The following is a 72,089-nucleotide window of genomic DNA, read 5'->3' as shown; positions in this document are numbered from 1 at the left end:
ATCTACAAGTTTTGAGCTTGTAGATCGGCTATTTTTGCTACGACAGTAATATGCACTGTGGCCCCTCTGGAGTGAATGTGGAAATATATTGGCCCTTTCCATCGGCAAAGTTGCCCACCCCTGCTGTAAGTACAGACATTATATTTATAGAGCACATTTCACTGCCAGGAAAACAAGATGTTCTGTGATGTGGTATAAGGTCTCCTGTGTTGTCATGTTGTATGTTGTGTATTGTACAGTGGTGGAAAAAATACTCAATTTTTTTACTTTAGTCAAAGTATCAATCAGTTTACAAGAGTACAAGTATTGATATAAAAATGTACTTAAAGTACCAAAAGTATAAAGTAGCCTAAACTCATTATGCAGAATGTCCCGTACAAGTTTGAAATGGAGAGTTTGGAGTTTTTAAGGGACCAAGAAGTCACAAAGTGACTTTGGTCACTTATTGTTTTTGTGGTTTTTTTTCTTCTTCTCCTTCTTCTTCCCCTTCTTCTTCTTCTTCTTCTTCTTCTTCTTCTTCTTCTTCTTCTTCTCATTCTCCTCTTTCCGCCAACAATAGCTGTTCTGGCTGAACCGTGCTGAAACCGTCGGTTTTTGAATTATATGAAAAACAGTTAAAATGTATCTCCTCCCAGGATATTTGATCAAAATGGACCTATACGGACAAATAATCGTAGTAAAACATTTTAAAGTGAAAAAATTAAGATTTTATGAGCCAATGAAAATTGCTGGTTTGTCAAAATTCTTCTTCTGCCTCTAATACATACCTGCAGCCTCATATATGTCACTTTACAGTATAGTAGAGGGTCATGCCAAATAGAACTGAAAGCAGTCTTACTCCAATTGGCCAAAGGGGGGCGCTATAGCAATTTTTTGAAAATGAAACCTTTGAACAGTCATAACTCATGCTTTGTTTGGCCAAAATTCATGGCACTGTTTAAAGTGTAGTAACTGATTGTCTCTGTGTAGCTCAGTCAGTAGAGGTCAGTAGAGGTCAGTCAGTAGAGGTCTCAGTCAGTAGAGCTCTCAGTCAGTAGAGCTCTCAGTCAGTAGAGGTCTCAGTAGAGGTCTCAGTCAGTAGAGCTCTTGCCTTCGGACCACAAGGTTGTGTGTTCAAATCTGTGTACCGACAACTCAGCCTGTGAGTCTTATTTGTGCATATTGTTCTTATTGCGTATTGTCTTCTTTCTTGGTCCCGCCTTATCGCTGCTTGCAGCTATATTTATAGCTATATTTTAGAGTTATGTGACAAGGAAGGGCAAGGAAGGACAACACAGGGCAGCTTCCTTAAGTTTGTATCTTTATTCCTCCATGTCCTGCAGGGAATAATACAACATGTGACATTTTACACAGGAGAGCAGATGGCTCTCCACTGTCTGGACAGAGGCTCTCTCCTGTCTGGACAGAGGCTCTCTCCTGTCTGGACAGAGGCTCTCTCCTGTCTGGACAGAGGCTCTCTCCTGTCTGGACAGAGGCTCTCTCCTGTCTGGACAGAGGCTCTCTCCTGTCTGGACAGAGGCTCTCTCCTGTCTGGACAGAGGCTCTCCACTGTCTGGACAGAGGCTCTCTCCTGTCTGGACAGAGGCTCTCCACTGTCTGGACAGAGGCTCTCCACTGTCTGGACAGAGGCTCTCCCCTGTCTGGACAGAGGCTCTCCACTGTCTGGACAGAGGCTCTCTCCTGTCTGGACAGAGGCTCTCCACTGTCTGGACAGAGGCTCTCCACTGTCTGGACAGAGGCTCTCCACTGTCTGGACAGAGGCTCTCCCCTGTCTGGACAGAGGCTCTCCACTGTCTGGACAGAGGCTCTCCACTGTCTGGACAGAGGCTCTCTCCTGTCTGGACAGAGGCTCTCCACTGTCTGGACAGAGGCTCTCCCCTGTCTGGACAGAGGCTCTCCACTGTCTGGACAGGGGCGCTCTCCTGTCTGGACAGAGGCTCTCTCCTGTCTGGACAGAGGCTCTCTCCTGTCTGGACAGAGGCTCTCTCCTGTCTGGACAGAGGCTCTCCACTGTCTGGACAGAGGCTCTCTCCTGTCTGGACAGAGGCTCTCCACTGTCTGGTTCCTCACCCAGGAATCATCCCAGCTCCTAATCCAGACAACAGTCCTGTCAAAACTTGACTATTGTAACTCTCTCCTTACTGGCCTACCGGCATGTGCACTGAAGCCTCTCCAACTGATCCAAAATGCCGCAGCTCGCTTGGTCTTCAACCAGCCAAAATTCTCACATGTCTACCCCCTGCTCCGCTCCCTGCACTGGCTCCCGGTCGCTGCCCGCACAGAATACAAAACTCTGATGTTGGCATTTAAAGCAACCAAAGGTATGGCTCCCCCATATCTTGCCAGCATGATTGAACCCTACAAACCCTCCCGCGCACTCAGATCAGCCAACGCAGGGAAGCTGGAAGTACAGTCACTAAAAACGCCGGGACAACGCTCCACACGTCCCAAACTCTTCTCCCTTCTGGCCCCAAAACTGTGGAATGCACTTCCCGTTGCAATCAGAACTGCAGCATCACTCCCGATCTTCCGCCGTAGTCTGAAAACCCACCTTTTCAGACTCCATCATGGCCCATAGCACTTACCCTACCCCCCTTAGACAGCACTTCTTAGACTTATATAGCATTTGAAACAGACTTATAGCATGTCATGTAGACAGCACAATAAGTGCATTGTATGTAGTCATAGCACTTCATAGTATATATGTACAGCATAGTATAGCATATATGTATAGTTTATATGTATAGTGTCATTATATAGATATGTTCTAGTTATAGTTTATATGTAGTGTCATTATATAGATATGTTCTAGTCACGTTCTTAGCTTACGCATGTTTCGCGATAAATGCATTTTACATATGTGATGTATTCCCATGCTTTTTGTTCTTGCTTAATGTAAGTCGCTCTGGATTAAGAGCGTCTGCTAAATGCCTAAATTGTAAATTGTAAATTGTAAATTGTAAATTGTAAATTGTAAATTGTAAATTGTAAATTGTAAATTGTAAATTGTCTGGACAGAGGCTCTCCTGTCTGGACAGAGGCTCTCCACTGTCTGGACAGGGGCTCTCTCCTGTCTGGACAGAGGCTCTCTCCTGTCTGGACAGAGGCTCTCTCCTGTCTGGACAGAGGCTCTCTCCTGTCTGGACAGAGGCTCTCTCCTGTCTGGACAGAGGCTCTCTCCTGTCTGGACAGAGGCTCTCTCCTGTCTGGACAGAGGCTCTCCACTGTCTGGACAGAGGCTATCTCCTGTCTGGACAGAGGCTCTCTCCTGTCTGGACAGAGGCTCTCTCCTGTCTGGACAGAGGCTCTCTCCTGTCTGGACAGAGGCTCTCTCCTGTCTGGACAGAGGCTCTCCACTGTCTGGACAGAGGTTCTCTCCTGTCTGGACAGAGGCTCTCTCCTGTCTGGACAGAGGCTCTCTCCTGTCTGGACAGAGGCTCTCCACTGTCTGGACAGAGGCTCTCTCCTGTCTGGACAGAGGCTCTCTCCTGTCTGGACAGATGCTCTCCACTGTCTGGACAGAGGCTCTCCACTGTCTGGACAGAGGCTCTCCACTGTCTGGACAGAGGCTCTCCACTGTCTGGACAGAGGCTCTCTCCTGTCTGGACAGAGGCTCTCTCCTGTCTGGACAGAGGCTCTCCTGTCTGGACAGAGGCTCTCCACTGTCTGGACAGGGGCTCTCTCCTGTCTGGACAGAGGCTCTCTCCTGTCTGGACAGAGGCTCTCTCCTGTCTGGACAGAGGCTCTCTCCTGTCTGGACAGAGGCTCTCTCCTGTCTGGACAGAGGCTCTCTCCTGTCTGGACAGAGGCTCTCCACTGTCTGGACAGAGGCTATCTCCTGTCTGGACAGAGGCTCTCTCCTGTCTGGACAGAGGCTCTCTCCTGTCTGGACAGAGGCTCTCTCCTGTCTGGACAGAGGCTCTCTCCTGTCTGGACAGAGGCTCTCTCCTGTCTGGACAGAGGCTCTCCACTGTCTGGACAGAGGCTCTCTCCTGTCTGGACACAGGCTCTCCACTGTCTGGACAGAGGCTCTCTCCTGTCTGGACAGAGGCTCTCTCCTGTCTGGACAGAGGCTCTCTCCTGTCTGGACAGAGGCTCTCCACTGTCTGGACAGAGGCTCTCTCCTGTCTGGACAGAGGCTCTCTCCTGTCTGGACAGATGCTCTCCACTGTCTGGACAGAGGCTCTCCACTGTCTGGACAGAGGCTCTCCACTGTCTGGACAGAGGCTCTCCACTGTCTGGACAGAGGCTCTCCACTGTCTGGACAGAGGTTCTCCACTGTCTGGACAGAGGCTCTCTCCTGTCTGGACAGAGGCTCTCCACTGTCTGGACAGAGGCTCTCCACTGTCTGGACAGAGGCTCTCTCCTGTCTGGACAGAGGCTCTCTCCTGTCTGGACAGAGGCTCTCTCCTGTCTGGACAGAGGCTCTCCACTGTCTGGACAGAGGCTCTCTCCTGTCTGGACAGAGGCTCTCCACTGTCTGGACAGGGGCTCTCTCCTGTCTGGACAGAGGCTCTCTCCTGTCTGGACAGAGGCTATCTCCTGTCTGGACAGAGGCTCTCTCCTGTCTGGACAGAGGCTCTCTCCTGTCTGGACAGAGGCTATCTCCTGTCTGGACAGAGGCTCTCTCCTGTCTGGACAGAGGCTCTCTCCTGTCTGGACAGAGGCTCTCCACTGTCTGGACAGAGGCTCTCCTGTCTGGACAGAGGCTCTCCACTGTCTGGACAGGGGCTCTCTCCTGTCTGGACAGACGCTCTCTCCTGTCTGGACAGAGGCTCTCTCCTGTCTGGACAGAGGCTCTCCACTGTCTGGACAGAGGCTCTCTCCTGTCTGGACAGAGGCTATCTCCTGTCTGGACAGAGGCTCTCTCCTGTCTGGACAGAGGCTCTCTCCTGTCTGGACAGAGGCTCTCTCCTGTCTGGACAGAGGCTCTCCACTGTCTGGACAGAGGCTCTCTCCTGTCTGGACAGAGGCTCTCCACTGTCTGGACAGAGGCTCTCCACTGTCTGGACAGAGGCTCTCTCCTGTCTGGACAGAGGCTCTCCACTGTCTGGACAGAGGCTCTCCACTGTCTGGACAGAGGCTCTCTCCTGTCTGGACAGAGGCTCTCTCCTGTCTGGACAGAGGCTCTCTCCTGTCTGGACAGAGGCTCTCTCCTGTCTGGACAGAGGCTCTCCACTGTCTGGACAGAGGCTCTCCACTGTCTGGACAGAGGCTCTCTCCTGTCTGGACAGAGGCTCTCCACTGTCTGGACAGAGGCTCTCCACTGTCTGGACAGAGGCTCTCTCCTGTCTGGACAGAGGCTCTCCACTGTCTGGACAGAGGCTCTCTCCTGTCTGGACAGAGGCTCTCCACTGTCTGGACAGAGGCTCTCCACTGTCTGGACAGAGGCTCTCTCCTGTCTGGACAGAGGCTCTCTCCTGTCTGGACAGAGGCTCTCTCCTGTCTGGACAGAGGCTCTCTCCTGTCTGGACAGAGGCTCTCTCCTGTCTGGACAGAGGCTCTCTCCTGTCTGGACAGAGGCTCTCTCCTGTCTGGACAGAGGCTCTCCACTGTCTGGACAGAGGCTCTCCACTGTCTGGACAGAGGCTCTCCACTGTCTGGACAGAGGCTCTCTCCTGTCTGGACAGAGGCTCTCTCCTGTCTGGACAGAGGCTCTCTCCTGTCTGGACAGAGGCTCTCTCCTGTCTGGACAGAGGCTCTCTCCTGTCTGGACAGAGGCTCTCCACTGTCTGGACAGAGGCTCTCCACTGTCTGGACAGAGGCTCTCTCCTGTCTGGACAGAGGCTCTCCACTGTCTGGACAGAGGCTCTCCACTGTCTGGACAGAGGCTCTCCACTGTCTGGACAGAGGCTCTCTCCTGTCTGGACAGAGGCTCTCCACTGTCTGGACAGAGGCTCTCTCCTGTCTGGACAGAGGCTCTCCACTGTCTGGACAGAGGCTCTCCACTGTCTGGACAGAGGCTCTCTCCTGTCTGGACAGAGGCTCTCCACTGTCTGGACAGAGGCTCTCCACTGTCTGGACAGAGGCTCTCTCCTGTCTGGACAGAGGCTCTCCACTGTCTGGACAGAGGCTCTCCACTGTCTGGACAGAGGCTCTCCACTGTCTGGACAGAGGCTCTCCACTGTCTGGACAGAGGCTCTCCACTGTCTGGACAGAGGCTCTCTCCTGTCTGGACAGAGGCTCTCTCCTGTCTGGACAGAGGCTCTCCACTGTCTGGACAGAGGCTCTCCACTGTCTAGACAGAGGCTCTCCACTGTCTGGACAGAGGCTCTCTCCTGTCTGGACAGAGGCTCTCCACTGTCTGGACAGAGGCTCTCTCCTGTCTGGACAGAGGCTCTCCACTGTCTGGACAGAGGCTCTCTCCTGTCTGGACAGAGGCTCTCTACTGTCTGGACAGAGGCTCTCCACTGTCTGGACAGAGGCTCTCCACTGTCTGGACAGAGGCTCTCCCCTGTCTGGACAGAGGCTCTCCACTGTCTGGACAGAGGCTCTCCACTGTCTGGACAGAGGCTCTCCACTGTCTGGACAGAGGCTCTCCACTGTCTGGACAGAGGCTCTCTCCTGTCTGGACAGAGGCTCTCCACTGTCTGGACAGAGGCTCTCCACTGTCTGGACAGACGCTCTCTCCTGTCTGGACAGACGCTCTCTCCTGTCTGGACAGAGGCTCTCTCCTGTCTGGACAGAGGCTCTCCCCTGTCTGGACAGACGCTCTCTCCTGTCTGGACAGAGGCTCTCTCCTGTCTGGACAGAGGCTCTCTCCTGTCTGGACAGAGGCTCTCTCCTGTCTGGACAGAGGCTCTCCACTGTCTGGACAGAGGCTCTCTCCTGTCTGGACAGAGGCTCTCTCCTGTCTGGACAGAGGCTCTCTCCTGTCTGGACAGAGGCTCTCTCCTGTCTGGACAGAGGCTCTCTCCTGTCTGGACAGAGGCTCTCTCCTGTCTGGACAGACGCTCTCTCCTGTCTGGACAGACGCTCTCTCCTGTCTGGACAGAGGCTCTCTCCTGAGTGTTTGTGGAGACGACTGATTTATCCTGTTGTGCCTTTGATCAAGTCCATGATGCACCCATTTAGACCTGAGGACGATTCTACAAATGCCTTCTAAATCCTGAAAGTTCTGAAAACCCCATGTTTCTATGTCAGTGGTTCTCAAACATTTTCATGTCAAGGACCTCCAGAATTATCTCTATTTGGCCGCGGACTCCTATCTGAAAATATGTAGAACCCCCCCCCCCCCCCCCAGAAGCAAAGATTTGAGTTAAAAACTGGCTCTGAAAGATATATTCAAAGATTTGCGCCACAATTTCACGATTTTTCAAAAATAGCAGACCTACAAGCTCGTAGCGCGCCACTCGGTGCACTGCGGTGGACTCGCCATGAAACCTTTCATATACCACACAATATATGCCCAATAAGACGCCCTGAGGGCGAAGGGCGAGGTCGCATGCACGCATCCGTCTGGGCGACGGCAGACTGCTGGGCGAGAGCTGGCGCTTTGGAATGGGGTTGTCAGATCAACATATGGAATTAATTCTGTACTGGCCATATATGGAGTCTTGAGTGTACAGGGTTTGATGAGGTCAGATCAACATATGGAATGAATTCTGTACTGGCCATATATGGAGTCTTGAGTGTATACAGGGTTTGATGAGGTCAGATCAACATATGGAATGAATTCTGTACTGGCCATATATGGAGTCTTGAGTGTATACAGGGTTCGATGAGGTCAGATCAACATATGGAATGAATTCTGTACTGGCCATATATGGAGCGTGTCCATATAGCCTATGGAGATCTAAGGGTGGCAGCGGGGGCAGTGTCTTGAGTGTACAGGGTTTGATGAGGTCAGATCAACATATGGAATGTCAGAACAGGTCAGCTCCATATATGGATATCTAAGGGTGGCAGCGGGGGCCGTGTCTTGAGTGTACAGGGTTTGATGAGGGCCCAGGTAGGGCCTTAAAGGGACACTTTATGTGTGTAATATGTGGTTTTAGATATTTTAGATTTTAGCAGTGTCCATGATGTCACTTCCTTCCAGGACTACATCTCAGTAAGACAGCCCTCCCCCTATCCACAAGGGGGAGCAGTGGGCGACGGTGGCTCAGGGGTAGAGTGGCTGGATGGCAACCGTAAGGTTGCCAGTTCGAACCCGGGCTCCCGCAGAGTTACTGTCGAAGTGTCCTTGAGCATGACACTGAACCCCTAATTGCTTCCGATGTGCTAGTTGGTGCCTTGCATGGTTTCCGCTGCCATCGGTGTATGAATGTGTGTGTGAATGGGTGAATGTAATGCACAATCTCTGTAAAGCGCCTTGGATAAAGGTGCTATATAAATGCACCATTGTATTTACCAGTGCACCAAAGCATTCTGGGAATTGTAGTCCGAAAAAATTCTTAGAATGTGAATATCTCAGATTATTCTTTTTGAGTGATGCAACCACTCCCTTACGGAGCTATGTGTGTGGGTGGCTGGGTGTGTGGGTGGGTGTGTGGGTGGGTGGCTGGGTGTGTGTGGTTGGCTGGGTGGCTGGGTGTGTGTGTGTGGGTGGGTGGCTGGGTGGGTGGGTGCGTCTGAGCACAAAAACAGCATGGTTGTTTTTCACCACCTAACACACACACGCGCATATTAACTGTATATATGGTGATTTCAGGTGTGCCAGTACAGTACAGTACAGTGACAGTACAGTAGAGGGTACAGTAGAGGGGGGCGGTATCGGGCCGGCACCTTGGGTGTGTTCCTGTGGGTCTGGAACTCCCGCCAATTGGCAACGTCATTGCATTGCAATGGCCATTAGCTATACTACAATATGACGTCATCATGCAATGACATCACAAATGTGTAATGGTTCTTTAAAAAAGAAGTCTGATACACTAAACATCAGTTAGTGACTTGCAACAAGGAACCAAGCTGTGTTCATCCGAAGTTCATCTGTAAACTAGTTGTCAACACTCATTGACGGTGGAGCTGCTGTTTGAGATGTTTCACTGGACGATACATCTGGAAGGAGAACATAGGAAGAACCAGGCTGCTGTGGTGGTCGGACACGAGATCTACTGCTTTGGAGGAGACAGAAACAAGAGGAGAGTTCCCATTGAAGTGTTCGTCTTCAACACAGTCTCTTTATGCTGGAAGATGGTGACCACAGTGAGGCCAGGAACAGGAGAACGCCACCTTGAGGTTCCCTCCAGGCGTGGGGGCCACACAGCTGTGCTGATTGAAGATACGGTCTACCTCTGGGGAGGGTACAAACACCCAGGTTACTGCAACGTGCTTTATGCATTCGATGTCGACGCCCACACATGGTCCAAACCCAGGGTGTCTGGGCCAGGTCCAAGGAGGAGGTCGGGCCACTCAGCCTGTGTGTTGGGGAAGGTCATGTTTATCTATGGAGGATTGAACAAGAACATGACGTCGATGGATAGATTCACTTATGACATCTACAAGTTGGACACCAGCACAATGGTCTGGTCTGGAAATAACACCAGAGTAACTTCACCTCCTTCAAGTCATCACTCTGCCAACATCATCGGGACAAAGATGTTTGTATTTGGGGGCTACAACACCATCAGAGTGTTTGACACAGAGACCAACCAGTGGCTGAACACACCTTCTGCACAGACTCGTCCAGAAAGACGCTCGCATCATTCAGCCTCTAGCTACAATGGAGAGCTGTACATATTTGGTGGTTATGGTCACCAGTATTTAAAGGATATGTGGAAATTCAGTCCAGAGACCTTCTCCTGGAAGAAGGTTGAGCCCAAGGGGAAACGCCCACATGGGATGATGGATATTTGCTGTTGCATGGTGGGAGATCGTGTCATCCTCTTTGGAGCAGACGACAGACCAGGTGACCTGTATGTCTTAGACCTCAGTCCGAGCCTCAAGACATTATGTAAGCTAGCCGTTATTCAGGACGGTCTGGAGCAGTCTGGACTCCCACACAACATCAGGTGGGAACTGGCAGCCATGACTAGCAACGGCAGCTGAGAACGTTAACATAGTCCTCTAAACAATAACTAAAAGTAAAGAAGATCTGTTGAGCCCTGCACGAAAATAAATAAATAACACAATGATGTAACCGAGATGTGTCAAGTTCAGCTCCTGTCCATGGAGCAGTGTCCTGTAGGCCAGGTGTAGCTAATCAGCTTAACCCTGTAAGACCCAGCGTTGCAATAATACATCATATTTTAATTAATTAATTAATTCATTCATGTATTTTTTTATGATCATTTTTCACCTAAACGTCATCATTGATGTTCATTGCAATGCCATTGGTCATATTTGCATATAAATACCCCCCCACAGAGGCTGAAATTCACACAATAATTAAAAGTAAGTAAAATAACTAATATATGTTTTTTTGTGATCATTAGAATGTCTAGAACATATATATAATTTATTATTATTATTTTAATAATTATTATAAATGTGCATAACATTTGCAAAAAAATTATAATAATATATTTGTTACATAATTTCCTCTGATAAGTCCTAGTAGTAAAAAGTAGTAGTAAGGGTTGAAATCTCTTTTTTGCCCAGGGCACCCCTCTATTGTGGTAAAAAAAAATAAACAAACTGTCTCTGCAATATTGTCGGGGAGGTGTCTCTGTGTCGTTGTGTCGTCTCTGTGTCGTCACTCAAATTTGATTGATCTAGCGAAAATGTAATTAATTCGGCAGCAGTTAACGTTAGAGTTTTCTCTCAGTCTGTAGATTCTTCATATCCATTATGAGTGAAACGGCCGTCAGGATGATTTGTTTATTTTTCAAACAGGCGATCTAAGATCCCCCTAAATGGGGTTTACAATGCAAATAAAAAGTACATGAACCCGTGGACTTAGCGCCCTCTATGGATATCGATGTCAAACTTCGGTGCTTATAGTGCAAGATATATATTGTTTCTGTCTGGGGGAAACCACCTAACTCCATTTTTAGAGGTTTGGGATTTTTTTAATCTTTTTTTTTCATAAATCAGTTTGATTGATTGAAATATGTATTAACAGTTTGCAGAATTACAGTACATTTCAAGCACAACTCAATACAAAGACTGTGAGTGGACGACCCAATAAAGCATTACACTTGTTTACAAGAGGGTCCACCATGTTCAAATCATCAAAACATTTAGAGACGTAACAAATAGACACTTCTATAAGACCAGAACAGGAATTCATCATAAAGGAGGTAAAAAAGGGAAAAGAAACATATACAGCACAGCACAGCACAGTACAGCACAGTACAGCACAGCACAGCACAGTACAGCACAGCACAGCACAGTACAGTACAGTACAGCACAGTACAGTACAGCACAGTACAGCACAGTACAGTACAGTACAGCACAGTACAGTACAGCCCAGCCCAGCCCAGCCCAGCCCAGCCCAGCCCAGCCCAGCCCAGCACAGCACAGCACAGCCCAGCCCAGCACAGCACAGCACAGCACAGCACAGTACAACCCAGTACAATAGAGCAGCAGGTGCTTTAATGATCACGGTGCAAAGAGTCCTCAAGCCTCAGAGGACCAGTGTGTGATCTCCTCTAATCCCTCCATCATACCACCAGTTATTTCTCTGTCTGTGATCCCAGACGGCAGATAAACAGTCATTTAGCTTTGTAGCGGCCTCCGTACAGCCTGGCAGCACTCTGACTGACTGTGAAGACCTCCGTACAGCCTGGCAGCACTCTGACTGACTGTGAAGGCCTCCGTACAGCCTGGCAGCACTCTGACTGACTGACTGTGAAGACCTCCGTACAGCCTGGCAGCACTCTGACTGACTGACTGTGAAGGCCTCCGTACAGCCTGGCAGCACTCTGACTGACTGACTGTGAAGGCCTCCGTACAGCCTGGCAGCACTCTGACTGACTGACTGTGAAGGCCTCCGTACAGCCTGGCAGCACTCTGACTGACTGTGAAGGCCTCCGTACAGCCTGGCAGCACTCTGACTGACTGTGAAGACCTACGTACAGCCTGGCAGCACTCTGACTGACTGTGAAGACCTCCGTACAGCCTGGCAGCACTCTGACTGACTGACTGTGAAGGCCTCCGTACAGCCTGGCAGCACTCTGACTGACTGTGAAGACCTCCGTACAGCCTGGCAGCACTCTGACTGACTGTGAAGGCCTCCGTACAGCCTGGCAGCACTCTGACTGACTGTGAAGGCCTCCGTACAGCCTGGCAGCACTCTGACTGACTGTGAAGACCTCCGTACAGCCTGGCAGCACTCTGACTGACTGTGAAGACCTCCGTACAGCCTGGCAGCACTCTGACTGACTGACTGTGAAGGCCTCCGTACAGCCTGGCAGCACTCTGACTGACTGTGAAGACCTCCGTACAGCCTGGCAGCACTCTGACTGACTGACTGTGAAGGCCTCCGTACAGCCTGGCAGCACTCTGACTGACTGACTGTGAAGACCTCCGTACAGCCTGGCAGCACTCTGACTGACTGACTGTGAAGGCCTCCGTACAGCCTGGCAGCACTCTGACTGACTGACTGTGAAGACCTCCGTACAGCCTGGCAGCACTCTGACTGACTGACTGTGAAGGCCTCCGTACAGCCTGGCAGCACTCTGACTGACTGACTGTGAAGGCCTCCGTACAGCCTGGCAGCACTCTGACTGACTGTGAAGGCCTCCGTACAGCCTGGCAGCACTCTGACTGACTGTGAAGACCTCCGTACAGCCTGGCAGCACTCTGACTGACTGTGAAGACCTCCGTACAGCCTGGCAGCACTCTGACTGACTGACTGTGAAGGCCTCCATACAGCCTGGCAGCACTCTGACTGACTGACTGTGAAGGCCTCCGTACAGCCTGGCAGCACTCTGACTGACTGACTGTGAAGGCCTCCGTACAGTCAGTCAGCACTCTGACTGACTGACTGTGAAGGCCTCCGTACAGCCTGGCAGCACTCTGACTGACTGACTGTGAAGACCTCCGTACAGCCTGGCAGCACTCTGACTGACTGTGAAGGCCTCCGTACAGCCTGGCAGCACTCTGACTGACTGTGAAGACCTCCGTACAGCCTGGCAGCACTCTGACTGACTGTGAAGGCCTCCGTACAGCCTGGCAGCACTCTGACTGACTGACTGTGAAGACCTCCGTACAGCCTGGCAGCACTCTGACTGACTGTGAAGGCCTCTGTACAGCCTGGCAGCACTCTGACTGACTGACTGTGAAGGCCTCCGTACAGTCAGTCAGCACTCTGACTGACTGACTGTGAAGGCCTCCGTACAGTCAGTCAGCACTCTGACTGACTGACTGTGAAGGCCTCTGTACAGCCTGGCAGCACTCTGACTGACTGTGAAGGCCTCCGTACAGCCTGGCAGCACTCTGACTGACTGACTGTGAAGGCCTCCGTACAGCCTGGCAGCACTCTGACTGACTGACTGTGAAGGCCTCCGTACAGCCTGGCAGCACTCTGACTGACTGACTGTGAAGGCCTCCGTACAGCCTGGCAGCACTCTGACTGACTGACTGTGAAGGCCTCCGTACAGCCTGGCAGCACTCTGACTGACTGTGAAGACCTCCGTACAGCCTGGCAGCACTCTGACTGACTGACTGTGAAGGCCTCCGTACAGCCTGGTAGATCTGCTATTTTTCGGGTATCGTAACAGACACCCTCCTCCAAAAAGCACATTGCCTTTGCCTTGTCTTGCCTAACCCGGACTCTCCCTTTATTTTTTTCTCCGCTTTAAATATATTTAGTCACAAAAGCAGCGCTTCCTGTTGAAGTGAGGGGTTCCTGTCTGGCAGAGACGTGAGACCTCATACTAACGAGGAGAAGTTGTTCTTCATATAGAGCTGCTTCAGCCTGGAATATGATCCCTATGAATAAATGTTACACACGCCATGAAGGAGATATGATTTCATTTTAAAACTGTCTCAGTGCCACAGGACGCCTTTGGACGCCGGACCCTGGTGGCCGCGAGTGCCATTGGCGCCTTTGGACGCCTATTTGGAAAAAAAAGGCGTCCATTATTCATATTTTGAAAATTGCTCTAATCTGCATGTCAGGTGATGACATGCACATTACATGCACAATATAATTTCATTTTCTTTCTTTTATTTATAATGGGCTTCGGTGGCAACGAGGGCCAAAACTGGTGTTCACCAGGTGGCACTGAATGAGTTAACCCATTCAGGACAGGAACCCCCTTTTTTGGTGTTTTAAGCATTATGTTATACTTTAGCTATTGAAAAATAGCAGATCTACAAGCTCATAGCGTGGCACCGAGTGCCGCGCTACAAGCTTGTAGATCTGCTATTTTTTGAAAAAGCGTGAAAATGTGGTGCAGATCTTTGAATATAATATTCTTTCAGAGCGAAAGTTTTTAACTCAAATCTTTGCTTCTGGGGGGGGGGGGGGGGGGGGGGGGGGGGGTCGGCAGCCAATTCTGGGCGTCCTTGACTTGAAAATGTTTGAGAACGACTGAAATAGAAACAGAAGGCTTTTCTGAAAACTGTCATGATCTGGAAGACATTTTGTAGAATCGTTACTGAAGCACATATTGATGGAAAATAAGATTTTAATCACATCCTGAATCACATTGTTAAATTCTTACTTTATAGAACCTTATGTCATATACAATTACAATTTACAATTTAGGCATTTATCAGACGCTCTTAATCCAGAGCGACTTACATTAAGCAAGAACAAAAACATGGGAATACATCACATATATAAAATGCATTTATCAAGAAACATGCGTAAGCTAAGAACGTAACTAGAACATATCTATATAATGACACTATACATATTAACTATACATATATACTATACTATGCTATACATATGTACTATGAAGTGCTATGACTACATACAATGCAATTATTGTGCTGTCTACATAACATGCTATAAGTCTGTATCAAATGCTATCTAAGTCTAAAAAGTGCGTTAATATAATATTAACGGTATGTATACATATGTAAATATTTCCCCCAAAAAATACAGTTTATGTCACAGAGGAAAACTGGAGAGAATGTTTTGTTTCCATTATTAGAACAGACTGAAAATAACCTTTACTTGACGTTTAACCACTTGAACCCCAGGCAGCATCACTATATTCTGGGGGAGGAGGAACATTCAGATCTGCTATTTGTAGATCTGCTATTTGTGGTGAAGAGATGTGGTGCTACTGTAGGCTGAAATAGAACCAACCAAGTACAGTTGAACTCTCACTGAGTGTAGATGTAGAGGTGTAAGTTTAGCCCGTTTTGGACGGGAACCCCTTTTGGTGTTTTAAATATTATGTTATAATGTAGCTATTGCAAAATAGCAGATCTACAAGCTCATAGCGCTACGAGCTTGTAGGTCTGATATTTTTGAAAAACCGTGAAAATGTGGCACAAATCTTTCTTTCAGAGCCAACGTTTTTTAACTCTTTGCTTCTGGGGGATTCCTGAAATAACATATTTTAAGATGGGTGTCGGTGGCCAATTACAGATCATTTTTGGGGGTCCTTGACATGAAATATTGAGCACCACTGATACAGAAACATATAGCGAAAATAGCAGATCTACAATCTCACAACGAGTCGCGCTGCGGCACGTTGAGAGCTTGTAGATCTGCTATTTTCAGGGTGCAACCCTGCACTCTGTAGTCTTGTACCACACAGGACTTCTTACCCTGCACAATAACGAGAATATGACGTAAACCGACGTTTTAAATGACAACGTCACGAAGGAAACAAGACATTCCCTAACTAACCTCTTTCCACTCCCACATGGAACTTTGGAAACTGCACTTCAGTACAAATTAACTTCCCATTACAGTCAGAACTACAGACCCACTCCCAATCTAAACTATGGAATGAACTTCCCATTACAGTCAGAACTACAGACCCACTCCCAATCTAAACTATGGAATGAACTTCCCATTACAGTCAGAACTACAGACCCACTCCCAATCTAAACTATGGAATGAACTTCCCATTACAGTCAGAACTACAGACCCACTCCCAATCTAAACTATGGAATGAACTTCCCATTACAGTCAGAACTACAGACCCACTCCCAATCTAAACTATGGAATGAACTTCCCATTGCAGTCAGAACTACAGACTCACTCCCAATCTAAACTATGGAATGAACTTCCCATTGCAGTCAGAACTACAGACTCACTCCCAATCTAAACTATGGAATGAACTTCCCATTGCAGTCAGAACTACAGACTCACTCCCAATCTAAACTATGGAATGAACTTCCTATTGCAGTCAGAACTACAGACTCACTCCCAATCTAAACTATGGAATGAACTTCCTATTGCAGTCAGAACTACAGACTCACTCCCAATCTAAACTATGGAATGAACTTCCCATTGGAGTCAGAACTGCAGACTCACTCCCAATCTAAACTATGGAATGAACTTCCCATTGGAGTCAGAACTGCAGATTCACTCCCAATCTTCCTCCGTAGTCTGAAAACCCACCTCTTCAGACTCCTTAACTTAACTTAGATGTAGACATAGCACTATAGTGTATACACATTTCATTATATAGATATTCCATTGCTAGGTTCTTAGCTTATGTATACATTTGATGTTTTTGTATCATGATTTTTGTTCTTGCTTTACTGCAAGTCGCTCTGGAGTAAGAAGAGCGTCGGCTAAATGCCTACATTGTACGCTGTAAATTATTGTGGGGTCTCTCAGGGCTCTGCACTAGGTACACTCCTTGTTTCCCTGCATGTACACAGAGTCACTACAGTGAACTGTATGGTTGTTTGTGCAGAGAGTCACTACAGTGAACTGTATGGTTGTTTGTGCAGAGAGTCACTACAGTGAACTGTATGGTTGTTTGTGCAGAGAGTCACTACAGTGAACTGTATGGTTGTTTGTGCAGAGAGTCACTACACAGTGAACTGTATGGTTGTTTGTGCAGAGAGTCACTACAGTGAACTGTATGGTTGTTTGTACACAGAGTCACTACAGTGAACTGTATGGTTGTTTGTGTAGAGAGTCACTACAGTGAACTGTATGGTTGTTTGTACAAAGAGTCACTACAGTGAACTGTATGGTTGTTTGTGCAGAGAGTCACTACAGTGAACTGTATAGTTGTTTGTACACAGAGTCACTACAGTGAACTGTATGGTTGTTTGTGCAGAGAGTCACTACAGTGAACTGTATGGTTGTTTGTGCAGAGAGTCACTACAGTGAACTGTATGGTTGTTTGTGCAGAGAGTCACTACAGTGAACTGTATGGTTGTTTGTGCAGAGAGTCACTACACAGTGAACTGTATGGTTGTTTGTGCAGAGAGTCACTACAGTGAACTGTATGGTTGTTTGTACACAGAGTCACTACAGTGAACTGTATGGTTGTTTGTGCAGAGAGTCACTACAGTGAACTGTATGGTTGTTTGTACACAGAGTCACTACAGTGAACTGTATGGTTGTTTGTACACAGAGTCACTACAGTGAACTGTATGGTTGTTTGTACACAGAGTCACTACAGTGAACTGTATGGTTGTTTGTGCAGAGAGTCACTACAGTGAACTGTATGGTTGTTTGTGCAGAGAGTCACTACAGTGAACTGTATGGTTGTTTGTACACGTAGTCACTACAGTGAACTGTATGGTTGTTTGTGCAGAGAGTCACTACAGTGAACTGTATGGTTGTTTGTACACAGAGTCACTACAGTGAACTGTATGGTTGTTTGTGCAGAGAGTCACTACAGTGAACTGTATGGTTGTTTGTGCAGAGAGTCACTACAGTGAACTGTATGGTTGTTTGTGCAGAGAGTCACTACAGTGAACTGTATGGTTGTTTGTGCAGAGAGTCACTACAGTGAACTGTATGGTTGTTTGTACACAGAGTCACTACAGTGAACTGTATGGTTGTTTGTGCAGAGAGTCACTACAGTGAACTGTATGGTTGTTTGTGCAGAGAGTCACTACAGTGAACTGTATGGTTGTTTGTACACAGAGTCACTACAGTGAACTGTATGGTTGTTTGTGCAGAGAGTCACTACAGTGAACTGTATGGTTGTTTGTGCAGAGAGTCACTACAGTGAACTGTATGGTTGTTTGTGCACAGAGTCACTACAGTGAACTGTATGGTTGTTTGTGCAGAGAGTCACTACAGTGAACTGTATGGTTGTTTGTGCAGAGAGTCACTACAGTGAACTGTATGGTTGTTTGTACACAGAGTCACTACAGTGAACTGTATGGTTGTTTGTGCAGAGAGTCACTACAGTGAACTGTATGGTTGTTTGTACACAGAGTCACTACAGTGAACTGTATGGTTGTTTGTGCAGAGAGTCACTACAGTGAACTGTATGGTTGTTTGTACACAGAGTCACTACAGTGAACTGTATGGTTGTTTGTGCAGAGAGTCACTACAGTGAACTGTATGGTTGTTTGTACACAGAGTCACTACAGTGAACTGTATGGTTGTTTGTGCACAGAGTCACTACAGTGAACTGTATGGTTGTTTGTGCAGAGAGTCACTACAGTGAACTGTATGGTTGTTTGTGCAGAGAGTCACTACAGTGAACTGTATGGTTGTTTGTGCACAGAGTCACTACAGTGAACTGTATGGTTGTTTGTGCAGAGAGTCACTACAGTGAACTGTATGGTTGTTTGTGCAGAGAGTCACTACAGTGAACTGTATGGTTGTTTGTGCAGAGAGTCACTACAGTGAACTGTATGGTTGTTTGTGCAGAGAGTCACTACAGTGAACTGTATGGTTGTTTGTGCAGAGAGTCACTACAGTGAACTGTATGGTTGTTTGTGCAGAGAGTTCTGTCCAGAATGAGTCTCTCATGAGAGTTGATGTGGTGAAACACGACGGCGGAATGAATAGTTTTTACTGTTGATTTACGCGTGTCGTCAGTTTGCTGACAGCCGCACAACACGATTCACTTCTTCAGATTTATACCAATAACGTTACGTACAACCAATAATTATACATGTACATGACTCATAAACGCATGCACACGCACACAAACACAGACATGCATGCACTCACGCAAGCACGCACTCTTTGATTGTCTTTTTTTTCCATCAAATCTTAAAGCTTTCCAATTTAGCAATAAACTTAAAATCACTTTGCTGTGTGTCGTTGTAGAGAGAGAGAGAGAGAGTGAGAGAGAGTGAGAGAGTGTGTGTGTGTGTGTGTGTGTGTGTGTGTGTGTGTGTGTGTGTGTGTGTGTGTGTGTGTGTGTGTGTGTGTGTGTGTGTGTGTGTGTGTGTGTGTGTGCGCGTGACAGTCTCGTAAATGATAGCAGCAAAGTGGCTTTAAAAGGTTTGGGACAGAAAGGCGGTTTTGCTATAAAAACAAGCATGCACATGCACGCACGCACACATGCACCCACGCACACATGCACGCACGCACACATGCACGCACGCACGCACACATGCACGCACGCACGCACACATGCACGCACGCACACATGCACGCACGCACACATGCACGCACGCACACATGCACGCACGCACAACAATTTACAACAATTTAGGCATTTAGCAGACGCTCTTAATCCAGAGCGACTTACAATAGGCAAGAACAAAAGCATGGGAATACATCACATATGTAACAAAATGCATTTATCGCGAAACATGCGTAAGCTAAGACCGTGACTAGAACATATCTATATAATGACACTATACATATAAACTATAACTAGAACATATCTATATAATGACACTATACATATAAACTACACATATGTGCTATACTATGCTGTACATATATACTATGAAGTGCTATGACTACATACAATGCACTTATTGTGCTGTCTACATGACATGCTATAAGTCTGTTTCAAATGCTATATAAGTCTAAGAAGTGCTGTCTAAGGGGGTAGGGTAAGTGCTATGGGCCATGATGGAGTCTGAAAAGGTGGGTTTTCAGACTACGGCGGAAGATCGGGAGTGATGCTGCAGTTCTGATTGCAACGGGAAGTGCATTCCACAGTTTTGGGGCCAGAAGGGAGAAGAGTTTGGGACGTGTGGAGCGTTGTCCCGGCGTTTTTAGTGAGGGTACTTCCAGCTTCCCTGCGTTGGCTGATCTGAGTGCGCGGGAGGGTTTGTAGGGTTCAATCATGCTGGCAAGATATGGGGGAGCCATACCTTTGGTTGCTTTAAATGCCAACATCAGAGTTTTGTATTCTGTGCGGGCAGCGACCGGGAGCCAGTGCAGGGAGCGGAGCAGGGGGGAGACATGTGAGAATTTTGGCTGGTTGAAGACCAAGCGAGCTGCGGCATTTTGGATCAGTTGGAGAGGCTTCAGTGCACATGCCGGTAGGCCAGTAAGGAGAGAGTTACAATAGTCAAGTTTTGACAGGACTGTTGTCTGGATTAGGAGCTGGGATGATTCCTGGGTGAGGAACGGTCTAATTCGTCGTATGTTATAGAGTGTGAACCTACAGGATCGAGTGACAGCTGTGATGTGAGTTTTGAACGAGAGCTGACTGTCCAGGACAACACCAAGGTTCCTGGCTGTTGGGACAGACGTTACCAGGGCGTTGTCTACGGAAATAGTTAGCTCCCGCATCGGGCAGGACTTAGCTGGGAAGAAGAGAAGCTCAGTCTTGTCTGGGTTCAGCTTGAGGTGGTTGGAGGACATCCACTGTGAGATGTCAGCCAGGCAAGCAGTGATGCGCTCTTCCACCTGGGTGGCAGAGGGGGGGAAGGATAGAAACAGTTGTGTGTCATCGGCATAACACACATGCACGCACGCACGCACACATGCACGCACGCACGCACGCACAGGCTGGGATCTAACTTGTGGTCACATTTGGTCATATTTAAGCTTCTACAAAATTTGAGACCATTGGTAATACATTTATTCTCTACAGCAAATTTAAATTATACAGAAAATGCTAATGAGACGAGGAATCAGACTTGGTGTTTAGTGTCAACAACACACTGCCCTCATACAGAACATTACAATCAGAAATAACAGAAAGGCATCTTGTCAAAAGTAATGATTACAAAATATTAAGCTATACGTTTTTAAATCACAATTAAGGAGCATGTTGATAAGAAATCATTTATTTAATATCTGTTTTCACCACTCCGTTAAACCTGCTATAAGCAATATTTTATATCAGTATTTCACAAAATTGTAATGACTTTTTTTTTTTTATTAAGACAAAAATATGTAGTCTCTGTGACACATCTAGAGGCCGCAATCTGCATTCAAAGATGTTCCTAGAAGCTTTGTCATTGGTCAATTTGCCTGTCTACTTCCTGATTGGTATTTTATTAAACACGTAGTGAAATAAAAAATATGTTTTTTCACACTTTTAGAGCATATACACGTGGTCATCACATGTGGCGTACCTAACAATAGATGCCAAAAAATTCCATTTCTGTGTATTTCCATATCAAAAGTCCATAAAAATACAATTTGAATTACTTTTTTTGAACGAAAACGTGCTGCGTGATAACGTGCCGAGCCCCGCGCTGATACAAAGGAATGTTGATTTCATTCATGTTGTTTGATTCAGAAACGCACAGCCTTCCGTTTCAGACCGAAACTTAAAAATGAAATTCCCCCAAAAAGCCATTTCACCCCATCTTTAAAAAGCCATTTCACCCCATCTTTAAAAAGCCATTTCACCCCGTCTTTAAAAAGCTATTTCACCCCATCTTTAAAAAGCCATTTCACCCCATCTTTAAAAAGCCATTTCTCCCCATCTTTAAAAAGCTATTTCACCCCATCTTTAAAAATCCATTTCACCCCATCTTTAAAAAGCTATTTCACCCCATCTTTAAAAAGCTATTTCACCCCATCTTTAAAAAGCCATTTCACCCCATCTTTAAAAAGCTATTTCACCCCATCTTTAAAAAGCCATTTCATCCCATCTTTAAAAAGCCATTTCACCCCATCTTTAAAAAGCTATTTCACCCCATCTTTAAAAAGCCATTTCACCCCATCTTTAAAAAGCCTTTTCACCCCATCTTTAAAAAGCCATTTCTCCCCATCTTTAACCCTTAGACAGACTACTACTGGAAAACACGTGGAGTTATGCATTAGTCCGGTCTGACTCTTTTTTTACTAATACCAATAGATTAATTCGGTCCGCACCTCTGTATAGAGTATTGAGCATAAATATCAACTACATTTCCCAGAAAACCCGTGTCACGTGACACACGTGTACGCTTTGCCATTGGAAGCTGATCCCACCCCCCAGTAAACAGTGGGGGCGGAGGGAGTTTTCATAGTTTTCAGTGTTCAGCCCGTTTGCCGTCTCGCCCGAGCTATTTTCTATCAGAAAAAGTTGAAAGCAGTAATATTTATTTGAGCGAGTTTTGTGGTAGTAGTATTGATCCATACGCGTCCCAGTCGCCTTCTCCAGTACCCACCAGCCCGGTCGCTGGGACCGGTGGCTGGGCTTAGAACCGGAGCGGGGACCGGCCACTACCACTGATTGTCTCCTCATCGTCGTCCGATGAGCAATACCGGGAAACCATTGAAAGAAGACGATCAACCCGGAATGTTTTGAGGTAATCTTATTGTAGAAAATGCCCTTCTATAGTGATCAGAAATCATGGACAAAAGAAATCTACAAGCTCACAACGCGTCGCGCATAACCACGCGTTGCTTCAGTAAACGATGCATGTTTGTTCTCCGTATTTGTAGACAGTAAATAAAAGGAGCGAACATTACTCTTCAGATCAGATCGCCTATATGGCACGCTACAATATAAAATAATTGTACTGCCATGCGTGCATGGCTGCATGCCTGCTACGATACATTTGTACTGCACCGACCGACACTAACCCCCCCCTCCAGCCATTAGCCAGCACCTTTTACTGTCTACAAAGACGGAGAACAAACATGATGATCTACAAGCTCAAACAGGTCACATGCGCGACGCGTTGTGAGCTTGTAGATTTCTTTTGTCCATGAGTTATATGAGCTTGCATGATAATCGCATTCATTGTATTGTATACAATCATGATTTTACATTGTTTAGTGTGTCACCGTGTGATGATGATGATGACGATGATGTCAGATAGCCTACGTCCCCCCCCCCCCCCGGCCAATAGCCAGTACCATTTCTGCAGTGTTTGCTAACAACTAGCCAACAGCCAGTGGAATGTGGCGACGCGATGGTGCTGGATATTATACCCGCGAGCCTATTATTTTATCGTGATACTAGCAGCCAGCTACAAACACCATGTAATAGTAGCGTGCACTGACAACAGCTAAATGTTTATTTTTTATATATTTAGAACTGACATCAGATGAGGAGGAGGATGATGATGATGAAGACGAAGAGTCAAGACTGCGATGGAGTTCTCCGACACTGAACCGGATTCATTCATTTCAGGGGGGCAGCAGAAAAAAACTTCAACCGGGCATAACTTTTTTTGTTGTCCTAGAAACACTACCCAGTGTAAATGCAGGCTCTTTTAAATGGCTTCCAACACAAAAACTAAACATTGTATCAACTCAGTTTATTTTTTTCCTGGAAGCAGACAAGTCAAGCTTTCTCTGAAGGTCTGTCGTTGTCACACATTCACAACAGAGAATTTTCAATAAATCATTCAAAAACGGCATTATGCCATAGAGAAGTCTACCTACTATATAGAAATCCTTGAAACTCTCAAAGAGTTAAAAAGCTATTTCACCCCATCTTTAAAAAGCCATTTCACCCCATCTTTAAAAAGCCATTTCAAGATGTAATATCATCAATAACGGGAAAAAAAACTATCTTTTCAGGAAATTAATAAATAAATGTACAGAGTGGGGGGGAACAGTACAATATAAAACACGTTATCAGTAATTATCATATCAAACATGTCAAATTATGCCAATACAATTACACACTGACTGTGTGTGTGTGTGTGTGTGTGTGTGTGTGTGTGTGTGTGTGTGTGTGTGTGTGTGTGTGTGTGTGTGTGTGTGTGTGTGTGTGTGTGTGTGTGTGTGTGTGCGTGCGTGCGTGCGTGCGTGCGTGCGTGCGTGCGTGCGTGCGTGCGTGCGTGCGTGCGTGCGTGCGTGCGTGCGTGCGTGCGTGCGTGCGTGCGTGCGTGCGTGCGTGCGTGCGTACATAAATTAAATGACATGCAATTCAAAATTATTCATAAACCAATCCCTTCTGATTACCATGGACATATCCTAATCAATACCAGATCAATATATTCTCTAGGGTTTTTTATATTGGACGCTAGACGTTCTAACTGTGGTTTTCCAGAGTGATCTTCCCTGGTAACATCTTCAGAGACGGACCATCAGCATCATAATTATCAATGAGTGGAAACAGTGTCTCAGTGAAGGTGTGTGTGAAGGTGTGCAGGTGTGTGTTAGAATCAGGATCAGAGAAGGACAGTCGTCCTGTGTCCCAGTCCAGATGGACTCTGATCCTCTGGGGTTTCTGATTCACTGAGAGAACAGTCTCCTCATCATCATCACCAGGTTCTGATGAGTAGATTGCTCTGTATTCATCCCTATAGAACTCTATTCTCCAGCATCCTCTCCCTGTGTCTCCCTCCCTCCGGTACAACTCCTCACACACACCTACTTCCCAGCATGCATTGTCTCCAACCTCAACATCCCAGCTGTGAGACCCTGAGTCAAAGCCCTCAGAACCCTGGACACTGAACTCATGGTTAAACCTCTCTGGGTTGTCAGGAAGCAGCTGCTCCCCTCCTCCACATCTCATACTGGTCAGATCATCAGACAACATGAGCCATCGACCAGCAGTGTTGGGGTCCAGGACGACAGGAGTGTAGGAGACCATGTCCTTCATCTTGTCCCAGACTCTGAAGGTCAGGTTCTTCAGGTGTTTGGCCTGGTCTATCAGCGCTCCTCCTGAGAGCGGCGGTGGGTCCTGCAGGGTGAGCTGGACTCCCTCCATGGTGGTCTTGTAGTTCTGCAGGAATGAGACGTGGTCGTCGGCTCTCAGCTGGTCCTCGGCAGCTTGGATTGCGTTGGAGAGGGTTTCCATTTCTCTGCTCAGAGCCTCAATCCTCTCCTTCATCTCCTGACTCTTCTGAGCCTCTTCCTCCCGCAGAGCGGCCATCCTGGCCTCCTCTTCCTCCTGTAGGAACCGGCGGAGATTCTCAAACTGTTCCTTGATCTGCGTCTCTGTGTTCCTGGCCTGAACCTTCATGTGGTTTTCTGTTATGTCGTAATTAGTTTTAACTTTATCAAATACCTTCAGTTTCTCCTTTAAAGGCTCCAGTGATTCCTGGACCTTCTGTTTGCAAAGATCAGACGCTTCGTCCACGGGTAAGAACTCGTGTCCGGCGTGTTTCTTCGAGTCGCGACACACGAGACACGCCAGCTGTTGGTCGTCCAGACAGAAGAGCTTCAGCTTCTCGCCGTGTGCGCTGCAGAGGACCTCAGAGCTCAGCGACGACGAGGAGCTCCGGCCTTTCTCCTCCAAGAGCTTCTCACACAGGTTCTTCAGAACAAAGTTTGTGAGAGGATGGTCCTTGGAGGATCTCCTCTGACAAACGGGACATTCCCTCGTTGGTCTTTCCGTCCACCATTCCTGCAGACAGTCTTTGCAGAAGCTGTGTCCACAGGACAGCACGATGGGACGTTTAAAGATCTCGTGACACACGGGACAGCTCAGATCCTCTTCCCGACGACTCAAACGGGAAGCCATTCTGTTGGGTCTGCCGGTCACACACCTGATCTGGAAGGTTCTCTCTCTGTTGTCTGAGTTACACCAGACACTAGAAGACACAAACAACAACAATAACATTATCAGTAGGGATGCACATCAGCAGCATAATCAGAATCGTTCATATCGGCCATAAAAATGTCATATCGGTATCGGATCGAAAATAATCCAGATTATTATTATTATTTTATTCAGTTTTCACCAGTACAAATCTAATTAAATGACAAAAGTAAAAGTTCATCAGTTCAATATAAACCAAAAGTGTCTATACTATACTTCTAGTCTAGAACAAAAGCCAAATGAAATATGATGTCAAATCTTAAAGGACAACATTCGTTTTTTTCAACCACGGTTCATGTTTTAGGTTATTATCGTTATTAGGTTAGGTTATTAGATTGTTATTAGAGAAGGTAAAAGAGGAGTATTTTCTTTTCTTCCATTTGCTGCTTTCTTTTGTTTTAGGGATTTTAGCTGTTTTTAACAGGGGGCGGGGCATTCGAGCATGGGGATGAATAGGCCTATGTTTTTCTCTACAAAATGTTATAGCGATTTTTTTTATGTATTATTTACTCTAGTCCTACTAGACCCCAAGAAATTACATCTGGCCACAAAAGATCACAGGATCTACTGAATGTGGCAAACTGACATATTGAGCCTACAGTATGACACAGTGTGGCTTCCCCCCAGTATAGGCCTCCTTCACATTCAGTAGAACCTGTGATCTTTTGTGGCCAGATGTCATTTCCTGGGGTCTAGTAGGACTATAGTAAACAATACAAAAAAAATCACTATAAAATGTTGTAAAAAAAATACATATTTAGCCCCATGCTCGAATGCCCCCGCCCCCCTGTCAAAAACAGCTAAAATCCCGAAAACAAAAGAAAGCAGCAAATGGAAAAAAGAATCACACCTGTGTGAACTGAGTGGTGTAAGGTCTTATATAGACTGATCAGCTGTGGTCTGACGTAATGTCTGACGTAATGAAATCACACCCGTGTGAACTGGGTGACCAAAGCAACCGTGCTCATTTTTTGAGCACGGACAGACAGACAGACACGTAAACTAACAAAGCCAGTTGTAGGAGTGGTTTACACCACTCAAAAAATACTCATCTTTTACTTTCTCTAATAACAACCTAAAACATGAACCTTGGTTGAAAAAAAACAAAGTTGTCCTTTAAGTAAAAATAACCTTTACATTTTTACTTTACATTTAATGTGTGTTCTCGTCTCATTCAGTTGTGAAAACAGACACTTAGAATAGAGTATAGGCTGTTTATTGATTGATTGAATACTTTATCAACAGGCTTTGGGCCAATCAGCCCCTACAGGGCCTATAGGCTTGTTTCCATTGTGGTCCTCTGTATAATATCGGAATCGTTCAGAATCGGTATCGGCAGATATGACCCTGCAAATAATTGGAGATCGGATATCGGTCATAATTTCATAGTCGTGCAAGAGTATCAGAATCAGCTTTATAGAGCGTATGCGCATGCTTAAAGTGAATGGCACATCGAGTGGCAAAGCAACATGCAAAGTGAGTTTAACATTGTTTAAAGATGGAGTGCCACAATTTTTGTATTCAGTACTTCATTAGACACCCTGGAGTCGTTTTTATGTGCAATGGTGTATTAACTTTGTATTTAGGGTTTCTTCCTGGAGGCTGAACCCTTGACAGTCAAACGGGCCAGTGAAATAAACAGTAATATAGTGACATCACACTATCAGCCCCTCTCCTAACCCCTCCCCCTTTATCATACAACTACAGCTGTGGGTGCGGCTTCAGTTCAGGTGGATCACCACCCATCACCACCCACCATGCAAACCAGGCATACTTAATGAACTGGTGGGCGTGTCCACATAAAAGCATGATTTTAACAAATACTGTACACTTTTTGGAAAAAGTTCTTCCTCCTTATATTATAATACCTGATGATCATGTTTTAGGGTGGAAAAAATTGTGGCACTCCATCTTTAATGTTGTTTAATGCAATCAGATAGGACTTTTCTGTTTGGATGTATGGGCTGTCAAGGCCAGAAAGTAGTTTTTTGCCACTCAGTAGGCATTCCTGCATAACTTCCTGGTTTGATGATGATGTCACGCGCATACTCTCTATTGTCACATCACAGGTTTACAATGTAAAAACGTGGTTGGACTTTGTTCCCGTCGTAGATTTTATTATTGTGGTTGCACCGGACTATATAGTAATTTTAACACTATTGCATCAGATTATAGTAATTGTAACTCTATTAGTGTGGTTGCACCAGACTATAGTAATTGTAACTCTATTAGTGTGGTAATACAGGGCAGTATTGGTTTTTCTTTGAGACCGTAATGACTACAGTTACAAAACTAGGAGGGGATGTTCATAATAATTACAAAAACATATGATTATATCGGTCGGCCTCATGGTGGCGCTATAACAGCAATAACAATGTGTATAGGGCTTAAAGTGATTCATTTATGTTTTGTAGAAATATTAATACAAATCTCCAAAGTAACTATAGTAACTGAAGTTATCAAATCATGATTATCATGTAGTGGAGTAAAAGTACAATATTTGCAGAAGTAAAAGTACTGGATATTAGAAATTATGAAGTAAAGTACAAGTAAATCAAAATTGTACTTAGTTGAGTAAATGTACTTAGTTACTTTACGCCACTGTACCTGAGAAAAGTAAAGGTGTGTGACTATGGTATTAGTAGTTATAGTAATGGTAGTAGTAGTATTTATTACTGTATTACTGTAGTAGTATTCAGTCATAGTTTTTGCTCTTTTTATACTCTTTCTTCTAAGGTTCAATGTACTTCTCTTTATTGTTACATCGTGTGTACATAAGGTGTTTACGTACAGGTAAAAGTGAGTTTTTGTTTGGCTTCCTTCTTACCTCAGTGGAGATCGTAGCAGTTAACAGTCTGTCGATCTGCCAGGTTGTCCAAATGATCCGTCCGTCTATTTATTGATCTATTTATTGATCTATGTATTGATCTAAGGTATTGATCTAAGGTATTGATCTATTTATTGATCTATGTATTGATCTATGTATTGATCTATGTATTGAACGTGAACGTGAACGTGAACGTGAACGTGTGAGAAAATGGCTGAGACGATTGTAGAAGGAAATGGACTTTGGATTCATATTGTTCTGATAACAGGAATGACATGCACACACACGCACGCACGCAGACACGCAGACACGCACGCACGCACGCACGCACGCACGTACACGCACACGCACACGCACACGCACGCACACACACACACGCACGCACGCGCACACGCACACGCAATGTTATCGCAAGACAGTGGATCAAAGTTCATGTTCCTGTAGATGGGTGTAGCCTACTGTTGCTCCCGGCCATGCCGGCCGACACAACGTGTATGGTTTTGCACAGAGCATTAGCATATCCACTAGTACATTTAGACATGAACACAGTAGCATATCCACTAGTACATAGACATGAACACAGCATATCCACTAGTACATATAGACATGAACACAGTAGCATATCCACTAGTACATATAGACATGAACACAGTAGCATATCCACTAGTACATATAGACATGAACACAGTAGCATATCCACTAGTACATATAGACATGAACACAGTAGCATATCCACTAGTACATATAGACATGAACACAGTAGCATATCCACTAGTACATATAGACATGAACACAGTAGCATATCCACTAGTACATATAGACATGAACACAGTAGCATATCCACTAGTACATATAGACATGAACACAGTAGCATATCCACTAGTACATATAGACATGAACACAGTAGCATATCCACTAGTACATATAGACATGAACACAGTAGCATATCCACTAGTACATATAGACATGAACACAGTAGCATATCCACTAGTACATATAGACATGAACACAGTAGTATATCCACTAGTACATATAGACATGAACACAGTATATCCACTAGTACATATAGACATGAACACAGTATATCCACTAGTACATATAGACATGAACACAGTATATCCACTAGTACATATAGACATGGACACAGTAGCATATCCACTAGTACATATAGACATGAACACAGTAGCATATCCACTAGTACATATAGACATGGACACAGTAGCATATCCACTAGTACATATAGACATGAACACAGTAGCATATCCACTAGTACATATAGACATGAACACAGTATATCCACTAGTACATATAGACATGGACACAGTAGCATATCCACTAGTACATATAGACATGAACACAGTAGCATATCCACTAGTACATATAGACATGAACACAGTAGCATATCCACTAGTACATATAGACATGAACACAGTAGCATATCCACTAGTACATATAGACATGAACACAGTAGCATATCCACTAGTACATATAGACATGGACACAGTAGCATATCCACTAGTACATATAGACATGAACACAGTAGCATATCCACTAGTACATATAGACATGAACACAGTAGCATATCCACTAGTACATATAGACATGAACACAGTAGCATATCCACTAGTACATATAGACATGAACACAGTAGCATATCCACTAGTACATAATATAGACATGAACACAGTAGCATATCCACTAGTACATATAGACATGAACACAGTAATCATTATCCAGGCAGGTTTCGGGGGTACAGTCAGTCAAGGGATCTATCTATCTATCTATCTATCTATCTATCTATCTATCTATCTATCTATCTATCTATCTATCTATCTATCTATCTATCTCTCTCTCTCTCTCTCTCTCTCTCTCTCTCTCTCTCTCTCTCTCTCTCTCTCTCTCTCTCTCTCTCTCTATCTATCTATCTATCTATCTATCTATCTATCTATCTATCTATCTATCTATCTATCTATCTATCTATCTATCTATCTATCTATCTATCTATCTATCTTGATTTAGCCTTTTAGGGTTTTTCATATAGATTGTTGATTAAAGACTTGTCAGTCAGTTCTTGCGTCAAATTGAACAGTAGTTGGAGACAAAATGAAAGACCTTCTTCTGACAGACCAGAGTTTGTTTTTGTTGTTTTTTATTAATTAATTTATTACCACATCCTTTATTTGTTTCCCATGTCTGCATGCAGCGTTTATTCACTTTAGAAATGTACTTGTAAAAGTACAAAGGTATTGGAATGAAAATGTACATAAATTACCAAAAGTAGAACGTACTCATTATAGAGCACCAAAGTCTGACGTCTCTATCGCTAGAGGGCGCTAAGTCCACGGGTTCATGTACTTTTTATTTGCATTATACAGTAATCCACATATAGGGGGATCTTAGATCATATAAGAACTGTGTTTGAAAATTAAACAAATCATCCCGGGCCGTTTCACTCATAGGGATATGAAGAATCAACTGACTGAGAGAAAACGCTAATGTTCAGCTAATGTAACTGAATTAGTTAGATTTTCGCTAGAATCAGACTCTATATTATGAGTGACTGACTGTCATAAACGATACAGAGACACAGTTTGTTTATTTTTGTACCACAATTCTTATATGAGACGATTTTAAGATCACCCCATGTTATTCTCCATGGAGAAAACTTGGAACCATGGGATGAGTGAGTGACGTCAGGACTTTAGAACCATGGGATGAGTGAGTGACGTCAGGACTTTAGAACCATGGGATGAGTGAGTGACGTCAGGACTTTGGCGCCCTATGCAGAATGCCCGGTATAATATGACATGTGGTCCCATCCCTACAGGTCAGAGCTGTGATGTTTAAACAGCCGTGGCGAGGCCCAGACGGTTGTCGGCGCGGTCGTAGACGGAGTAGAACTCCCTGAGGAAGACGTCTCCGAGGATCCACAACGGCTGTCCGCTCTGCGACGGCAGATAGGTGGCGCCGATGGCCACAGAGCAGTACTGGTATCCGGGCTCTTGGTGCTGTACACGGGATTATGAGACGTGAGTTTATCATCATAACATTTTTGAGCATGCATACATTGTGTACCAACGCTGCCCGGGTGCGTGTAACGCACTGAACGCATACATCGTGTAACGTACTGTATGCTGCCTGGGTGTGTGTGTGTGTGTGTTGGCGTGCACGTGCTCATGCGCACAGACTCAAATGTAGTATATGTTTCTGGGAGGAGCAGGGATGGAACCCCAGTCTCCCTCTCGACACTCAACCGACACTCAACCTGTCTCCCTGTCGCCAGACCGACACTCAACCTGTCTCCCTCTCGCCAGACCCCCAGAACCCCCCAGAACCCCAGTCTCCCTCTCGCCAGACCGACACTCAACCTGTCGTGAACCCCAGTCTCCCTCTCGCCAGACCGACACTCAACCTGTCGTGAACCCCAGTCTCCCTCTCGCCAGACCGACACTCAACCTGTCGTGAACCCCAGTCTCCCTCTCGCCAGACCGACACTCAACCTGTCTCCCTCTCGCCAGACCCCCAGAACCCCCCAGAACCCCAGTCTCCCTCTCGCCAGACCGACACTCAACCTGTCGTGAACCCCAGTCTCCCTCTCGCCAGACCGACACTCAACCTGTCGTGAACCCCAGTCTCCCTCTCGCCAGACCGACACTCAACCTGTCGTGAACCCCAGTCTCCCTCTCACCAGACCGACACTCAACCTGTCGTGAACCCCAGTCTCCCTCTCGCCAGACCGACACTCAACCTGTCGTGAACCCCAGTCTCCCTCTCGCCAGACCGACACTCAACCTGTCGTGAACCCCAGTCTCCCTCTCACCAGACCGACACTCAACCTGTCGTTGAACCCCAGTCTCCCTCTCGCCAGACCGACACTCAACCTGTCGTGAACCCCAGTCTCCCTCTCGCCAGACCGACACTCAACCTGTCGTGAACCCCAGTCTCCCTCTCGCCAGACCGACACTCAACCTGTCGTGAACCCCAGTCTCCCTCTCGCCAGACCGACACTCAACCTGTCGTGAACCCCAGTCTCCCTCTCGCCAGACCGACACTCAACCTGTCGTGAACCCCAGTCTCCCTCTCGCCAGACCGACACTCAACCTGTCGTGAACCCCAGTCTCCCTCTCACCAGACCGACACTCAACCTGTCGTTGAACCCCAGTCTCCCTCTCGCCAGACCGACACTCAACCTGAACCCCAGTCTCCCTCTCGCCAGACCGACACTCAACCTGTCGTTGAACCCCAGTCTCCCTCTCGCCAGACCGACACTCAACCTGAACCCCAGTCTCCCTCTCGCCAGACCGACACTCAACCTGAACCCCAGTCTCCCTCTCGCCAGACCGACACTCAACCTGAACCCCAGTCTCCCTCTCGCCAGACCGACACTCAACCTGAACCCCAGTCTCCCTCTCGCCAGACCGACACTCAACCTGAACCCCAGTCTCCCTCTCGCCAGACCGACACTCAACCTGTCGTGGGTTAGCCCTAACCCTAACCCTAACCCTGAACCCCAGTCTCCCTCTCGCCAGACCGACACTCAACCTGTCGTGAACCCCAGTCTCCCTCTCGCCAGACCGACACTCAACCTGTCGTTGAACCCCAGTCTCCCTCTCGCCAGACCGACACTCAACCTGTCGTGAACCCCAGTCTCCCTCTCGCCAGACCGACACTCAACCTGTCTCCCTCTCGCCAGACCGACACTCAACCTGTCGTGCCAACTGGGCTGAGCCCGATTGGCAGGGCTACTGTGGGCGGAGTCTTGGCTGGACGCTACACATGCATTTGAATGTGTACAGATCACTAATATAGTGTAGCCTACTGTACGTTTCAGGAGTTAACTCATACCTTCTGGATGTAAGCAGAGGGTAGGAGACTTACCGTCTGGATGTAAGCAGAGGGTAGGAGACTTACCTTCTGGATGTAAGCAGAGGGTAGGAGACTTACCTTCTGGATGTAAGCAGAGGGTATGAGACTTACCTTCTGGATGTAAGCAGAGGATAGGAGACTTACCTTCTGGATGTAAGCAGAGGATAGGAGACTTACCGTCTGGATGTAAGCAGAGGGAGGCAGAGGGTAGGAGACTTACCGTCTGGATGTAAGCAGAGGGTAGGAGACTTACCTTCTGGATGTAAGCAGAGGATAGGAGACTTACCTTCTGGATGTAAGCAGCGGATAGGAGACTTACCTTCTGGATGTAAGCAGAGGGTAGGAGACTTACCTTCTGGATGTAAGCAGAGGATAGGAGACTTACCTTCTGGATGTAAGCAGAGGGTAGGAGACTTACCTTCTGGATGTAAGCAGAGGATAGGAGACTTACCTTCTTTATGTAAGCAGAGGGTAGGAGACTTACCTTCTGGATGTAAGCAGAGGGTAGGAGACTTACCTTCTGGATGTAAGCAGAGGGTAGGAGACGTACCGTCTGTATGTAAGCAGAGGATAGGAGACTTACCGTCTGGATGTAAGCAGAGGGTAGGAGACTTACCTTCTGGATGTAAGCAGAGGATAGGAGACTTACCTTCTGGATGTAAGCAGAGGGTAGGAGACGTACCGTCTGGATGTAAGCAGAGGATAGGAGACTTACCTTCTGGATGTAAGCAGAGGGTAGGAGACTTACCGTCTGGATGTAAGCAGAGGGTAGGAGACTTACCTTCTGGATGTAAGCAGAGGGTAGGAGACTTACCTTCTGGATGTAAGCAGAGGGTAGGAGACTTACCTTCTGGATGTAAGCAGAGGGTAGGAGACTTACCGTCTGGATGTAAGCAGAGGGTAGGAGACTTACCGTCTGGATGTAAGCAGAGGATAGGAGACTTACCGTCTGGATGTAAGCAGAGGGTAGGAGACTTACCTTCTGGATGTAAGCAGAGGATAGGAGACTTACCTTCTGGATGTAAGCAGAGGATAGGAGACTTACCTTCTGGATGTAAGCAGAGGGTAGGAGACTTACCTTCTGGATGTAAGCAGAGGATAGGAGACTTACCTTTTGGATGTAAGCAGAGGATAGGAGACTTACCTTCTGGATGTAAGCAGAGGATAGGAGACTTACCTTCTGGATGTAAGCAGAGGGTAGGAGACTTACCTTCTGGATGTAAGCAGAGGGTAGGAGACTTACCTTCTGGATGTAAGCAGAGGGTAGGAGACTTACCTTCTGGATGTAAGCAGAGGGTAGGAGACTTACCTTCTGGATGTAAGCAGAGGGTAGGAGACTTACCTTCTGGATGTAAGCAGAGGATAGGAGACTTACCTTCTGGATGTAAGCAGAGGGTAGGAGACTTACCGTCTGGATGTAAGCAGAGGGTAGGAGACTTACCGTCTGGATGTAAGCAGAGGATAGGAGACTTACCGTCTGGATGTAAGCAGAGGGAGGCAGAGGGTAGGAGACTTACCGTCTGGATGTAAGCAGAGGGTAGGAGACTTACCTTCTGGATGTAAGCAGAGGATAGGAGACTTACCTTCTGGATGTAAGCAGAGGATAGGAGACTTACCTTCTGGATGTAAGCAGAGGGTAGGAGACTTACCTTCTGGATGTAAGCAGAGGGTAGGAGACTTACCTTCTGGATGTAAGCAGAGGGTAGGAGACTTACCTTCTGGATGTAAGCAGAGGGTAGGAGACTTACCTTCTGGATGTAAGCAGAGGGGGGCAGAGGGTAGGAGACTTACCTTCTGGATGTAAGCAGAGGGAGGCAGAGGGTAGGAGACTTACCTTCTGGATGTAAGCAGAGGGTAGGAGACTTACCTTCTGGATGTAAGCAGAGGGTAGGAGACTTACCTTCTGGATGTAAGCAGAGGATAGGAGACTTACCGTCTGGATGTAAGCAGAGGGTAGGAGACTTACCTTCTGGATGTAAGCAGAGGATAGGAGACTTACCGTCTGGATGTAAGCAGAGGGAGGCAGAGGGTAGGAGACTTACCGTCTGGATGTAAGCAGAGGGTAGGAGACTTACCTTCTGGATGTAAGCAGAGGGTAGGAGACTTACCGTCTGGATGTAAGCAGAGGGTAGGAGACTTACCGTCTGGATGTAAGCAGAGGGTAGGAGACTTACCGTCTGGATGTAAGCAGAGGGTAGGAGACTTACCGTCTGGATGTAAGCAGAGGGTAGGAGACTTACCGTCTGGATGTAAGCAGAGGGTAGGAGACTTACCTTCTGGATGTAAGCAGAGGGTAGGAGACTTACCGTCTGGATGTAAGCAGAGGGTAGGAGACTTACCTTCTGGATGTAAGCAGAGAGTAGGAGACTTACCTTCTGGATGTAAGCAGAGGATAGGAGACTTACCTTCTGGATGTAAGCAGAGGGGGGCAGAGGGTAGGAGACTTACCTTCTGGATGTAAGCAGAGAGTAGGAGACTTACCTTCTGGATGTAAGCAGAGGGAGGCAGAGGATAGGAGACTTACCGTCTGGATGTAAGCAGAGGGAGGCAGAGGATAGGAGACTTACCTTCTGGATGTAAGCAGAGGGAGGCAGAGGATAGGAGACTTACCGTCTGGATGTAAGCAGAGGGAGGCAGAGGATAGGAGACTTACCTTCTGGATGTAAGCAGAGGGAGGCAGAGGATAGGAGACTTACCGTCTGGATGTAAGCAGAGGGTAGGAGACTTACCTTCTGGATGTAAGCAGAGGGGGGCAGAGGATAGGAGACTTACCGTCTGGATGTAAGCAGAGGGTAGGAGACTTACCGTCTGGATGTAAGCAGAGGGAGGCAGAGGGTAGGAGACTTACCGTCTGGATGTAAGCAGAGGGGGGCAGAGGGTAGGAGACTTACCGTCTGGATGTAAGCAGAGGGGGGCAGAGGGTAGGAGACTCCGCTGATGACGAAGTGGAGAGTTGGCAGGTTGTTCATTTCGTTGCAGTTCACCACGTACTGGAAGACAACATTATGACAGAATAAAACTAAGGACATGATAATATAAGACATATATAAATAATATATACAGTAAGGACAGTTCACCAAATCAACATTATGACATTAGGACAGGGATAGGAGCATCTTGTCGGGCATTGACTCTTCTCATGTGCACATTTTCATTGACTCGGTCTCGTCTCGGTCTTGCACATAATTTGCAATTCCCATTGCGTGCGTGCGTGCGTGCGTGCGTGTGTGCGTGCGTGCGTGCATGCGTGCCCTCACCATGCCGGTGTAGCCGTACTCCACAGCTCCGATGGCGTCCATGAGGTCATAGTACACCTGGCGGGGGGCGGTCAGCTGGGACGTCCCAGTGTCCACGATGGCCTGACAGCCTCCAGAGCACCAGCCGGTCAGCCGGTCGTTGATCCTGAATCTGCAGCAGCAGTGAGGACAGTGACAGAGCCATTAGAACAGGACAGTGAGGACAGTGACAGAGCCATTAGAACAGGACAGTGAGGACAGTGAGGACAGTGACAGAGCCATTAGAACAGGACAGTGAGGACAGTGAGGACAGTGACAGAGCCATTAGAACAGGACAGTGAGGACAGTGAGTATAGTGACAGAGCCATTAGAACAGGACAGTGAGGACAGTGACAGAGCCATTAGAACAGGACAGTGAGAACAGTGACAGAGCCATTAGAACAGGACAGTGAGGACAGTGACAGAGCCATTAGAACAGGACAGTGAGGACAGTGACAGAGCCATTAGAACAGGACAGTGACAGACCACACGCTAAATCTTCATCAGAAACAGAGTGCATCAAATTGGAGTGACTGACTAAAGATTGGAAAATTGAGTCTAACGTTGTTTAATGCAATCAGAACAATCAAAAAACTACTTTCTGGCCTTGACAGCCCATACATCCAAACAGAACAGTCCTATTCTGTTTGGGATGTATGGGATGTATGGGTTTGGATGTATGGGGCTGTCAAGGCCAGAAAGCAGTTTTTTGTGTTTGTTTGTTTTTTTCTACTCCGTAGGCGTTCCCGCATAACTTCTAGGTATGATGATGATGATGATGTCACGTGCATACCTTCTATTGTAAACAATACAGAGACACCTCTCTCTAATATCCCAGAGACAGTTAGTTTGTTTTTGGACCACGATGCTGATTAAAATCACATTAATGTTATTCTTAGCCTGCCGCCATTAATTAATCCCTCGATTGCGTATTGCCATGGTTTAATCACGCGTGACACTTACTTTGAAGAGCCAAATATCCGTAATCGCATTTTACTATGAAACCATTCCGTGTGTGTTGACGAAGCTGGTGCTCGTTCTCTCGGTCGGTGGTGGAAAAAGTGGACCGCGAGTATCACAGCGCCTGCTACAGGCCGTTGAAAACGCTTGTCTGGGACAAAGCGTCCTCTGCAATGTCGCTTCTGTGAGATAAAGCCGTCTGAAAACAGAGCCCGCAATGTTAGTGGATGCGCGCGCATTTTCAAAATGGCCGCGCCCATTGTGTCAGAAGCATAACAAAGCGAACGGACGGTAGATTTCGATACGATCGTATTAAAACATGCATTAATGAATACATCGCTGTTAAAACGGCTTTTCCGTTTGTGGCAGGCTACAAGATTCTACGTTTTAAAATTCCTATGTTCCTGGCGGGTAAACGATTAAAACGGTACATACCCTTCCACAGCGATCTGCCAGTAGGATTCAGAGGTGACAGGAGTCCAGTTGATCGGTCCCTGGAACTTGGTGCTGTCCACTCCTCCGAAGGACAGCTCACTGCCCTGCTGTCCTCCCCTAGACGAGACAAGACAACATGTCACAACCTAGTGTACACTCCTCCAAAGGTCAGCTCACTGCCCTGCTGTCCTCCCCTAGACGAGACAAGACAACATGTCACAACCTAGTGTCCACTCCTCCAAAGGTCAGCAAAGGTCAACATGCATTTTCAGAAAACCTTCAGGAAAAGATCAGGAGCGTGAAGAGTTGGAATGACACATCTGTAGCTGGAGAGGGAGAACGTTTCAGTGTTGAGGTACATGAGGCTTGGATCTACCTGGACAGGGAGAACGTTTCAGTGTTGAGGTACATGAGGCTTGGATCTACCTGGACAGGGAGAACGTTTCAGTGTTGAGGTACATGAGGCTTGGATCTACCTGGACAGGTGGAACGTTTCAGTGTTGAGGTACATGAAGCTTGGATCTACCTGGACAGGTGGAACGTTTCAGTGTTGAGGTACATGAGGCTTGGATCTACCTGGACAGGGAGAACGTTTCATTGTTGAGGTACATGAGGCTTGGATCTACCTGGACAGGTGGAACGTTTCAGTGTTGAGGTACATGAGGCTTGGATCTACCTGGACAGGTGGAACGTTTCAGTGTTGAGGTACATGAGGCTTGGATCTACCTGGACAGGTAGAACGTTTCAGTGTTGAGGTACATGAGGCCCTGGACAGGTGGAACGTTTCAGTGTTGAGGTACATGAGGCTTGGATCTACCTGGACAGGTAGAACGTTTCAGTGTTGAGGTACATGAGGCTTGGATCTACCTGGACAGGGAGAACGTTTCAGTGTTGAGGTACATGAGGCTTGGATCTACCTGGACAGGTGGAACGTTTCAGTGTTGAGGTACATGAGGCTTGGATCTACCTGGACAGGGAGAATGTGTCAGTGTTAAGGTCCATGCTGATTGGACATACTGTATACCTGGACAGGTGGAAAGCAAAGAGGTTTTGGTTCAGCAGCTTCTGGGACATCATGTTGTCCACGACGGGCGTCTGTCCTCCGGCCGAGATGGACGGGTACGCCAGGCCCAGGATGCCGTCGAACTTGGCCTCCACGAAGTTCTGGCCCGGCTCGTTGGTGCTCAGGCCGATCTCCTGGTGGTCGATCACGATGCCGCCGACCTGCAGGGTACGCACGACCACCGGCGAGGTCAAGACTATAGAGGATGGAGCTCGATAATCGTTTATTGATAACGAGCGCCTTATCGATCAGGCTTATCGAGCCAGGTTCTTATCGAGCATTTTCTATAGTTTTTGTGGAAAGACAGGAGACGACAACGAATTCTGAACAGAACCAGTATCTTTTACTAGGGCCTTCAAATGCAGTACTTTTACTAGGGCCTTCAAATGCAGTACTTTTACTAGGGCCTTCAAATGCAGTACTTTTACTAGGGCCTTCAAATGCAGTACTTTTACTAGGGCCTTCAAATGTAGTACTTTACTAATAGACGGAAGGCAATTGACCTTTTTACTTTACTTACTTGAATTTTTGGCAGGTATCGATACACTTTTCTGTTTGTACCAGCATGGGCGATTAGATTTATTTCTTGATCGCCTCTTGTCTTGATTGTTTAAACATGACGTCATGGGCCACTGCACTATGCTCCATAACAGCCTCGATAAGCCCAAATCTTATTGATAATGGGTACGCTTGTTATCAGGGTTTTATTTGGGTATCGGGTATCGAGCTTCATCCCTAGTCAACACAGGGGATTCAGTCGGGTACAGAAGTGCTAATGTTGTAACCACCGGAATTTGAGACAGCTAAACATCCTCAGCCGAGGCCAAACCTCGCGGGTGCGTATAGTGTTAGTCCTACGTTCCACTAATCTGACATTACTACCCCTAAGCGGCGCCGGCTACGCCCTAACTGCGGAAGGGGTAGTAATGTCAGATTATTGGGTGCCGAAGCCACAGGTGAATCCTAACCGGCCACGTATGTCGGACTATTGGTACCACGGACTGGGCTTCAGTCGGAGCGACTCTGCTGCACTAAGAGTGTTGTACTGATATTGTTATTTACTGTTGTGAATGTGTTGTAGTGACACACCAGGCCACCAGGGGAACGTCCTGATTTAAGCCCGTTTTGAATGAAAGCCCAGGGTGTGTGATCAGATCACAGCGGCAGTAAGCCAAGACGTCTTTATTTGTGAATCTCTGGAACATCTGTGGGATATTTCATTTGTTTAATTATCACTTCCTTCCTGGACTACAATTCCCATAATGCTTTGGTGCACTTCTTCTCCTTGTGGATACTGAGACAACATGTAGTCCAGGAAGTAAGTGAGCCCAGACAGTGTCCATGACATCAGAGACACTGGGCTCACTGCTTAAATCTAAAATATCTAAAACCACATATTACACACATAAAGTCCCCCAGGAAAATATTCTAAATCTTCTAAACGTCATTACCATAATTTATATGATATATATTTTTTTGCAAAAAGGGTGAAGGGTTTCTCTTTAAATGTTAAACTCACGTTGACGTTGTCGTATGCGAACGTTCCAGAAAGGCTTCCGGCTCCGTAGGGCAGGTAGAACGTCTTGCCGTTGGCGGAGAAGGTAGACGAGAGGTTGGGGTTGAACTTGGTGTGAGTGTCTGGAAACACCAGAGGTCACAATCATCATTAAAACCCATTTAGGACGTCGAAATAAAAAAAAAGAGTCTTCTAGATCATGACAGTTTTCTGAAATGTTTCTATATCAGTGGTGCTCAATATTTCATGTCAAGGACCCCCAGAAATGATGTGTAATTGGCTAATTGCCCACCGACCCTTATCTGAAAATATGTTGTTCCAGGGACCCCCCAAGAAGCAAAGATTTGAGTTAAAAACGTTCGCTCTGAAAGAATATATATTCAAAGATTTGCGCCACATTTTCAGGATTTTTCAAAAATAGCAGACATACAAGCTTGTGCGCTATGAGCTTGTAGATCTGCTATTTTCCAATAGCTGCTAAAGTATAGCATAATGCTTAAAACACCAAAAGGGGTTCCCGTCCAGAATGGGTTAAACAGACGACTACAGATTCCTACAGACCGTGAACAAGTAAGCTTTTAGATCATCTGCTATTTGTGGTGAAGAGATTTATTGTAGATTGACAAAGAACTCCAGTCCAGTCCATATATGGGGTCTATAAGTGGTTAAACTGAAGTGATATTGATCAATTCCAAGTATTCTGAGACACACCTGGACTTAACGTCACAGCACCCTAGGGTGCCATGCATGGCACCCACTTTATTTTATTTAGTTATTTATTTGACAGGGACAAAGCTCATTAATCAACACGTCAGTTTTCACATCCATGTAAATGGGTCAGAGTTAGACAGAAGCTAGTTTTCATCTGTAGTCACTGAGTAGGCTCTTAAAAATTATGATAAAACTATCCATACAAAAACACAATACAATACAATATAATACAAGGACAAATAAACATGGTACAGGGACAGAACAACTGCAGAGTGATGTGAGAAGTGACACTACAGCTGACTCATGATTACAGATTTGATGTGTTGTTAAGTCACCTCTTCAGGTTGAATTTGAAGGTCAGATAGTTGGAGGCATAGATATATATAAGAAAGCTAGATGGCTCACCCGCGCTGCTGGCCAATGAAGAGCGACGTTGCTACGTGGCGGCCATCTTACCTCGGGGCCACATAACATGGGCATGTACTTTTTAAATACCCATAACTTGCTCAAACGGTTTGGTTTGTTATAAACGTCAGAGACGTCCGCATACTTATATGCTTTTATGTGACATTTTTATAAAAAATTAAGCAGATAAGCGTCCTGAATCATAGCCACGTTGACAACGTTTGTATTAAACCAACCCGTTTGTAAATCCGTCAAGATTTGAGGGAGTTATGACTATTTTTGTTTGAGCTGCCATTGAAAATATACTGTACTGTAACCCCTCAGCAAGATGGCCGCCGGGAGAAATCCGTCAGAGACTCCGCCTTGAGCCATCTAGCCTTTATATATGTCTATGGTTGGAGGTCTCTCTTACTTCTGTAGGGAGACTGTTCCAGGGATGGGAGGCTCTAACAGAGAAGACTGTTCTATCAAACACACTACATCTGGATGGTCCTTCCCAGTGATGGGAGGCTCTAACAGAGAAGACTGTTCTATCAAACACACTACATCTGGTTAGCATTTCACAGTCCCCTCTGGTAGTTGCCCTTGTTGCTCTGTCACCACTGTCCCGTGTTGCTTCTGTGACCACTGTTCCTTGTTGCTCTGTCACTACTGTCCCTTGTTGCTCTGTCACCACTGTCCCGTGTTGCTCTGTGACCACTGTTCCTTGTTGCTCTGTCACCACTGTCCCGTGTTGCTTCTGTGACCACTGTTCCTTGTTGCTCTGTCACTACTGTCCCTTGTTGCTCTGTCACCACTGTCCCGTGTTGCTCTGTGACCACTGTTCCTTGTTGCTCTGTCACTACTGTCCCTTGTTGCTCTGTCACCACTGTTCCTTGTTGCTCTGTCACCACTGTCCCGTGTTGCTCTGTGACCCATGTCCCTTGTTGCTCTGTCACTACTGTCCCTTGTTGCTCTGTCACCACTGTTCCTTGTTGCTCTGTCACCACTGTCCCGTGTTGCTCTGTGACCCATGTCCCTTGTTGCTCTGTCACTACTGTCCCTTGTTGCTCTGTCACCACTGTCCCGTGTTGCTCTGTGACCACTGTTCCTTGTTGCTCTGTCACCACTGTCCCGTGTTGCTTCTGTGACCACTGTTCCTTGTTGCTCTGTCACTACTGTCCCTTGTTGCTCTGTCACCACTGTCCCGTGTTGCTCTGTGACCACTGTTCCTTGTTGCTCTGTCACTACTGTCCCTTGTTGCTCTGTCACCACTGTCCCTTGTTGCTCTGTCACCACTGTCCCTTGTTGCTCTGTGACCACTGTCCCTTGTTGCTCTGTGACCCATGTCCCTTGTTGCTCTGTCACCACTGTTCCTTGTTGCTCTGTCACCACTGTCCCTTGTTGCTCTGTCACCACTGTCCCTTGTTGCTCTGTGACCACTGTTCCTTGTTGCTCTGTCACCACTGTCCCTTGTTGCTCTGTGACCACTGTCCCTTGTTGCTCTGTGACCACTGTTCCTTGTTGCTCTGTCACCACTGTCCCTTGTTGCTCTGTGACCACTGTCCCTTGTTGCTCTGTGACCACTGTCCCTTGTTGCTCTGTCACCACTGTCCCTTGTTGCTCTGTCACCACTGTCCCTTGTTGCTCTGTGACCACTGTCCCTTCGACCTATATGAACTGTTTCAGTGGTGGAGGTCCAAGTACATTAAAAAAGTCCAAACATACAGTTAGTTTGGTACTCACTGCAGGCCTGCGTGTTGCACTTCACGGAGTCCACCCACAGGTTGGACGAGCCCGTGTCAAAGAGCACCTGGAAGGACTGAGGGGGGGTCCCGATGCTGATGGCTCCATAGTAGGTGGTCTGGTCAGTGGGGGGAGGGGAGCGCATGCGTTAATCACAGCGGAGACCAGAATGCTCGCCCTCGAAACACGGTCGCTTCGGGTGCAAAACTGGAGACCTCGACACACGACACAATCTCTACCGAGTATTCCTAAACGTAATTTAACCTCAGTTAAGTTCTAAACCTAACCTTATTCCTAACCTTAACCTCAGTAAAACTATGTCTAAACCTAACCTTATTCCTAACCTTAACCTCAGTAAAACTATGTCTAAACCTAACCTTATTCCTAAACTTAACCTCAGTAAAACTATGTCTAAACCTAACCTTATTCCTAAACTTAACCTCAGTAAAACTATGTCTAAACCTAACCTTATTCCTAAACTTAACCTCAGTAAAACTATGTCTAAACCTAACCTTATTCCTAACCTTAACCTCAGTAAAACTATGTCTAAACCTAACCTTATTCCTAAACCTAACTGTTGCAAAGGCTTTCACTTAGAGTTCCATATATAACCCATAGCCCCATATATGGAGACAACAGCGATATCCAGCGCTGACATCAGATTAATGTAGAAACTCCAAAGATGGATATACACAGTGGTGACATCATCGTAACACTAGACTTGCACAGCATAAAAGGCGGCTCCCATGGCTTCTAAACCTGAGATTCCAGGCAACGCACGCGGTATCTCCAACAGGTCAACATATACGAATCAAGGTATCTGGCTTTACAACCCATATACCTTGAATGGCTTGTATTACCTTGGGTACGAGTCTTCTAGATGAGACAGAATAACTGGCTAATGGCTAAGCAACTCGTAGAGCATTGAAGTAGAGGTTTCCACATCCCGGTTAAGTTCGTATCGAACACCACTGTAGCGGGTCCTAACGAAATAATCAGCACTGGTTCGAGCTATTTTACATGGTCGTCTAAACCTAACCTTATTCCTAAACTTAACCTCAGTTAAACTATGTCTAATACCTAACCTTATTCCTAACCTTAACCTCAGTAAAACTATGTCTAAACCTAACCTTATTCCTAACCTTAACCTCAGTAAAACTATGTCTAAACCTAACCTTATTTCTAACCTTATCCTCCGTATAACAAATAATACAATAAATAAATGAACCTTGGGCGAGCGTGTCTTCTGGTTCTCGTCACAGCAGGTATAACCCTAACCTTGGGCGAGCGTGTCTTCTGGTTCTCGTCACAGCAGGTATAACCCTAACCTTGGGCGAGCGTGTCTTCTGGTTCTCGTCACAGCAGGTAGAAGGAAAACAAGTTCTATCACCTTTCATACGTGGTTGCTGGGCTAATAATACGTGTAATATGTGACTATGGGCAGTATTATGCGTGTCTTAAGTACCAGGTCTTATTACTTAACTTAAGACCTGGAGGCGTGATCAATGCCATTTGGCTATTCTGAGTGGCCAAACAGCATTGACCACGCCTCCAGGTCTTAAGTTAAGTCATAAGACCTGGTACTTAAGACACGCATAATACTGCCCTATATGTCTATCAGAGTTCATGGTATGCAGGCGTGAAAAATGTCAGAAGTTGGACATACAGTATAGAGTATACCTTCAAGATCTCCTCTCGCATTGCATGAATAGTATACACTAGTATAGTGTTTCAGACTATTGCTTTTGACGAAGGGTTTCTCATGTCAGCGTAGTTGTTGATGTACATGTTTATAGTGTATTTAGTGTATATAGTGTTTTCTCACGTCAGCGTAGTTGTTGATGTACATGTTTATAGTGTATTTAGTGTATATAGTGTTTTCTCACGTCAGCGTAGTTGTTGATGTACATGTTTATAGTGTATATAGTGTATATAGTGTATATAGTGTTTATAGTGTATATAGTGTATATAGTGTATATAGTGTTTATAGTGTATTTAGTGTATATAGTGTTTATAGTGTATATAGTGTATATAGTGTATATAGTGTTTATAGTGTATTTAGTGTATATAGTGTTTATAGTGTATATAGTGTATATAGTGTTTATAGTGTATTTAGTGTATATAGTGTTTATAGTGTATTTAGTGTATATAGTGTTTATAGTGTATATAGTGTATATAGTGTATATAGTGTTTATAGTGTATTTAGTGTATATAGTGTTTATAGTGTATTTAGTGTATATAGTGTTTTCTCACGTCAGCGTAGTTGTTGATGTACATGTTTAATTGTTTATAGTGTATTTAGTGTATATAGTGTTTTCTCACGTCAGCGTAGTTGTTGATGTACATGTTTAATTGTTTATAGTGTATTTAGTGTATATAGTGTTTTCTCACGTCAGCGTAGTTGTTGATGTACATGTTTATAGTGTATTTAGTGTATATAGTGTTTTCTCACGTCAGCGTAGTTGTTGATGTACATGTTTATAGTGTATTTAGTGTATATAGTGTTTTCTCACGTCAGCGTAGTTGTTGATGTACATGTTTATAGTGTATTTAGTGTATATAGTGTTTTCTCACGTCAGCGTAGTTGTTGATGTACATGTTTATAGTGTATTTAGTGTATATAGTGTTTTCTCACGTCAGCGTAGTTGTTGATGTACATGTTTATAGTGTATTTAGTGTATATAGTGTTTTCTAACGTCAGCGTAGTTGTTGATGTACATGTTTATAGTGTATTTAGTGTATATAGTGTTTTCTAACGTCAGCGTAGTTGTTGATGTACATGTTTATAGTGTATTTAGTGTATATAGTGTTTTCTCACGTCAGCGTAGTTGTTGATGTACATGTTGGCGGAGCCGACAAACTCATTCCCCCGTTGGTACTTCAGAGCGGGATCCTGATAGGGCAGTTCCACGCCCTGTTCTCTGAGCGTCTGGCGCATGGACTTATGTTTAGTCAGAGGAACCCTGGGAGTGGGAAGAGAGCGGGCACAATAATTAACACAGACAAACAAATAGGTTTGGTCCTAAACATGTGTCCTACAGAGGTCAGGGGTCATCAGTGTTTCCTACAGAGGTCAGGGGTCATCAGTGTGTCCTACAGAGGTCAGGGGTCATCAGTGTGTCCGTACCAAGGCCCCAGTGAGGCCAGGGCCGCGGGAAGATGTTTACACTAGCAGGTGCTGAACGTTCAGTAGGGTGCGCGCGCGGTCGCGTGCGCCGCAAAATGTGCGTGCACGCGCCTCGTGCACGCGCATTTTTTGCGCAATTTCACGCAGAAAAGTGTCTTTTACTTTCCCTCCACACGCATGAGCAAACTGACACAGGTAATTAACCAGCATAAGGTGCTGATACTGTGATACAGCATATTTATTAAGCCTAGTAACAGAAATCTCGAGTTACACACCTGTTCTATTCTACAGGAACAATCCCTGGATGGAGTCTACACAAGAAAGCTACGAATGGCACTAGGTGTCACATGGACGGACCGCATCAGAAATGTGGACCTCTATGGGGACCTACCACGGGTCACGGACAAAGTCAGAGAGAGAAGGATGAGACTGGCAGGGCACTGCGCCAGGCACCCAGAACTTGAGGCAAGTAAATTTACTCTATGGGAGCCAACACGGGGCAAAGCCAGGAGGGGAAAGAAGCGTACCATCTAATGTAGACGTGCTGCAGAGCTCAAGAACCTGATGTTGGATAGGAATTTGTGGAGGGCAGCGATCCAGGAATCCCGAGTTGGTGTTGGCTAGACCTCACTCTCGCAGCAACTAACTAACTAACTAACTAACTAACTAACTAACTAACTAACTAATATTCATTCAGGGCTATCTAGATTTATTTTTAAATCTACTGCAACAACATAATCAACAAACTATACAATAAATAACTGGTCAAACATTGGCTAAATTGTCAAGAAGGAGGCAACAGTTGTGAAACTGTTCACAGCGCATCGCTAAGTGACACGTTGTGAGCTTGCGATGCATTGTGAGCTTATAGATCTGCTATATTGTCACAGTATGTATCTGTGGAGATAACAGTGAGTTTATAAAGAAAGCAGTTACCTGTGGATGCTCTCTGCTAGCACCACACAGACACAGACCAGAAGAATATCTTACCTGTGGATGCTCTCTGCTAGCACCACACAGACACAGACCAGAAGAATATCTTACCTGTGGATGCTCTCTGCTAGCACCACACAGACAGACCAATAGAATATCTTACCTGTGGATGCTCTCTGCTAGCACCACACAGACAGACCAATAGAATATCTTACCTGTGGATGCTCTCTGCTAGCACCACACAGACAGACCAATAGAATATCTTACCTGTAGATGCTCTCTGCTAGCACCACACAGACAGACCAATAGAATATCTTACCTGTGGATGCTCTCTGCTAGCACCACACAGACAGACCAATAGAATATCTTACCTGTGGATGCTCTCTGCTAGCACCACACAGACAGACCAATAGAATATCTTACCTGTGGATGCTCTCTGCTAGCACCACACAGACAGACCAATAGAATATCTTACCTGTGGATGCTCTCTGCTAGCACCACACAGACACACCAGAAGAATATCTTACCTGTGGATGCTCTCTGCTAGCACCACACAGACAGACCAATAGAATATCTTACCTGTGGATGCTCTCTGCTAGCACCACACAGACAGACCAATAGAATATCTTACCTGTGGATGCTCTCTGCTAGCACCACACAGACAGACCAATAGAATATCTTACCTGTGGATGCTCTCTGCTAGCACCACACAGACAGACCAATAGAATATCTTACCTGTGGATGCTCTCTGCTAGCACCACACAGACAGACCAATAGAATATCTTACCTGTGGATGCTCTCTGCTAGCACCACACAGACCAGAAGAATCAGACACTTCATGTTTCACCTCCGGTGTTATCTCACACAACCCTCCAGGAATCAGGATTAACACAGACCTCCGTCAGGACTAGAACAGGCTTTATGTAGGCTACTATTCTATATCAGTCCCTTATCAACTCCCTAATCACCTCAGCTGAGATGGGGTGACCCTTCTGTCACACTCTTTATTTTTGCTTTTAGACCATTTATTTATACAGTGCATAATTATATAGCCTTCATATCACCTTTTCTTTGCGATAGTGGAAGTAAACACTTCACACAACACTTCACACAACACTTCAGCATAAAGTACATGAGTGAAGCCCAGGGTGTTCCATTTCATCTGAAGGAACCTACTGTAACTGTCACGTGATTCACATGTCTTTATGGCCCCTTGTTAAGTTGGCTCCAACCCCTTTGTTAGTGCCAAATCTGGGTTGAATCTGATGTTGTGATTGTGGACGTAGTTTGACGACTACATTGGTGTCTTTGTGGTGTAGCGTATCTTGGTGTAGTTGATCTATTTGCAGTAGTTTGGCAGGTACATGGGTGTCTATGTGGTGTAGTTGATCTATTTGCAGTAGTTTGACAGGTACATGGGTGTCTATGTGGTGTAGTTGATCTATTTGCAGTAGTTTGGCAGGTACATGGGTGTCTATGTGGTGTAGTTGATCTATTTGCAGTAGTTTGACAGGTACATGGGTGTCTATGTGGTGTAGTTGATCTATTTGCAGTAGTTTGGCAGGTACATGGGTGTCTATGTGGTGTAGTTGATCTATTTGCAGTAGTTTGACAGGTACATGGGTGTCTATGTGGTGTAGTTGATCTATTTGCAGTAGTTTGGCAGGTACATGGGTGTCTATGTGGTGTAGTTGATCTATTTGCAGTAGTTTGACAGGTACATGGGTGTCTATGTGGTGTAGTTGATCTATTTGCAGTAGTTTGGCAGGTACATGGGTGTCTATGTGGTGTAGTTGATCTATTTGCAGTAGTTTGGCAGGTACATGGGTGTCTATGTGGTGTAGTTGATCTATTTGCAGTAGTTTGACAGGTACATGGGTGTCTATGTGGTGTAGTTGATCTATTTGCAGTAGTTTGGCAGGTACATGGGTGTCTATGTGGTGTAGTTGATCTATTTGCAGTAGTTTGGCAGGTACATGGGTGTCTATGTGGTGTAGTTGATCTATTTGCAGTAGTTTGGCAGGTACATGGGTGTCTATGTGGTGACGTCCTGTATTGCAAGGGAAGTTGGCAGTTATTAACGCTGCCATAGTTGTGATAAATATTAGAGATGTCCCGATACTGTATCGGTATCGAAGCAGTATCGATACTGTATCGGTATCGGAGCAGTATCGGATCGGCCCTTATTTGGTCATATCGGGTCATATCGGTATCGGCGAATATGGCAGTCTAACCACAGATCCGACACAGGGGTAAGGGGTCGACACTATGGCAGGTACATACAATGTTGGGGCATCATGTGGAGTTTGCTTTCGAGTTGCTCAAACTGCAAGTGCACATTTGAGTGAGGAGTCTGCTATTAACAACACGAGATAAAATAAGTATATTTTCTTTTGTTTTATTATTATATTATTCTCTGGCATCGGTATTCGGTTTCGGCTAACACAGGGACATCCCTAAATTACCACCATAATACTATATCCCCTTCATTCAGGGCTGTTTCTACAGCAATACATGTTAAGTTGTATTGTGAGAACTGTACTGTATGTGTGATTTCACCTGTTTTGGTCAAACTCTGTTTGGATGTCCTTGTGGTTTATAAATCTACTAAAAAGTCGCTCCACTGTAGACAGGACGCCACGTTCATATAAACACAAGGTGTAGACAGGACGCCACGTTCATATAAACACAAGGTGTAGACAGGACGCCACGTTCATATAAACACAAGGTGTAGACAGGACGCCACGTTCATATAAACACAAGGTGTAGACAGGACGCCACGTTCATATAAACACAAGGTGTAGACAGGACGCCACGTTCATATAAACACAAGGTGTAGACAGGACGCCATGTTCATATAAACACAAGGTGTAGACAGGACGCCACGTTCATATAAACACAAGGTGTAGACAGGACGCCACGTTCATATAAACACAAGGTGTAGACAGGACGCCACGTTCATATAAACACAAGGTGTAGACAGGACGCCATGTTCATATAAACACAAGGTGTAGACAGGACGCCACGTTCATATAAACACAAGGTGTAGACAGGACGCCATGTTCATATAAACAACAAGGTGTAGACAGGACGCCACGTTCATATAAACAAGGTGTAGACAGGACGCCATGTTCATATAAACACAAGGTGTAGACAGGACGCCACGTTCATATAAACACAAGGTGTAGACAGGACGCCACGTTCATATAAACACAAGGTGTAGACAGGACGCCACGTTCATATAAACACAAGGTGTAGACAGGACGCCATGTTCATATAAACACAAGGTGTAGACAGGACGCCATGTTCATATAAACACAAGGTGTAGACAGGACGCCATGTTCATATAAACACAAGGTGTAGACAGGACGCCATGTTCATATAAACACAAGGTGTAGACAGGACGCCTCGTTCATATAAACACAAGGTGTAGACAGGACGCCACGTTCATATAAACACAAGGTGTAGACAGGACGCCACGTTCATATAAACACAAGGTGTAGACAGGACGCCACGTTCATATAAACAACAAGGAGTAGACAGGACGCCTCGTTCATATAAACACAAGGAGTAGACAGGACGCCATGTTCATATAAACACAAGGTGTAGACAGGACGCCTCGTTCATATAAACACAAGGTGTAGACAGGACGCCACGTTCATATAAACACAAGGTGTAGACAGGACGCCATGTTCATATAAACACAAGGTGTAGACAGGACGCCATGTTCATATAAACACAAGGTGTAGACAGGACGCCATGTTCATATAAACACAAGGTGTAGACAGGACGCCATGTTCATATAAACACAAGGTGTAGACAGGACGCCTCGTTCATATAAACACAAGGTGTAGACAGGACGCCACGTTCATATAAACACAAGGTGTAGACAGGACGCCACGTTCATATAAACACAAGGTGTAGACAGGACGCCACGTTCATATAAACAACAAGGAGTAGACAGGACGCCTCGTTCATATAAACACAAGGAGTAGACAGGACGCCATGTTCATATAAACACAAGGTGTAGACAGGACGCCTCGTTCATATAAACACAAGGTGTAGACAGGACGCCATGTTCATATAAACACAAGGAGTAGACAGGACGCCATGTTCATATAAACACAAGGAGTAGACAGGACGCCTCGTTCATATAAACACAAGGAGTAGACAGGACGCCTCGTTCATATAAACACAAGGAGTAGACAGGACGCCATGTTCATATAAACACAAGGAGTAGACAGGACGCCATGTTCATATAAACACAAGGTGTAGACAGGACGCCACGTTCATATAAACACAAGGTGTAGACAGGACGCCTCGTTCATATAAACACAAGGAGTAGACAGGACGCCATGTTCATATAAACACAAGGAGTAGACAGGACGCCATGTTCATATAAACACAAGGAGTAGACAGGACGCCATGTTCATATAAACACAAGGTGTAGACAGGACGCCACGTTCATATAAACACAAGGAGTAGACAGGACGCCACGTTCATATAAACACAAGGAGTAGACAGGACGCCACGTTCATATAAACACAAGGTGTAGACAGGACGCCATGTTCATATAAACACAAGGAGTAGACAGGACGCCATGTTCATATAAACACAAGGTGTAGACAGGACGCCTCGTTCATATAAACACAAGGAGTAGACAGGACGCCATGTTCATATAAACAACAAGGAGTAGACAGGACGCCATGTTCATATAAACACAAGGAGTAGACAGGACGCCATGTTCATATAAACACAAGGAGTAGACAGGACGCCATGTTCATATAAACACAAGGAGTAGACAGGACGCCATGTTCATATAAACACAAGGAGTAGACAGGACGCCATGTTCATATAAACACAAGGTGTAGACAGGACGCCACGTTCATATAAACACAAGGTGTAGACAGGACGCCATGTTCATATAAACACAAGGAGTAGACAGGACGCCATGTTCATATAAACACAAGGAGTAGACAGGACGCCATGTTCATATAAACACAAGGAGTAGACAGGACGCCATGTTCATATAAACACAAGGAGTAGACAGGACGCCATGTTCATATAAACACAAGGTGTAGACAGGACGCCACGTTCATATAAACACAAGGAGTAGACAGGACGCCACGTTCATATAAACAGCAAGGTGTAGACAGGACGCCACGTTCATATAAACACAAGGAGTAGACAGGACGCCATGTTCATATAAACACAAGGAGTAGACAGGACGCCATGTTCATATAAACACAAGGTGTAGACAGGACGCCACGTTCATATAAACACAAGGTGTAGACAGGACGCCATGTTCATATAAACACAAGGAGTAGACAGGACGCCATGTTCATATAAACACAAGGAGTAGACAGGACGCCATGTTCATATAAACACAAGGAGTAGACAGGACGCCATGTTCATATAAACACAAGGTGTAGACAGGACGCCATGTTCATATAAACACAAGGAGTAGACAGGACGCCACGTTCATATAAACACAAGGTGTAGACAGGACGCCACGTTCATATAAACACAAGGAGTAGACAGGACGCCATGTTCATATAAACAACAAGGAGTAGACAGGACGCCACGTTCATATAAACAAGGTGTAGACAGGACGCCACGTTCATATAAACACAAGGTGTAGACAGGACGCCACGTTCATATAAACAAGGTGTAGACAGGACGCCACGTTCATATAAACACAAGGAGTAGACAGGACGCCACGTTCATATAAACACAAGGTGTAGACAGGACGCCACGTTCATATAAACACAAGGAGTAGACAGGACGCCATGTTCATATAAACAACAAGGAGTAGACAGGACGCCACGTTCATATAAACAAGGTGTAGACAGGACGCCACGTTCATATAAACACAAGGAGTAGACAGGACGCCACGTTCATATAAACACAAGGAGTAGACAGGACGCCACGTTCATATAAACACAAGGTGTAGACAGGACGCCACGTTCATATAAACACAAGGAGTAGACAGGACGCCTCGTTCATATAAACACAAGGTGTAGACAGGACGCCACGTTCATATAAACAACAAGGAGTAGACAGGACGCCACGTTCATATAAACACAAGGAGTAGACAGGACGCCATGTTCAAATAAACACAAGGTGTAGACAGGACGCCATGTTCATATAAACACAAGGAGTAGACAGGACGCCATGTTCATATAAACACAAGGAGTAGACAGGACGCCACGTTCATATAAACACAAGGTGTAGACAGGACGCCACGTTCATATAAACACAAGGTGTAGACAGGACGCTTCGTTCATATAAACAACAAGGTGTAGACAGGACGCCACGTTCATATAAACACAAGGTGTAGACAGGACGCCACGTTCATATAAACAACAAGGTGTAGACAGGACGCCATGTTCATATAAACACAAGGTGTAGACAGGACGCCATGTTCATATAAACACAAGGTGTAGACAGGACGCCACGTTCATATAAACAACAAGGTGTAGACAGGACGCCTCGTTCATATAAACACAAGGTGTAGACAGGACGCCACGTTCATATAAACAACAAGGTGTAGACAGGACGCCTCGTTCATATAAACACAAGGAGTAGACAGGACGCCATGTTCATATAAACACAAGGAGTAGACAGGACGCCACGTTCATATAAACACAAGGTGTAGACAGGACGCCTCGTTCATATAAACACAAGGTGTAGACAGGACGCCATGTTCATATAAACACAAGGTGTAGAAAGGACGCCATGTTCATATAAACACAAGGTGTAGACAGGACGCCATGTTCATATAAACACAAGGTGTAGACAGGACGCCACGTTCATATAAACACAAGGTGTAGACAGGACGCCTCGTTCATATAAACACAAGGTGTAGACAGGACGCCTCATTCATATAAACACAAGGTGTAGACAGGACGCCATGTTCATATAAACACAAGGTGTAGACAGGACGCCTCGTTCATATAAACACAAGGTGTAGACAGGACGCCACGTTCATATAAACACAAGGTGTAGACAGGACGCCACGTTCATATAAACACAAGGTGTAGACAGGACGCCACGTTCATATAAACACAAGGTGTAGACAGGACGCCACGTTCATATAAACACAAGGTGTAGACAGGACGCCATGTTCATATAAACACAAGGAGTAGACAGGACGCCACGTTCATATAAACACAAGGAGTAGACAGGACGCCACGTTCATATAAACACAAGGTGTAGACAGGACGCCTCGTTCATATAAACACAAGGTGTAGACAGGACGCCTCGTTCATATAAACACAAGGTGTAGACAGGACGCCACGTTCATATAAACACAAGGAGTAGACAGGACGCCACGTTCATATAAACACAAGGTGTAGACAGGACGCCTCGTTCATATAAACACAAGGTGTAGACAGGACGCCTCGTTCATATAAACACAAGGTGTAGACAGGACGCCACGTTCATATAAACAACAAGTTGTAGACAGGACGCCTCGTTCATATAAACACAAGGTGTAGACAGGACGCCACGTTCATATAAACACAAGGTGTAGACAGGACGCCATGTTCATATAAACACAAGGTGTAGACAGGACGCCACGTTCATATAAACACAAGGTGTAGACAGGACGCCACGTTCATATAAACACAAGGTGTAGACAGGACGCCTCATTCATATAAACAACAAGGTGTAGACAGGACGCCTCGTTCATATAAACAAGGTGTAGACAGGACGCCACGTTCATATAAACACAAGGTGTAGACAGGACGCCACGTTCATATAAACACAAGGTGTAGACAGGACGCCATGTTCATATAAACACAAGGTGTAGACAGGACGCCTCGTTCATATAAACACAAGGTGTAGACAGGACGCCACGTTCATATAAACAACAAGGTGTAGACAGGACGCCTCGTTCATATAAACACAAGGTGTAGACAGGACGCCATGTTCATATAAACACAAGGTGTAGACAGGACGCCTCGTTCATATAAACACAAGGTGTAGACAGGACGCCATGTTCATATAAACACAAGGTGTAGACAGGACGCCATGTTCATATAAACACAAGGTGTAGACAGGACGCCATGTTCATATAAACACAAGGTGTAGACAGGACGCCATGTTCATATAAACACAAGGTGTAGACAGGACGCCACGTTCATATAAACACAAGGTGTAGACAGGACGCCTCGTTCATATAAACACAAGGAGTAGACAGGACGCCATGTTCATATAAACACAAGGTGTAGACAGGACGCCTCGTTCATATAAACACAAGGTGTAGACAGGACGCCATGTTCATATAAACACAAGGTGTAGACAGGACGCCACGTTCATATAAACACAAGGTGTAGACAGGACGCCTCGTTCATATAAACACAAGGTGTAGACAGGACGCCACGTTCATATAAACACAAGGTGTAGACAGGACGCCACGTTCATATAAACACAAGGTGTAGACAGGACGCCACGTTCATATAAACACAAGGTGTAGACAGGACGCCTCATTCATATAAACAACAAGGTGTAGACAGGACGCCATGTTCATATAAACACAAGGTGTAGACAGGACGCCACGTTCATATAAACAACAAGGTGTAGACAGGACGCCACGTTCATATAAACACAAGGTGTAGACAGGACGCCTCATTCATATAAACAACAAGGTGTAGACAGGACGCCATGTTCATATAAACACAAGGTGTAGACAGGACGCCACGTTCATATAAACAACAAGGTGTAGACAGGACGCCACGTTCATATAAACACAAGGTGTAGACAGGACGCCATGTTCATATAAACAACAAGGTGTAGACAGGACGCCACGTTCATATAAACACAAGGTGTAGACAGGACGCCACGTTCATATAAACACAAGGTGTAGACAGGACGCCTCATTCATATAAACAACAAGGTGTAGACAGGACGCCACGTTCATATAAACACAAGGTGTAGACAGGACGCCTCGTTCATATAAACACAAGGTGTAGACAGGACGCCTCGTTCATATAAACACAAGGTGTAGACAGGACGCCTCGTTCATATAAACACAAGGTGTAGACAGGACGCCACGTTCATATAAACACAAGGAGTAGACAGGACGCCACGTTCATATAAACACAAGGTGTAGACAGGAAGCCTCGTTCATATAAACACAAGGTGTAGACAGGACGCCACGTTCATATAAACACAAGGTGTAGACAGGACGCCACGTTCATATAAACACAAGGTGTAGACAGGACGCCATGTTCATATAAACACAAGGAGTAGACAGGACGCCATGTTCATATAAACAAGGTGTAGACAGGACGCCATGTTCATATAAACACAAGGAGTAGACAGGACGCCATGTTCATATAAACACAAGGTGTAGACAGGACGCCATGTTCATATAAACACAAGGTGTAGACAGGACGCCATGTTCATATAAACACAAGGTGTAGACAGGACGCCATGTTCATATAAACACAAGGTGTAGACAGGAAGCCTCGTTCATATAAACACAAGGTGTAGACAGGACGCCACGTTCATATAAACACAAGGTGTAGACAGGACGCCTCGTTCATATAAACACAAGGTGTAGACAGGACGCCACGTTCATATAAACACAAGGTGTAGACAGGACGCCTCGTTCATATAAACACAAGGTGTAGACAGGACGCCATGTTCATATAAACACAAGGTGTAGACAGGACGCCACGTTCATATAAACACAAGGTGTAGACAGGACGCCATGTTCATATAAACACAAGGTGTAGACAGGACGCCTCGTTCATATAAACAACAAGGTGTAGACAGGACGCCACGTTCATATAAACACAAGGTGTAGACAGGACGCCACGTTCATATAAACACAAGGTGTAGACAGGACGCCACGTTCATATAAACACAAGGTGTAGACAGGACGCCACGTTCATATAAACAACAAGGAGTAGACAGGACGCCTCGTTCATATAAACACAAGGTGTAGACAGGACGCCACGTTCATATAAACACAAGGTGTAGACAGGACGCCACGTTCATATAAACAAGGTGTAGACAGGACGCCATGTTCATATAAACACAAGGTGTAGACAGGACGCCATGTTCATATAAACACAAGGTGTAGACAGGACGCCATGTTCATATAAACACAAGGAGTAGACAGGACGCCATGTTCATATAAACACAAGGTGTAGACAGGACGCCTCGTTCATATAAACACAAGGTGTAGACAGGACGCCTCGTTCATATAAACACAAGGTGTAGACAGGACGCCACGTTCATATAAACACAAGGTGTAGACAGGACGCCATGTTCATATAAACACAAGGTGTAGACAGGACGCCATGTTCATATAAACAACAAGGTGTAGACAGGACGCCACGTTCATATAAACACAAGGAGTAGACAGGACGCCTCGTTCATATAAACACAAGGTGTAGACAGGACGCCTCGTTCATATAAACACAAGGTGTAGACAGGACGCCTCGTTCATATAAACACAAGGTGTAGACAGGACGCCACGTTCATATAAACACAAGGTGTAGACAGGACGCCTCGTTCATATAAACAAGGTGTAGACAGGACGCCACGTTCATATAAACACAAGGTGTAGACAGGACGCCTCGTTCATATAAACAAGGTGTAGACAGGACGCCTCGTTCATATAAACACAAGGTGTAGACAGGACGCCACGTTCATATAAACACAAGGTGTAGACAGGACGCCATGTTCATATAAACACAAGGTGTAGACAGGACGCCTCGTTCATATAAACAACAAGGTGTAGACAGGACGCCACGTTCATATAAACACAAGGTGTAGACAGGACGCCACGTTCATATAAACACAAGGTGTAGACAGGACGCCACGTTCATATAAACACAAGGTGTAGACAGGACGCCACGTTCATATAAACAACAAGGAGTAGACAGGACGCCTCGTTCATATAAACACAAGGTGTAGACAGGACGCCACGTTCATATAAACACAAGGTGTAGACAGGACGCCACGTTCATATAAACAAGGTGTAGACAGGACGCCACGTTCATATAAACAAGGTGTAGACAGGACGCCATGTTCATATAAACACAAGGTGTAGACAGGACGCCATGTTCATATAAACACAAGGTGTAGACAGGACGCCATGTTCATATAAACACAAGGAGTAGACAGGACGCCATGTTCATATAAACACAAGGTGTAGACAGGACGCCTCGTTCATATAAACACAAGGTGTAGACAGGACGCCTCGTTCATATAAACACAAGGTGTAGACAGGACGCCACGTTCATATAAACACAAGGTGTAGACAGGACGCCATGTTCATATAAACACAAGGTGTAGACAGGACGCCATGTTCATATAAACAACAAGGTGTAGACAGGACGCCACGTTCATATAAACACAAGGAGTAGACAGGACGCCTCGTTCATATAAACACAAGGTGTAGACAGGACGCCTCGTTCATATAAACACAAGGTGTAGACAGGACGCCTCGTTCATATAAACACAAGGTGTAGACAGGACGCCACGTTCATATAAACACAAGGTGTAGACAGGACGCCTCGTTCATATAAACAAGGTGTAGACAGGACGCCACGTTCATATAAACACAAGGTGTAGACAGGACGCCTCGTTCATATAAACAAGGTGTAGACAGGACGCCTCGTTCATATAAACACAAGGTGTAGACAGGACGCCACGTTCATATAAACACAAGGTGTAGACAGGACGCCATGTTCATATAAACACAAGGTGTAGACAGGACGCCTCGTTCATATAAACAAGGTGTAGACAGGACGCCACGTTCATATAAACACAAGGTGTAGACAGGACGCCACGTTCATATAAACAACAAGGTGTAGACAGGACGCCTCGTTCATATAAACACAAGGTGTAGACAGGACGCCTCGTTCATATAAACACAAGGTGTAGACAGGACGCCTCGTTCATATAAACACAAGGTGTAGACAGGACGCCACGTTCATATAAACACAAGGTGTAGACAGGACGCCATGTTCATATAAACACAAGGTGTAGACAGGACGCCACGTTCATATAAACACAAGGTGTAGACAGGACACCATGTTCATATAAACACAAGGTGTAGACAGGACGCCATGTTCATATAAACACAAGGTGTAGACAGGACGCCACGTTCATATAAACACAAGGAGTAGACAGGACGCCATGTTCATATAAACACAAGGTGTAGACAGGACGCCTCGTTCATATAAACACAAGGTGTAGACAGGACGCCATGTTCATATAAACACAAGGTGTAGACAGGACGCCACGTTCATATAAACACAAGGTGTAGACAGGACGCCATGTTCATATAAACACAAGGTGTAGACAGGACGCCATGTTCATATAAACACAAGGTGTAGACAGGACGCCTCGTCCATATAAACACAAGGAGTAGACAGGACGCCATGTTCATATAAACACAAGGTGTAGACAGGACGCCATGTTCATATAAACACAAGGAGTAGACAGGACGCCATGTTCATATAAACACAAGGTGTAGACAGGACGCCATGTTCATATAAACACAAGGTGTAGACAGGACGCCTCGTTCATATAAACAACAAGGTGTAGACAGGACGCCACGTTCATATAAACACAAGGTGTAGACAGGACGCCATGTTCATATAAACACAAGGTGTAGACAGGACGCCTCGTTCATATAAACACAAGGTGTAGACAGGACGCCTCGTTCATATAAACACAAGGTGTAGACAGGACGCCACGTTCATATAAACACAAGGTGTAGACAGGACGCCACGTTCATATAAACACAAGGTGTAGACAGGACGCCACGTTCATATAAACACAAGGTGTAGACAGGACGCCTCGTTCATATAAACAAGGTGTAGACAGGACGCCACGTTCATATAAACACAAGGTGTAGACAGGACGCCACGTTCATATAAACACAAGGTGTAGACAGGACGCCACGTTCATATAAACACAAGGTGTAGACAGGACGCCACGTTCATATAAACACAAGGTGTAGACAGGACGCCACGTTCATATAAACACAAGGTGTAGACAGGACGCCACGTTCATATAAACACAAGGTGTAGACAGGACGCCTCGTTCATATAAACACAAGGTGTAGACAGGACGCCACGTTCATATAAACACAAGGTGTAGACAGGACGCCTCGTTCATATAAACAAGGTGTAGACAGGACGCCTCGTTCATATAAACACAAGGTGTAGACAGGACGCCACGTTCATATAAACACAAGGTGTAGACAGGACGCCTCGTTCATATAAACAAGGTGTAGACAGGACGCCTCGTTCATATAAACAAGGTGTAGACAGGACGCCACGTTCATATAAACACAAGGTGTAGACAGGACGCCACGTTCATATAAACACAAGGTGTAGACAGGACGCCACGTTCATATAAACACAAGGTGTAGACAGGACGCCACGTTCATATAAACACAAGGTGTAGACAGGACGCCACGTTCATATAAACACAAGGTGTAGACAGGACGCCACGTTCATATAAACACAAGGTGTAGACAGGACGCCACGTTCATATAAACACAAGGTGTAGACAGGACGCCTCGTTCATATAAACACAAGGTGTAGACAGGACGCCTCGTTCATATAAACACAAGGTGTAGACAGGACGCCACGTTCATATAAACACAAGGTGTAGACAGGACGCCACGTTCATATAAACACAAGGTGTAGACAGGACGCCTCGTTCATATAAACACAAGGTGTAGACAGGACGCCACGTTCATATAAACACAAGGTGTAGACAGGACGCCTCGTTCATATAAACACAAGGTGTAGACAGGACGCCACGTTCATATAAACACAAGGTGTAGACAGGACGCCTCGTTCATATAAACACAAGGTGTAGACAGGACGCCATGTTCATATAAACAACAAGGTGTAGACAGGACGCCATGTTCATATAAACACAAGGTGTAGACAGGACGCCACGTTCATATAAACACAAGGAGTAGACAGGACGCCATGTTCATATAAACAACAAGGTGTAGACAGGACGCCTCGTTCATATAAACACAAGGTGTAGACAGGACGCCATGTTCATATAAACAACAAGGTGTAGACAGGACGCCACGTTCATATAAACAAGGTGTAGACAGGACGCCTCGTTCATATAAACACAAGGTGTAGACAGGACGCCACGTTCATATAAACACAAGGAGTAGACAGGACGCCATGTTCATATAAACAACAAGGTGTAGACAGGACGCCTCGTTCATATAAACACAAGGTGTAGACAGGACGCCACGTTCATATAAACAAGGTGTAGACAGGACGCCTCGTTCATATAAACACAAGGTGTAGACAGGACGCCATGTTCATATAAACACAAGGTGTAGACAGGACGCCTCGTTCATATAAACAAGGTGTAGACAGGACGCCACGTTCATATAAACAAGGTGTAGACAGGACGCCACGTTCATATAAACACAAGGTGTAGACAGGACGCCACGTTCATATAAACACAAGGTGTAGACAGGACGCCTCGTTCATATAAACACAAGGTGTAGACAGGACGCCACGTTCATATAAACACAAGGTGTAGACAGGACGCCACGTTCATATAAACACAAGGTGTAGACAGGACGCCACGTTCATATAAACACAAGGTGTAGACAGGACACCATGTTCATATAAACACAAGGTGTAGACAGGACGCCTCGTTCATATAAACAAGGTGTAGACAGGACGCCACGTTCATATAAACACAAGGTGTAGACAGGACGCCACGTTCATATAAACACAAGGTGTAGACAGGACGCCACGTTCATATAAACACAAGGTGTAGACAGGACGCCACGTTCATATAAACACAAGGTGTAGACAGGACGCCACGTTCATATAAACACAAGGTGTAGACAGGACGCCACGTTCATATAAACACAAGGTGTAGACAGGACGCCACGTTCATATAAACACAAGGTGTAGACAGGACGCCTCGTTCATATAAACACAAGGTGTAGACAGGACGCCTCGTTCATATAAACACAAGGTGTAGACAGGACGCCACGTTCATATAAACACAAGGTGTAGACAGGACGCCACGTTCATATAAACACAAGGTGTAGACAGGACGCCTCGTTCATATAAACACAAGGTGTAGACAGGACGCCACGTTCATATAAACACAAGGTGTAGACAGGACGCCTCGTTCATATAAACACAAGGTGTAGACAGGACGCCACGTTCATATAAACACAAGGTGTAGACAGGACGCCTCGTTCATATAAACACAAGGTGTAGACAGGACGCCATGTTCATATAAACAACAAGGTGTAGACAGGACGCCATGTTCATATAAACACAAGGTGTAGACAGGACGCCACGTTCATATAAACACAAGGAGTAGACAGGACGCCATGTTCATATAAACAACAAGGTGTAGACAGGACGCCTCGTTCATATAAACACAAGGTGTAGACAGGACGCCATGTTCATATAAACAACAAGGTGTAGACAGGACGCCACGTTCATATAAACAAGGTGTAGACAGGACGCCTCGTTCATATAAACACAAGGTGTAGACAGGACGCCACGTTCATATAAACACAAGGAGTAGACAGGACGCCACGTTCATATAAACACAAGGTGTAGACAGGACGCCATGTTCATATAAACAACAAGGTGTAGACAGGACGCCTCGTTCATATAAACACAAGGTGTAGACAGGACGCCACGTTCATATAAACAAGGTGTAGACAGGACGCCTCGTTCATATAAACACAAGGTGTAGACAGGACGCCATGTTCATATAAACACAAGGTGTAGACAGGACGCCTCGTTCATATAAACAAGGTGTAGACAGGACGCCATGTTCATATAAACAAGGTGTAGACAGGACGCCACGTTCATATAAACACAAGGTGTAGACAGGACGCCATGTTCATATAAACACAAGGTGTAGACAGGACGCCATGTTCATATAAACACAAGGTGTAGACAGGACGCCACGTTCATATAAACACAAGGTGTAGACAGGACGCCTCGTTCATATAAACAACAAGGTGTAGACAGGACGCCTCGTTCATATAAACAAGGTGTAGACAGGACGCCACGTTCATATAAACACAAGGTGTAGACAGGACGCCTCGTTCATATAAACAAGGTGTAGACAGGACGCCTCGTTCATATAAACAAGGTGTAGACAGGACGCCACGTTCATATAAACACAAGGTGTAGACAGGACGCCACGTTCATATAAACACAAGGTGTAGACAGGACGCCACGTTCATATAAACACAAGGTGTAGACAGGACGCCATGTTCATATAAACACAAGGTGTAGACAGGACGCCATGTTCATATAAACACAAGGTGTAGACAGGACGCCACGTTCATATAAACACAAGGTGTAGACAGGACGCCATGTTCATATAAACACAAGGTGTAGACAGGACGCCACGTTCATATAAACACAAGGTGTAGACAGGACGCCACGTTCATATAAACACAAGGTGTAGACAGGACGCCTCGTTCATATAAACAAGGTGTAGACAGGACGCCACGTTCATATAAACACAAGGTGTAGACAGGACGCCACGTTCATATAAACAACAAGGTGTAGACAGGACGCCATGTTCATATAAACACAAGGTGTAGACAGGACGCCACGTTCATATAAACACAAGGTGTAGACAGGACGCCACGTTCATATAAACAACAAGGTCAGGCCTTTACAGTTTACACAGATATGGAGTCACTTGAGCTTTTCCATGAAGTGGAAAACGGAAGTATTAGATCAAGATATTAGCATCCGCTTCGGATGTTATCACGCCTTAATCAGTAGCAGCTTGAACACACAGTCTTATCAAACGTCAGCGTGTCACACAACTTTACACGCTCTCTCTCAGCGGTAGAGTGACCGGATGGGAACCGTGAGGTTCCCGGTTCGATCCCTGTGGGCTCCCCCAGAGTTAGTGTGGATGGAAGTGTCCTTGAGCAACACTCTGAACCCCTGATTGCTCCCGGTGTGCAGGTTGGTGTCTTGCATGCATGGTTTCCTCCTCCATCAATGTGTGAATGTAAAGCACAATCTATGTAAAGCTACATGAATGTGTGTGCATGCGTGAAAATAGCCGATCTGCAAGCTCACAACATGTTGCAACGCAGAGTGTGTTCATAGATCTCATAGATCTTATATAGAAGCCTGATCTTGCGTCAGGTCGATTCCAGTTTTTTCTGTGGCTATTTAGTGTGTGTACAGTGTACACTTCAACTGCATGTATAGCTCCCACGTGCGTGCGTGCGTGTGTGTGTGCATGCGGTAAAAACAACTCCAGATCCGGTTGCTGTGCTGTGTTGTTGTGTAAGGCTGCCGGCCAGCAAGAGTTCGGTCCATGTTTTTACTAGAGCCCTGCATGCTGCTCTGTGAAGTGTTTTGAATGGCATGGATGCTGCAGGTTCCGGGTTTTTAGAGCAACCGAACCGACCCCGGACCCCTTTGGTTGGAAAAGTGCATTCTGGGAGAAACAGAACGCAGAACGTGAGAGAGAGAGAGAGAGAGAGAGAGAGAGAGAGAGAGAGAGAGAGAGAGAGAGAGAGAGAGAGAGAGAGAGAGAGAGAGAGAGAGAGAGAGAGAGAGAGAGAGAGAGAGAGAGAGAGAGAGAGAGAGAGAGAGAGAGAGAGAGAGAGAGAGGGAGAGAGGGAGAGAGAGAGAGAGGGACAGAGAGGGACAGAGGGAGAGAGAGAGAGAGAGAGAGAGAGAGAGAGAGAGAGAGACAGAGAGAGAGAGAGAGATGAAAGGATAGATCAATCAGAAAAAGACAGAAAAAGAAGAGAAAATGCCACATAAAGATGAAAGAGACAGAACAATGGAGCATGGTGTCAGTTCACTGAGTCACACACACACACACACACACACACACACACACACACACACACACACACACACACGCACACACACGCACACGCACACACACACACACACGCACACGCACACGCACGCGCACGCGCACGCGCACGCACACGCACACACACACACACGCACACGCACACGCACACGCGCACACGCACACGCACACACCCAGAGAGAGACAGAGAGAGACAGAGAGAGAGACATCAGCGTATAGTGGTGGTGGTCAGAGTCATTTATCTAACCAGAAACATACCTTTGACTTTGACAAAGCCCGCAACGTGTCCTTGTAGATCTACAAGCTCACAACGTGTCCTTGTAGATCTACAAGCTCACAACGTGTCCTTGTAGATCTACAAGCTCACAACGTGTCAATGTAGATCTACAAGCTCACAACGTGTCAATGTAGATCTACAAGCTCACAACGTGTCAATGTAGATCTACAAGCTCACAACGTGTCAATGTAGATCTACAAGCTCACAACGTGTCAATGTAGATCTACAAGCTCACAACGTGTCAATGTAGATCTACAAGCTCACAACGTGTCCTTGTAGATCTACAAGCTCACAGCGTGTCCTTGTAGATCTACAAGCTCACAACGTGTCCTTGTAGATCTACAAGCTCACAACGTGTCAATGTAGATCTACAAGCTCACAACGTGTCAATGTAGATCTACAAGCTCACAACGTGTCCTTGTAGATCTACAAGCTCACAACGTGTCAATGTAGATCTACAAGCTCACAACGTGTCAATGTAGATCTACAAGCTCACAACGTGTCCATGTAGATCTACAAGCTCACAACGTGTCAATGTAGATCTACAAGCTCACAACGTGTCAATGTAGATCTACAAGCTCACAACGTGTCCTTGTAGATCTACAAGCTCACAACGTGTCAATGTAGATTGGCTAGTTGAACTATTCAAAAATGTTTTTTAAAATAGTAAAAACTAGAAAAAGTGCCCTTCTGGGCACAGGTCTCCACCAGTGTGTGTGATGTTTGGCAAAATGTGTAGGAGTAATATATAAACGTGTGTGTGTGTGTGTGTGTGTGTGTGTGTGTGTGTGTGTGTGTGTGTGTGTGTGTGTGTGTGTGTGTGTGTGTGTGTGTGTGTGTGTGTGAGACGCGGCTTGGCCTGTTGTAGCGCCACCATGAGGCTGATTCGAAAACTGTCAAGTGGCATTTCTTCCTCAGCCTAGTGGGAATATGCATGCACAGTTTCACCGCAATCGGACGCTGCGTTGAGTAGTTGTGGCGATTTGTACAAAACGGGTACAAAGCGGGCTACTCCTGAAAAGTTTAGAAGCCAATCGTAGCCAATGAAGGTGGATTATGAGAAATCAAACAAACCCGTCTTGATCACATGACTATGGAGAGCATGTGTACTGATTTGCGTGAAATTTGGATAAAATCTGAAGGAGTAATATTAGAAAATGTGTTTTTTTACATATGTCGGCCTCCTGGTGGCGCTATAAAGAGCAGATGTGAAAAATTCCAGGGTTTTTCCTTGGCCTCTAGGGAGTTGGCATACAAAGTTATCCACAGATCCATGCAGTTAGAGGTAAAAACACTTTTCGGCCAGTTATAGCGCCACCATGAGGCTGAGTTGAAAATGTTCATGTGGCATTTCTTCCTCGGCCTAGTGGGAATGTGCGTGCACAATTTCACGGAAATCACACGATGTGTTCATGATTTGCAGCATTTTGTTTGAAACTGAGCACTCCTGCGAACTTTGTAAGCCAATCTTAGCCAATCAGGATGGAGTCTGAGAAATCTGAAAGACCTGTTTCATTGAATGGCTCTAGAGAGACTGTGTACCAATTTGTGTGATGTTTGGACCAAATCTGTAGGTGTACTGTCCAAAAACTTGTTTTGCACAAAGCGGCCTCCTGGTGGCGCTATAACAGGCCGTTCTGGAAAATGTGGGGCAGAGGTTCATCGTTGGCATCCAGGGAGTGTGTGTGCAAAGTTTGGCATCGACCTGGTTAACGGTGCCGGAGATTAGCTGGTAACAGACGGACGGAAGGACACACACACACGGACACACACACACACACACACGGACGGAGTGCAAAACATACTCTCTCCCCATGCCTTCGGCCTGGTGGAGACAAAAAGGCAAAGAAGTTTAGGGATAAGGGGTTTAGTGGTGACGAAAATGGAGCCCCTAGTCTTTTGAATACAGAGAAGGAGAAGGAGAAGGAGAAGGAGAAGGAGAAGGAGAAGGAGAAGGAGAAGGAGAAGGAGAAGGAGAAGGAGAAGTCCACACACAGTCTAAAATGCTGCTGTTTTAACCAAATAAACACTGTTTGGAGCAAAGCCTGTGAGTGGACTTCTCCTTCTCCTTCTCCTTCTCCTTCTCCTTCTCCTTCTCCTTCTCTGTGTGTGTCTACCTGTTGTCCTGTGAGTGGACTTCTCCTTCTCCTTCTCCTTCTCCTTCTCCTTCTCCTTCTCCTTCTCCTTCTCCTTCTCCTTCTCCTTCTCCTTCTCTGTGTGTGTCTACCTGTTGTCCTGTGAGTGGACTTCTCCTTCTCCTTCTCCTTCTCCTTCTCCTTCTCCTTCTCTGTGTGTGTCTACCTGTTGTCCTGTGAGTGGACTTCTCCTTCTCCTTCTCCTTCTCCTTCTCCTTCTCCTTCTCCTTCTCCTTCTCTGTGTGTGTCTACCTGTTGTCCTGTGAGTGGACTTCTCCTTCTCCTTCTCCTTCTCCTTCTCCTTCTCCTTCTCCTTCTCCTTCTCCTTCTCCTTCTCCTTCTCTGTGTGTGTCTACCTGTTGTCCTGTGAGTGGACTTCTCCTTCTCCTTCTCCTTCTCCTTCTCCTTCTCCTTCTCCTTCTCCTTCTCCTTCTCCTTCTCTGTGTGTGTCTACCTGTTGTCCTGTGAGTGGACTTCTCCTTCTCCTTCTCCTTCTCCTTCTCCTTCTCCTTCTCCTTCTCCTTCTCCTTCTCCTTCTCCTTCTCCTTCTCCTTCTCCTTCTCCTTCTCCGTGTGTGTCTACCTGTTGTCCAGCACCAGATGGAACTGGATGTGCGCACGGCACCTGCTTTTTAAACTTATATATTTTGAATAGCACACCATTTAGTTTTAGGCCTATTTGAGTCATCTGAAATTGTTCCGTCTTAGTCTTAGTCAACTATATATCAAAATCTATGTCTTTTAAGTCTTTTTAGTCAACACAATTCACACTCCATAAACAGAGCTCAGATTAGATTACAGCTACATCCACAACTATATGTTGACATGCAACATTTCAGTGCTTTGCTACGTTGCGTACTCTGGCGTGTGTGTGTGTGCGTGCGCGCACATGTGTGTGTGTCTGTGTGTGAGCATGCATGTGCTATAACCTCCCCTTCCCCCACCACTCATCTCTGTGTGTGTGTGTGTGTGTGTGTGTGTGTGTGTGTGTGTGTGTGTGTGTGCGCATGCATGCGTGTGCATGCGTGTGTGTGCTACAGCATAACCTCCCCTGCCCCCGCCACTCATCTGTGTGTGTGCGTGCGTGCGTGCGTGCGTGCGTGTGTGTGTGTAACCTCCCCTGCCCCCACCACTCATCTGTGTTTGTGAGTGCGTGCGTGCGTGCGTGCGTGCGTGCGTGCGTGCGTGCGTGCGTGCGTGCGTGCGTGCCCCCGCCACTCATCTCCTCTCCAGCTCACCTGTTCAGGTGTTCTGGGCTCGGCAGCTGCTGCTGTTAGCGTGTCGCTGCTGTTAGCGTGTTGCTGCTGTTAGCGTGTCGCTGCTATCAGCGCGCTGATAGAGGACTGTTTAAGAGGCGTGGCGCGTAAACACAGCTGTGGGGAGGAGCTCAGATTACAGTGGCGGGACGGACAGACAGACAGACAGACAGCTTCTCTCTGTACTTATGAGGGTTCATCATTATTATTCCTGTCTGTCTGATGGAACACATCCAGGTTATTTATGCACTTACACGCTTCTGAACAGCAGACATAAACACATCATGCAACGATGGAGCCTCTAACGTTTTAATCTCAGGTCACCCTCTGCAAATAATATCCACGAGTCCACGACACCTCCAGTATTACATTTACATGTTATAGAACCTTATATAATATTAACGGTATACGTAAATATATGTAAATCTTTCCCCCTGAGATACAGTTTGTGTCACGAGGACAGAATATCAGTTTCCATTTATAGGACAGACTTTTATACTTTAATTGAACCTCCAGCATCATTGTTCTGGGGGGAACATCATTGTTCTGGGGGGAACATCATTGTTCTGGGGGGAACATCATTGTTCTGGGGGGAACATCATTGTTCTGGGGGGAACATTCACCCAAAAATAGCCGATCTACTACCAGCTCACGACGTGTTTCAGCTCTTTGGCGGAGAGGTTTTTAGTGTAGATTGAAAGAGACTCCAGTCCGTTTCGCACTCAAGTAAAACTGAAGTGATCAATTCCATGTATTGTGAGACACCCCTGGACTTCACGTCATGGACAGCACCCACCAGTGGCGTGCACAGACATTTAGAGGGGCAGGTGCTCAAGTTAAAAAAGGGCACCTTGTGCAGCGCGTGGAACCGTCCGGTTGCCTTAATCCATTTTGGGCGGGAACCCCTTTTGGTGTTAGCATTATGTTATGCTTTAGCTATTGAAAAATAGCAGATCTACAAGCTCAGCTTGTAGGTCTGCTATTTTTGAAAAATCAATGTGCCCTTTTTTTTCAAAAGGGCACATTGCCAAAAGGGCAGGGGGTGCTCTAGCACCCCCTAGTGTCTATCTGTGCACGCCACTGGCACCCACTTTGAGAAACCCTGGACTAGATGTGTGTGTGCCACATGGACACACATGTAACACGTGCGTGCCGTGCGTGTGTGTGCATGCATGTGTGACTGGCCTCAAATATGTCGAGAACCTCTTTTTGTGACAGAGAAATAAATATGTTTGTCTGATGCAACTATACTTCCTGATCTCCATGAGTATTTTATTTGTAATAACAAGAAGAGACATGAGTTAAACAGCATCAATAGACTGCAACACCACCTCGACCAACACTGGCTTTATTACTTTAAAGGTTAAAGGTTTGTTAAAGGTTAAAGGTTTGTTAAAGGTTAAAGGTTTGTTAAAGGTTAAAGGTTTGTTATAGGTTAAAGGTTTGTTAGGTTTGTTAAAGGTTAAAGGTTAAAGGTTTGTTAAAGGTTAAAGGTTTGTTAAAGGTTAAAGGTTTGTTAAAGGTTAAAGGTTAAAGGTTTGTTAAAGGTCTCATGACATACATTTATTTATTTTAGGTTTTATGACCTCAATCACAGCCACACAACCTGAACTTTGAACATTCAGTGGATTTTCTGTGGCCTGGGGGTTTTCTCTGTGTGTTCTGAAGCCTTTTGAGCTTCAATGAAAACAGGCAAGCAGGCCTCAACAGTGACATCTGCTGGCAGATTCCTATGTTATATATATGGGATTTGTGGACTCTTACATCACAGTCCACAGGCAAATCAGAGCACGTGAACATCTATCCATCCATCCATCCATCCATCTTCAACCGCTTATCCGTAGTCGGGTCGCGGGGGCAACAGCTCCACCAGAGTGCTCCAGACTTCCCTCTCCAGAGCAACATTAGAGACTTCCTCCTGGGGGGATCCCGAGGCGTTCCAAGGCCAGTGAGTCGATGTGTCGATGCCCGAACCACCTCAGCTGACTCCTTTCCAGGCGAAGGAGCAGCGGTTCTACTCCGAGTCTCTCTCGTGTGACTGAACATCTACTCAATGTTAAAAGTTCAGGTTTTTTGGGTGCATTTGAGCTCAGAAAACCTAATCTCATAGCTCATAGCGCGCCACTCGGTGGCGCGCTATGAGCTTGTAGATCTGCTATTTTTCAATAGCTAAAGTATTACATAATGTCCCGATCCCTTTATAAACGTCCAATCAGTGAAGGGATCTCCAACAGTTTTTTGGGTGCATTTCGGTATCGCTCCAACAGCGCGGCTGCATCGATCACCTGACGCGTTGCGTTGCTCGCACCGTCCCACTTCCCCTTCCTGTTCCTGTCATGGCCCCGCCCGCCTTGTTCCGCAGCGCCTCATTGGCTCGTCCGGCTGTCAGTCTGTCGTCTGACGAATAGGAGGAGGAGGCGGGGTCAGAGCTCTGCAGGGCGGGGAGGCGTGGCAGGTAGATGTGGGCGGGCCACATGGCCACGGTCTCTGAGTGGTGATTGGCTGCAGGGCGGTGGTGGGGGGCGGTCTCCGAGTGGTGATTGGCTGCAGGGAGGTGGTGGGGGGCGGTCTCTGAGTGGTGATTGGCTGCCGGGCGGTGGTGGGGGGCGGTCTCTGAGTGGTGATTGGCTGCAGGGAGGTGGTGGGGGGCGGTCTCTGAGTGGTGATTGGCTGCCGGGCAGTGGTGGTGGTGGGGGGCGGTCTCTGAGTGGTGATTGGCTGCCGGGCGGTGGTGGGGGGCGGTCTCTGAGTGGTGATTGGCGGCAGGGAGGTGGTGGGGGGCAGTCTCCGAGTGGTGATTGGCTGCAGGGCAGTGGTGGTGGTGGGGGGTGGTCTCTGAGTGGTGATTGGCTGCAGGGCAGTGGTGGTGGTGGGGGGCGGGGCGTCTGTTGATGGGGGCGGGCCGAGAGATCACGTGCAGGTCGCTGTGTCTCTCTGATTGGTCGATCTGTTGACAGACGATGAGGTGTTTTACATTCAACTCAATTCAATAGAATTCAATTCAAACATTATTTCAGAAACACATACGAATCATCAACATGAAATAAATAATATTTGTGGGTCGTGACACATTTATGCCTCTCTTTGTG

General features: G+C 46.0%; 2 protein-coding genes across 2 annotated transcripts; both read right to left on the bottom strand.

Moving 5' to 3' along the window:
* Positions 1–24,119: 24,119 nt before the first annotated feature.
* Positions 24,120–28,516, bottom strand: LOC306919151 (nuclear factor 7, ovary-like; the record flags this gene model as incomplete). Its single annotated transcript, XM_079531981.1, has 2 exons — positions 28,462–28,516; positions 24,120–25,581 (listed from the first exon to the last, which is right to left on the bottom strand). Exon 2 carries the CDS (start codon positions 25,554–25,556, stop codon positions 24,120–24,122), a length of 1,437 nt encoding a protein of 478 aa, XP_079388107.1. The 5' UTR covers positions 25,557–25,581; positions 28,462–28,516.
* A 2,788-nt stretch (positions 28,517–31,304) lies between these two features.
* On the bottom strand, positions 31,305–48,317 carry LOC306919150 (gastricsin-like; the record flags this gene model as incomplete). The annotated part of the gene is made up of 9 exons (XM_079531980.1): positions 31,305–31,469; positions 36,219–36,317; positions 36,585–36,735; positions 37,998–38,114; positions 39,022–39,221; positions 40,580–40,698; positions 43,418–43,535; positions 46,236–46,380; positions 48,265–48,317. 9 exons carry the CDS (start codon positions 48,315–48,317, stop codon positions 31,305–31,307), a joined length of 1,167 nt encoding a protein of 388 aa, XP_079388106.1.
* Positions 48,318–72,089: the final 23,772 nt, after the last annotated feature.

Source organism: Electrona antarctica (genome assembly GCF_951216825.1).
Source record: "Electrona antarctica genome assembly, contig: scaffold_39, whole genome shotgun sequence".
Taxonomy (NCBI): Eukaryota; Metazoa; Chordata; class Actinopteri; order Myctophiformes; family Myctophidae; genus Electrona; species Electrona antarctica.
This window is presented reverse-complemented; position numbering and strand designations above follow the sequence as displayed.